Source organism: Nelumbo lutea, chromosome 1 (assembly GCF_056320005.1).
Source record: "Nelumbo lutea isolate HS-2025 chromosome 1, American lotus-T2T, whole genome shotgun sequence".
NCBI classification, from domain to species: Eukaryota; Viridiplantae; Streptophyta; class Magnoliopsida; order Proteales; family Nelumbonaceae; genus Nelumbo; species Nelumbo lutea.
The window spans coordinates 218,178,330-218,250,418 of NC_142684.1; the positions used below are offsets into that span (position 1 = coordinate 218,178,330).

The 72,089-nt window shown below is 38.1% G+C and overlaps 4 protein-coding genes across 7 annotated transcripts; 1 reads left to right on the forward strand and 3 right to left on the reverse strand.

Moving 5' to 3' along the window:
- Positions 1 to 43,030: 43,030 nt before the first annotated feature.
- On the reverse strand, positions 43,031 to 45,264 carry LOC148881061 (ATP synthase delta chain, chloroplastic-like). 3 transcript variants are annotated; one of them, XM_088963317.1, is made up of 2 exons: positions 44,551 to 45,264; positions 43,031 to 43,735 (listed from the first exon to the last, which is right to left on the reverse strand). In XM_088963317.1, exons 1-2 carry the CDS (start codon positions 45,214 to 45,216, stop codon positions 43,730 to 43,732), a joined length of 672 nt encoding a protein of 223 aa, XP_088819443.1. In that variant the 5' UTR covers positions 45,217 to 45,264; the 3' UTR covers positions 43,031 to 43,729. The 3 variants fall into 3 exon arrangements, with proteins under 3 accessions (XP_088819443.1, XP_088819440.1, XP_088819441.1); XM_088963314.1 differs by having other exon boundaries at positions 43,702 to 43,949; XM_088963315.1 differs by lacking the exon at positions 43,031 to 43,735 and adding an exon at positions 44,118 to 44,438.
- Positions 45,265 to 45,737: 473 nt separating this feature from the next.
- Positions 45,738 to 55,070, forward strand: LOC148881062 (mitochondrial import inner membrane translocase subunit TIM23-2-like). Of its 2 annotated transcripts, none has more exons than XM_088963319.1 (2): positions 45,738 to 46,542; positions 54,850 to 55,070. In XM_088963319.1, the coding sequence occupies exon 1, from the start codon at positions 45,987 to 45,989 to the stop codon at positions 46,539 to 46,541; it is 555 nt and encodes a 184-aa protein (XP_088819445.1). In that variant the 5' UTR covers positions 45,738 to 45,986; the 3' UTR covers position 46,542; positions 54,850 to 55,070. The 2 variants fall into 2 exon arrangements, with proteins under 2 accessions (XP_088819445.1, XP_088819444.1); XM_088963318.1 differs by lacking the exon at positions 54,850 to 55,070 and adding an exon at positions 53,770 to 54,088.
- Positions 55,071 to 60,374: 5,304 nt separating this feature from the next.
- LOC148881063 (uncharacterized) lies at positions 60,375 to 63,349 on the reverse strand. The gene is made up of 2 exons (XM_088963308.1): positions 61,020 to 63,349; positions 60,375 to 60,729 (listed from the first exon to the last, which is right to left on the reverse strand). The coding sequence occupies exons 1-2, from the start codon at positions 61,693 to 61,695 to the stop codon at positions 60,695 to 60,697; spliced, it is 711 nt and encodes a 236-aa protein (XP_088819434.1). The 5' UTR covers positions 61,696 to 63,349; the 3' UTR covers positions 60,375 to 60,694.
- A 136-nt stretch (positions 63,350 to 63,485) lies between these two features.
- LOC148881064 (uncharacterized) lies at positions 63,486 to 67,474 on the reverse strand. The gene is made up of 3 exons (XM_088963309.1): positions 66,113 to 67,474; positions 65,095 to 65,254; positions 63,486 to 63,883 (listed from the first exon to the last, which is right to left on the reverse strand). Exons 1-3 carry the CDS (start codon positions 66,369 to 66,371, stop codon positions 63,637 to 63,639), a joined length of 666 nt encoding a protein of 221 aa, XP_088819435.1. The 5' UTR covers positions 66,372 to 67,474; the 3' UTR covers positions 63,486 to 63,636.
- Between the last annotated feature and the right edge of the window lie 4,615 nt (positions 67,475 to 72,089).

Consider the following 72,089-nt stretch of genomic DNA (forward strand, 5'->3'; position numbering starts at 1 on the left):
AAATAAAAATTATTTATTATATACATTTATATGTATATGTATATGTACGTAAAAATTATTTATTTATTATACTAGGCTTGTGAGCCTCATGAGCCGAGCTTCACTGGGCCCGAGATTAGCTCGATTAGCAAACGAGCCTATATATCAGGCTCGAGCTTGGCTTGTGGCCACCCCTAGCTCACCCCTACTTGATAGTGTAGATGTATGAATTTAAGTGCTTCCAAAGCATTGTATCCCCAACTCTATCAATTAGTACACAAAGTTTCAATTATTGTTGATTCCACATAGCATCATTTACAAGTAGATGTTTAACCTTCATCCATCTTGTCTCATGGATTTTATCTTCTTTTGCTCTTGGCAACCCATCATGTAGAGATGATACCTAGGGATCGCCCATCAAGAAGATTTGATTACCATCTTTCATTTGCCATATAAAATCATTTTTTAACTCCTTAGATACTATTAACATTTGTTTCCACAGCTAAAATGAGATGAACTTGCCACTTGCACAAAGTGGATGCCTTGTTATGTTTTCTTAGTTCTTTCTGTAGAGAGACTTGGTCAAATGGACCCTAGCCCATTAGTGTATTTCTTTTTAGTTCTTTCTTGTTATGTTTTCTTATTGGGACTTTTTTATTTATGGACCTTTAGCTCTTGTTTTTGTTTTCTAAGTATATTGCTGATGTGGATGCCTACTTAAGGGTAGTCTTGTAAATTATGTAACTTAAGTAAGTTTAATAAAAGATTAGTGTGGGGGAAATAGGAGATTATCGAATTCCTCCTTTCTTTCTCCTTTCTTCTCCATTCTTCTTCCTTATTCTTGTTGTCTTCCTCTTCTTCTCTACTTCTTTTACTTTAATCTAAATTATTCTACTAATTTTATTGGTCTGAATCACATCTTAGTATCAAAGCAGGTCTCCCTTCGCTTTTCTCTTTTTTTCCTTTTTTCCCATACACTTTTTTCTAATCAAAAGGTGTATGGAGAGATGAATTGCTGATCACTCAGAGAGCTTGTTTGCCTAGTCGGTAGAGGGTTTGGAGAATCAGAATCTACCCGAAGATTGCCAAGAAAGTGGGACTACGGATTTTTTTTCCCAAAACCCTAGCCAACTAGAGAGTTTACAGTCAAGAGTTGAAGAGACTTTTGGGTATGGCGCTCAAGGCTTGAAGGGTTCCTTTTTTATCTCCAAAAGTGGGCGGTTGCATTTGGAAGTGGTTTGGATAGCTCTAGTTTGAGTGGCTACCTCTTCTCTCTTTCTCCCCGGAGGCCAGGTATGGTGAAACCGTAGTTTTAGGACTTCTGAGTGATTGACTAACCTTAGTTAGGTCTATAAAGGTTGAAAACGTTGTTTTTTTTTTTGTTTGATTGATGGAGAAATCTAGAAGTGAGATGAAACAAATCTCGGTGTCGGAGGTTGGTCCCATAGATTCCATTCTGACAGGAGTGACTACAATTAAACTTGACAGAACAAATTACCTTGCTTGGGCACAATCTATTAAGATCAATGTCTGTTGTAGAGGTAAACTAGGGTTTCCCATGGGTAATAAGGTGATCCCGAAAGAGACCGATCCTATATATGAGAAATGGATCCAGGATAACTACACAGTTATTGGGTGGTTGGTATATTCTATGTAGCCCCACATAAGTCAACACTATCTTTGGATGACTTCAGCCAAGGAGATTTGGGATAGTGTTATAGAAACATACTCTCAAAAATTGAATGTTACAAGGGCCTACAAATTGAAGAATGATGTAAAAAAATTTAAAACAATGAGAGAAGAGTGTGGTTGTCTATTATTTGATGTTGAAGTCACTATGGCAGGAAATAGATGTTGTTGGAGTAGTCGTATGGGAAAGCACCAAAGACGTAGAAACTTTCAGGAAATTTGTGAAAAGAAACAAAGTGTTTGAATTCGTTACAAGACTCAATCCTAAATTTGATATTACAAGGCAGAATATTTTGGCCAAGGATGAAGTGTCACTTGTTCAATCATACTTTATGGTGAGCAGTAAAGAGAGCAGGCGACAGGTACAACTATAGACTCCACCACTTCCATAGCATTTTGCACATGTTGGAATAAAACTAAAGGGGGTAAATAAAAAAAAAAGAAGTGATATATGAATATTGCAAGAAACTGAAACATATGAAGTATTCTTGTTGGAAACTTCATCCAGATCTTCTTCCAAAGAGGTTTCGGAACAACAACTTTAAGAAGGGTGGTCAGTCTGGAAAGCCCGAGAATGCAAATGTTGCTACAGTACTTGAAAGTGAAGAAAAATCTACTGTGGAACAGCTAGTAGTAGTGAAGGCAGAGTTTGAGATATATTTGCTAGATGTCTCTGATCAAAGTCTTGGATTACCTAGTCGATAGAGTCATGATATGTCATTTGAGATTTGGTCATTTTTCTATTTCAGCTTTGAGTCATTTTTTTTTTCAGAAATGTTTAAGGAAATATCCCTATCGAGTCTTCATTGTGAGTCATGTGAAATTGCAAAACATTGTAGACAATTTTTTTCAGTGAGTAATAAAAGATATGTTTCTCCTTTTCATATTGTGCACTCTGATGTATGGGGGCAATATCATTTACCTGCTATAGGGGGTTACAAATATTTCATTCTTTTCATTGATGATTTATCTTGTTACACTTGGATTTACCTTATGAAATCCTAGGATGAAGTACCAAATATTGTATAAAAATTTCATGAACTTATACTTACCCAGTTTAACACTTGGATCAAAATATTCTGGTCTGATAATGCAAAGGAATATTTTGAGAAGATCATTTCCTCCTACTTTGATACCTTTGGAGTTATTCATCAGAGTTCTTGTTCCTACACTCTTCAACAAAATGGAGAGGCAGAAATGAAGAACAGACATTTGGTTGAGGTTACGAGGAGCCTCCTTTTTGCTTCTCATGTTCCTATTAAGTTTTGGGGGGATGTTTCCCTTATAGCTACATACTTGATAAACCAAATGCCTTCCTAGGTTCTAGGGTTTAAAACTCCCTTTAACTTGCTTTTCCCAAATGAGGATCTCTTCTCTCTTCCTCTCAAAGTGTTTGGGTACACTTGTTATGTTCATGTTCACAGTCATCAAAGACATAAGTTTGAGCCTAAAGCACACAATTGTGTCTTTTGGGGATATTGTTGTTTTGATTTGGTTCATGGCACTCTCTTTGTTTCCAAAGATGTCACATTTGCAGAGTTTGTTCCTTTCTTTGGTACTTCTTCTGAGGGGGAGCATTCAGAGGATTTGTTTGCATTGTAACCATTTGTTCCTCTTCCAATACCCATTGAATCTTCTATCGAGTCGCCTCCAATCGAGTCCTCTATTGGCTCTTCTTCCTATGTTCCTGCTCCCCCTCCTCCTGCTCATCCTCCCACATTTCCTTCACATCCTATAATCCAAAGGTGATACCAGAGACAAAGACTAAGAGACATGCAAGTTGTTTCCACACCTTTAGATGAGCCTCTTGCTCCTCCCATCACTACTGAAGTAACAAGTCAACCCTCTTCTACCACTTTGGATACTTTCATTGACTTTGATTTTCTTATTGCCCTTCGCAAAGGCAAACGGAAATGTATGACTCATTGTATTTCCAAACACCTGTCCTACAACGTTCTTTCCCCTTCCTACTATTCCTTCTTTGCCTGTGTTTCCACACATGTGACTTCTAGATCTGTCCCAGAAGCCTTGTCCAAATCAGAATAGAGAGATGCTATGACTAAATTAGATGCTTTGATAAAAACAATACCTGAGAAATTGTGGATTTGCCTAAGGGAAAGGAACCAGTTGGTCGTAAGTGGGTGTTCACTATTAAGTATCATTTAGATGGTACTATTGAGAGATATAAGGCCCGTTTAGTAGCTAAGATGACTTCAGTACAAATTTTGATATCTTTAGCTACTACTTTTGATTGGCTTCTTCATTAGTTTGATGTAAATAATGCTTTCTTGAATGTGGACCTACATGAAGAGGTCTATATGTCTTTACCTTCAGGGGTGTATAGGAAGGAGATGCAAGGAAAGGTCTATAAATTGAAAAAGTTTCGTTATGGCCCTAAGCAATCTCCTAGAGCTTGGTTTGACAGATTTCAGACTGCTCGTGTTGTTTTTGGGTACACACAGACTTAGTCGGATCATACATTGATTGTTAAGAGGAAAAATTCTTTAGTGACCCTTCTGATTGTCTATGTTGATGATATTGTGGTTACTGGTAATGATACTCAGGAAATTGTTTATTTCAAAAGTTTTCTTAACACTGAGTTTGAAATTAAAGACTTGGGAGAACTCATATACTTCTTGGGAATTGAACTTGTTAGATCTAAGGATGTTATCTTCATTTCTCAATGGAAGTATGTTCTTGATCTCCTTGTAGAGACTAGCAAACTGGGTGCTCGACCTGCTTCTATTTCTATAGACCTAAATCATAAGTTGTCAGCTACTGATGGTGAACTGTTGACTGATAAGCGAGTGCTCCAGAGACTGGTTGGGAAGTTATTATACCTTTGCATGACTTGACCAGATATTTCCAATGAAATTAGTATAATTATCCAGTTCATGCATTCTCCTAGAGATACACATTTAGCAGCCACTGAGAGGGTTCTGTGCTATCTAAAAGGGAATCCAGGGAAAAGTATCTTGTTTGCTAAGCATGGACACATGAAGCTAGAAGCATACACTGATGTTGACTAGGCCAGATGTATTGATGATAAGAGGTCCACTTTAGGTTACTGTGTTATGGTAGCAGGGAACATTATATCATGGAGGAGTAAGAAGCATTTTGTAGTGGCTAGATCCTTAGATGATGTGATAACTAAGATGCTATCAATATTGTATATAATCCTATTCAACATGATAGAACTAAGAACATTGAAGTTGATAGGCATATTATACGAGAGAGTTGCCTTAGGAAAAGTTTGTCTACCATTTTTTGCTTCTAAAGAACAGTTGGCTGATGTTTTGACAAAAGGTGTTCCTAAAGGAAAGTTGGTTCACTATATAAGCAAGTTGGGCATGATTGATATCTATGCTCATCTTGAGGGGGAGTGTAGAGAGATTAGGCCGAATGGGCCCTAGTCCATTAGTGTCTTTCTTTTTAGTTCTTTCTTGTTCTATTATATTATTGGGCGTTTTTTCTTTATGGGCCTTTAGCTCTTGTTTTTGTTTCTTGAGTGAATTGCTGATGTTGATGCCTAATTAAGGGCAATCTTGTAAATTATGTAATTTAAGTAAGCTTAATAAAAGATTAGTGTGGGGGAAAGAGGAAATTATTGATAACTCTGTATTTTGATGCCTTAAGGGCATCATTTCAAGGGTATTTTCATCCTTAGAATAGTCAAAGTGTGCCATTTTCCCAGTTAAATTCAATGTTGTGGCCTCTGAGGGTCTCTATACAATTTTTGTGGAAAACTAGGGAAGTTACATGGCTAAAATGTAGTTTTAGGGAAGCAGGTTTGAAGTCTAGCAGAGAGAGGGGGTGTTCTTTACTCCCATCTAGGAATCCTATTCTTAGTTTAGAAAACTGCATTTTCAAGGTTCGTTCTTGTAACCAAACCAGACCAAATCTAAAACCAAGATTAGGGAGGGATATACCTGATACAAAACCCACGCTAAATGCTTTTCCCAACGTAGGTGTTCACGCCCAAAGATTGTACCAAATCCTCCATCCACTAAAGATGACACAACATAGGATGAGGTAGGATTAGCAAGTAGTTCTTCACCAAGAACTTGTGATTTTTCAACAAGAACCGAATGGGGTAGTGAGCACAGTTTCAAAATTGTTTCTTCTAATAAGAAACAATATAAAGATCAAATCTTGATAAGATCCAAGAATTGGAGATCGAACATGGTAGGACAACAAGAGCAGGAAGAAAAAGAACTGAAGTCAAGATCAATTTAACTGAATTGTCTTTTCTCTATGTTGTGTCTGGTGTCTTTTTCATGTCCGCCCTACTCTCTATTTATAACCTTAAAGAAACAACCTCCTAATCTGATTAGGAGTCTTCTTATCCAAATCTTTATTTGGATTTGAACTCTTTAAGTGATAAGGATAATCTCTTATCTTATTTGTAGTTCAAAATCAGCTTATTCCTAATCAAATTAGCAGTTTCCTGATCCAAATCTTTATTTGGACCTGGACTCTTTATGTGGATAAGAGTTATCCTCTTATCCTTATCTACTGATCCAAACCCAGATCTGCCCCTATTTAATTAATCCAATTAACCCATGTCGAAATGGGATTTTAGGCCCATTAAGCTTTCAAGCTTACTTCCTTTTAATGCTGGCTAACTTGGCTCTCTTTGTATGGCATGGGACCCTAACATTGATCTATACATCAACCACATAGGTTCAACCTAGCCTCTGTTACAAGGCCTAGTCGAACTCACTATTGAATACGGTGAACCCCTAAGTCTATCACCATGGGCTTTTAATGGGCCCAACATTTACACTAAATGGTCATTGGGTCTAGCCATCTTATGAAGGCCCAAGGACTGTGGGCAGATGCAAGATTAGCCCATCAGGTATAACCCTCAATGGTCTTACACTTAACCTCTCAGCCCTTAATGATCAAACACTACCCGACAAGAGATGACCTCTCCCTCAGCTACAAGGTATAGTGTTGTACTCTCTACTCGCATGGATCCCGGGAATTAAAACCTTTGCAAACATTTTGAAACCATAATATATATAAGTATATTTCTATATAAACCAAATTTCAAACACATTTGAAATCCACTAGCGACAGTTTAGGTTTCCACTAGAGAGAGTGCATTTTCCCGATCATTCACTTTGTTTGACAAAGGGGCTGATCTTGTCACTATGATCACCCACTCAGGTGAATTCTTGGACTGTTCCAACATACCCAGGTTTTGACCCCCTCCTAGGATCTCGCTGATTGGCACATCAAAGACAACCCAACCTGACACCTAGAATAGTAGCATAATCAAGTCTAGGGGTCAGGTGGAACATTCCAGTTTTGCCCATCTATCTCCAAGGTCCAAGGCAATAGTGGAATTTTGGTCTGGTTCAGGGTTTCAAAAAAACCCACAGTGCATGTACCTCAGGTCTCACCCTAGCGGTTGAGACAAGCCACTCCAACCAACTTGGTGGCACAATCATCCTTGGCAAGATAAATCTCTCCAGATCTATCCAACGGTGGTGAAAATTCTAAACTAGCACGGGTCTCATATGTGTCCAGTTTAAGGTTATTACACAAAAACATACCACAATAGCATGAACCAAATATGTACTTTATTCATTTACAATAAATGTCATAATGTACATCATGCTAATTAGAGCTAAGGGCATACATTGTCTAAATTAGGACGTCCCATACTTTTCACGTGTTTCTCAAACACTTTCTGTGTTAGTGACTTAGTTAATGGGTATGCTACATTTTTCGCTAATGCTACCTTTTGAATTAGGGCGTCCCCTCTTCCAACTATCTCCGGTAGTATATGGTACTTTCTCTCGATGTGCTTTGACTTCGAGTGGGCTCGTGGCTCCTTATCCTGAGCAATGGCTCCAATGTTGTCACACAATAGTGGAATGGGTGATGTGTTGGATGGACCCTTGTTTGTTCCTTTTCCAGCTAACTGCACAAAACCCCATCGTAAAGATGTATCCAGATGTAGACTTTCTATCATCTGGGTTTGACTGGAAATCAACATCAGTATACCCAATGATCTGTAGTGAACTACCATCGAATACCAAACAAAACTCTTTTGTCCTTCAAAGGTATTTCAATATGTTTTTCACTGCGGTCCAATGCTCTTGTCCTGGGTTAGACTGGTATCTACTTACCACACTCACGGCATGAGCAATGTCTGGCCGAGTGCACAGCATGGCATACATGATGCTCCCTATGGCAGAGGCATAGGGAACTTCTTTCATGCCCTCAATCTCTTCTACTGTCTTGGGAGACATACCCTTGGAGAGAGTGATTCAATGCCTGAAAGCAACATTTTTTTTCTTAGAGTTCTCCATACTATATCTCTTGACTATCTTGTCAATGTAAGTAGACTGAGATAATCCTATTATCCTTTTCGATCTATCTCTATAGAGTCAAATTCCCAAGATATAAGAGGCTTCTCCAAGATTCTTCATGGAGAATTGCTGTGAAAGCCATACTTACACTATATTCAATATTCCTACATCATTCCCAATGAGTAGAATGTCATCTAGATACAGAACCAAGAATGTAACCTTATCCCCACTGGTCTTCCTGTAAATACAGGACTCATTCGAATTCTGCTCAAAGTCAAACTATTTGACAGTAGAGTCAAACCGGATGTTCCAGCTCCCAGAAGCTTGCTTAAGTCCATATATGGATCGGTTGAGTTTACATACCATGTGTTTCTAACATGCAGCTATGAAACCTTACAGTTGCTACATATAGATATCTTCAGTAAGATCTTCATTCAGGAATGCGGTTTTGAGATCCATTTGCCAAATCTTGTAGTCATGGTATGCTGCTACAGTGACGGGTTGTCGAAACCCTTAAACTAGTCCCACCTTATTATAAACTTGTAGTAATAGTGGTACTAGGTCGAATCCCACAAGGAGCCAATAATTAATTTCTCAGCTGAATGCGCAATTTAAAGATGGGAAATTTGAATAATTAAAATTCTAAAATAACAAAAGAGCAAATAACAACAAACAAGGAATATTCAGTCTTACCAACTCTGATCCAAGGGTTCAAATTGAGTCAATTGGTCATCGATCATAGGTAAAAATCAGTAGTCTTGCAATTCAAACATTTAACCTTTGGATTTATTAGAATAGCCATAATAAACCTCGTGTTTTCCTAATTTAGTTGACCAAACCCAACATTCGATCAACACTTATCATTGACCGACCGGGCACGATAGTGTTCTATATCAATTAATGATAGCAATAACCTCCGTGAAAACAATTAAACCAAAATAAAAATAATTGAGATAACTGCAATTATCCAATCTTGTTCCGTTGATTTCCTGTAGGTTAAAACATGCCAATACATTGGTCAAAGGCTGTCATGAACAATTGACCCAAAAAGATATTAACCTAATTGCTACTTGTACCACTATTTGTGACAATTGCGGATCATCAAATCATGGATAACAGTAGGAAGATCAATATTAATTAATTTGTCAGACTAATCAACATTAACTTCCATAAAAACATGCACAAGAATCAATGAATACTTGAATTAAAAGCAGAAAATTAAATTAAAGACATAATCTCACGATGACACAATCGAATCAACAACCTCCCTTGAATCAGAAAAGAAAAGCTCAGCCGCTCATAGTTGTCGTCTCCTTCTTGCTTTGCTTCCAAGATGGATGGACTGTTTGCTTGCTTGATTGCTTGATTTCTTGATTGATTGATTGCCTAAAGCTGGTCTGCCCCCCCCCCCCCCCTTTATATAGCTTTAGGAGGAGGGCCTCTCTCCAACTCCTCTTAGGAGATTATCCTCAAAAATAGAAAGTCCTAATTAGTTTTGATCTAATCCTATCCTATCTCTTATCTAGTAATCTCAATCTTCCTTATCTTTCTAGGATTACATTTGAAATTTAAATCTGATAGGACTCTTTATTCTTGAATTCGAAGTGGGCTTCTTTAACGAATTAGGCCACTGCAAGGCTTTTCTGCGAACTAGGCTTCAGCTACAAAATGGGCTTCAACTACGAACTTACTTCGACTTTAGGCCCAATTTTGACCTTGATGCATACCGAATCTATTGAAACCCAAACATGAAAGTTTTAGAATTCTTCCTTACCTTTCCAATGCATCTTGAATCATCTCAATCGGAGTCCGGATGTGAGCGTTATTCCTAGATTACTGAACAGTGCCGAAACTATGCAAAATCGTCCGATTAGCATTGTTTTCCTCCTGTCGCCTTCTTGCTTGCCCTTAATACAAGAGAAATGAGTCCAATTAAGTGCTAATTTAATGTAAAAGAATGAATATTTGGGAATAAAAATATGATACTTTTTATTCCGATCATACAGCTAGCAGAATCCTAATGAATTTAAGCATGGCCACGAACGAAAAAGTTTCCTCATAATCAATTCCCTTTTTCCGAGTGTACCTTTTCACCACAAGATGAGCTTTGTAAGTATCAACTTTACCATTGGGGCCCTTCTTTCTCTTACATATCTATTTGCAACCTATTGCTTTTACCCCAGGGGGCAAATCTACCAGAGTCCAGACTCCATTGGCCTTCATTGAGTCTATCTTAGCTCTCATGGCATCTACCCACTTCAAGGAATCTATGTCCAACATAGCTTCCATATAAGTCACGGGATCCTCCTCACTAGTCGTGGATTCTACCAAGTAACTTTCTTGGTCATAGCTGTAACGAATTAGAGGCTTGGATGCCCGGGTAGATCTCGTAGGTTGGTTATTAACTGGAGCTTGTGGGACATCTCCCACTACCCCTGAGCTCTCCTCATCAAGAACAACCTCATGATAATGATTGTTTAGGATGCAATTTTCCTCCAAGAAATGGGCATTTCAACTATAGAATTCCTTTAGATCTCCTAGGTCATAGAGTAAATACCCTACAAAACCTTTTGGGTAACCTACAAATAGGCAACGACTGGTCTTAGATTCTAATTTGTCAGCACTTGTTCTTTTAACATGTGCTGGACAACCCCAAATCTTCGAATGTCTTACACTTGGTTTCTTATTGGTCCAAAGCTTATAGGGAGTCTTTGGAACAAACTTGGTTGGAACCTGGTTCAGCACGTATATCGTAGTCTCCAATGCATAACTCCAAAAGGATGTGGATAATTCCGAGTGTGCGAGAAGTGATCGGACTACATCCAATAAAGTCCAGTTCCTCCTCTCTGACACACCATTTAACTGTAGTGTAGCATGATGAGCTAGTTGTGTACTATCCCATTTTTTTTAAGTAGTCCATGAATTCGTCAGAGAGATATTCACCTCCTCGATCTGATCGAAGGGCCTTAATGTGTCTCCTCAACTGTTTCTCGAACTCTTACCTGAACTCTTTGAATTTTTCAAAGGATTCAAACTTGTGTCTCATTTGGTACATGCAACCATATCGAGAGTGATCATCAGTAAATGTTATGAAATAAATGTGTTGGTTACGTGTCCTAACATTTATGAGACCACATATATAAGGTCAACCGTGCTTGTTGATCTTTCAGGCTTACCGTTAAATGGTAGTTTCGTCATCTTACCCTGAAGGCAAGGTTCACAGGTTGTGAGATCTTCTACAGTTAGAAAATCCAAATGACCATCATTTACCAACCTTGTGATACGATCTATATTAATGTGGCCAAGTCAGTAATGCCACAGGTACGTGGGATTAACTGTATCATGGGTTCTTTTCTTGGGGTTATTATCCGATGTAGTTTCTGTTATATTTGATTCCAAAAAAGGATGGAGAACATAGAGACCATTCTCAAGTTCTCCATATGCGAGGAATTTGTTATTTCTTTTAATAGTAATCACATTAATAAAAAGAATAGAATAACCATCCGTACACAATTAAACGGAAATCAAATTTCTTATCAAATTGGGTACATAAAGACAATATTTTAATATAATTATTCCTTCTTTGAAATACAATTCTATAGTTCCTATGGCTATAGTTGCAACACTTGTAGAAGTCCCCAAGTAAAGAATCACTTCTTCGTCACTCAGTCTTCTGCTTGTCCTGAACCCCTGCAATGTATTACATACATGAGTAGAAGCTCTGGATTCAATACACCAGGAAGCAGAAGTGACCAACATATTGGTCTCTATGACAAAGGATTCGAAATTACTTTGTTTCTTGGTCTCTAGGTATTGAGGACAATTCCTCTTCCAGTGGTCAGTCTGTTTGCAGAACTGGCATGCATCTGATGCCTTGCCCTTCTTCTGCTTTTTAGGCTTGCTAGTGTTCTTTTGTAATTTCTTCTTTGCTTTTCTCTTCTTCTTGCCCAATTTGCCACCTTCAACAAGCATGGCTATGGGCTCATCCTTCTTTATTAGTTCTTCGGCCCTCTACAACATATTGCTGAGTTCTTGAAGGCTAACATTTAGCTTGTTCATATTGTAATTCATTATGAATTGATTGAAGGAAGGGGGTAAAGAGTTCAGGATGGCATCAACTTTGGTGACATGATCTAGCTAGATCCAAGAGCTTCCAGTTCATTGATGTATCCTATCATCTTAAGACAATGGTCATGAACTAGCTGGTTCTTGGACATTTGTGCGGTCATAAACTGCTTTAGGACCTTTTGATAAGTAGAACGATTCTTCTCTTCATACATTGTCCTTAGACTATCCAAAATATCCTTGAACACTTCGACCTGATCGAACTGTCGCTGTATCGATTGTCTAAGGAGGCTATGATGTAGCATCAGGCAAGAGAGTTTTTCTCTTCCCATTCTTGATATTCCCTCCTGCAGGCCTCAGAAGCCCTATCACCTGAACGATCCAGAGCAATGTTCTTAGCAACTTTGTCAAATTTCTCGAACGTCAGAACCAGTATAAGGTTACAATACCAATTAGCGTAATTTAGGCCCTTAAGCTTATCATCGTCCAACAGTTTGGCAAATTATCCATTTGCCATTTCTGATAAAAGGCAAAGCAAATATTAGTCAACAACCTGATTTGATTCATGTTATCTACATAGATATGGCTTTTAATCTATGTTCTATTTCCATTTATTCATCTCTGAGATTTCCCTTCTATCTCAGTGACATAGACTATGAACTGTGTCTCTGGAAATGTGGGAAACCACATATAGTGCATGGAGCCAACTGTTTCAGCTGCATAATCCCACCACCTTCTGTGAAGGATCGCATTCACTCATCTCATAAGCTTTCCCTTTGGCCTCTGCCAGACAAGGTTCATTGCCATTTTAGGTTAAACCTTTCTGTCCAACAAGAGCTTACCCACCATATTCGTGAACGCCAAGGTACCGTGAAAGAGTCTTCCATTTTAGGATAGGCCCCTCCCACATCGGTCTATGACGCTCTATCATATTATGAAACAATCTAATAGATCCAACAGCAAATGAATATCCCAATTTTATGGTGCATCTCCTCATTACTGAAGAACCCATCTTCATGCTAATGATGGAAGGCCTTTAGAGAGTTCATCATATGAATCTCCCTATCATATGCACTTATATTTCAATGGAGGGAACGAAATGTTACGCCCTAGTTTTATTTAGGTCAAACCAAAGTGGCTCGCACTAACTTTCTCAAAGCCATATTTAGTGGGCCCTAAACGGATAGGGTTCCACACGGTTCCTCTTGGGGAGGAAGCTGATGTGAGGCCCATCAAATGGGGAGATCATCCAATGATCCTATGGACACCATGGCAATGATGTGCATTTAGCCGTGGCGTGTGAAAGAGCCACTATCGAATTAATCATGGGCCAAGTACTTATGGCCCATGTACGTAGCACATCACATATCCATACATCACATGCATGAAACAAATTGATCTAATCAATTAAAATATCTATATAACCCTTAATTAATTAGATTAAATCAGTATCAGCCCAGCTGAGTCCATAATGTTATCATATAACATTATCTAGGTACATGGGTTCTACTACAAAAGGTAGTTCGACCCATGTAGCTAAATTAGGGCTGATTCAGTTTTATCATATTAGGTTTTATAGAGGTGGGCCGAATTAAAACTTGAAGTGGGCCATCAATCCTTTGGCCTAAATCGAATTAGGGTCAACAAAACCAACCCCACAAACCAACAATTCGGTCAAAACAGTTTGGACCAAATCTGGTGTAAATCGACCAAAGCTTAGGTGTCCAATTCATGATTTAATTCAAGAATAATGATCTAAAAAATAAATTAATTCAAGATAATCAAATTATCAAGAAACTGAAATTAGAGGGCTGCACTGTGATTTTCTTGAATATCCTACAGAGAACAGTTAATCGCAGATTACAGAATTGATATCTGCAAAATCGTAGATCGCAAAACTCCTTTCTGCGAAATCTTCTTCTCCTTTGTTGTGCACTTCAGCAATCTTCAGATGAAAATAAAATAGGAAAACCTAATTTTTCTATTATTACATCACATCGAATTCCTATACAATTTGTCTAAAAATAAATAAAAAATTATTTACAGACCAAAATTGAATAGAAAAAAATTGCAGGGTGTGCCAATCTTGGCACCAAAAAGATTCAATCTCCATCACATGTGCAGCCCAAAAATTCAAGAAACATTCACATAAAAATTCTATAAATATGACAGAATAATAAAGAATTACTTTCCAGATAATCTGCCCAAAATTTGGAAACCAATTTCTAGAAAAAAACACCAATTGCGCAAATCGGGTAGAATGCCTTCTGCCCATTTGCACAAATTCAGATATGATCTAATTTGGTTCAAGACTTGAACCTGGCTTTAATACCACTGAAAGGATGGGAGATCCATCAGATGGATGGCCGAACCCTTCATGAAGGTTAGGCGAAATTTCAAAAAAAAAAAATCTTTACTCCCATCTGGGAATCCTATTCCCAGTTTAGAAAACTGCATTTTCAAGGTTCGTTCTTGTAACCAAACCGGACCAAATCTAAAACCAAGATTAGGGAGGGATATACCTGATATGAAATCCATGAAAAAAGCTCCTCCCAACATAGTTGTTCACACCCAAAGGGTGTACCAAATCCTCCATTCACTGAAGATGACACAACTTAGGATGAGGCAAGATTAGCAGGTAGTTCTTCACCAAGAACTTGTGATTCTTCAGCATGAATCGAATGGGGTAGTGAGCATAGCTTTAAAATTGTTTCTTCTAGCAATAAACAATATCAAGATCAAATCTTGATCAAACCCAAGAACTGGAGATCGAACAGGGTAGGGCGGCAAGAGTAGGAAGAAAAAGAACTGAAGGTAAGATCAGTTTAACTGAGTTGTCTTATCTCTTTGTTGTCTCTGGTGTCTTTTTCATGTCCGCCCTACTCTCTATTTATAACCTTAAAGAAACAACCCCCTAATCTGATTAGGAGTCTTCTTATCCAAATCTTTATTTGGATCTGAACTCTTTAAGTGATAAGCATAATCTCTTATCTTATTTGTAGTTCAAAATCAGCTTATTCCTAATCAAATTAGGAGTTTCCTGATCCAAATCTTTATTTGGACCTGGACTCTTTATGTGGATAAGAGTTATCCTCTTATCCTTATCTACTGATCCAAACCCAGATCTACCCCTATTTAATTAATCCAATTAACCCATGTCGAAATGGGATTTTAGGCCCATTAAACTTTTAGGCTTACTTCCTTTTAATGCTGGCTAACTTGGCTCTCTTTGTATGGTGTGGGACCCTAACATTGATCTATACATCAGCCACATGGGTTCAACCTAGCCTCTATTACAAGGCTTGGCCGAATTCACTGCTGAATACAGTGAACCCTTGAGTCCATCACCATGGGCTCTTAATGGGCCCAACATTTACACTAAATGGTCATTGGGTCCAGCCATCTTATGAAGGCCTAAGGATTGTGGATAGATGCAAGATTATCCCATCAAGTATATCCCTCAATGGTCTTACACTTAACCTCTCATCCCTTAATGGTCAAACATTACCCGACAAGAGAGGACCTCTCCCTCAGCTGCAAAGTACAATGCTACACTCTCTACTCACATGGATCCCGGGACTTAAAACCTTTAGCAAACACTTTGAAACCATAATATATATAAGTATATATCTATATAAATATATTTTGTAAAACCAAATTTCAAACACATTTGAAATCGACTACCGGCAGTTTAGGTTTCCATCAGAGAGAGTGCATTGTCCCGATCATTCACTTTGTCCGACAAAGGGGCAGAACCTATCACTATGATCACCCACTTAGATGAATTTTCGGGCTGTCCCAACATACCTAGGTTTTGACCCCCTCTATGGATCTCACTGATTGGCACATCAAAGACAACCCAATCCGACACTTAGTGCAGTATCATAATTGAGTTTAGGGGTCAAGTATAACATTACCGTTTTGCCTATCTATCTCCAAGGTTCAGGGTAATACTAAAATTTTGGTTTGGTTTAGGGTTTCAAGAAAATCCACACTGCATGTACCTCAGGTCTCACCTTGGCGGCTGAGACAAGCCACCCCAACCAACTTGGCGGCACATCAGTGTGAACCTTGGCAGGATAAATCTCCCCAGATCCATCTAATGGCTATGAAGATTCTAAACTAACACGAGTCTCATATATGTCCAGTTTAAGGGTATTACGCAGAAACATACCACAATAACATGAATCAAATATGTACTTTATTCATTTACAATAAATGTCATAATGTACATCATGCTGATTGGAGCTAAGGGCATACATTGTCTAACAAACCCAATGTAGTTTTTAGTGTTTCTACTGTTAGGATTTGAGTTTTTTATATTCGAGACCAAGTAGCAGACCTTGAACCCCTCAGGAAAACCCTATTGATTGTTCCCTTTGGCCCAAGTCCTTTTTGCATCAGCCAAGTCATGCCATTGGGGACAATGGCTTTTAAGTTAGGGGGTAAGGAAAGAGAGAGAGAAAGAGAAAATTTGAAAAAAAATTGTAGCAAAGCCTTTAATTATGTAGAATTAAAATTTGACTGAAATTAAAAAAAAAATTCCATTAAAAGATTTTCGCAAATAGAAAAAGTTGAGGAAACTGATAAAAGAATATTGAATTTTGTAGAAATTGATAGCAAGTGATAGGAGTCAAAATTGGTCTTATTTGAATATTGTCGAAACCGTTTAGAAATTTGAAAATACTCCCAAGTTTGCCCTTACCAAGATAAGAAGAGAAAAATTGAGAAATCAGACAAAAAAATTCTTCGATGGACACCCTAGACTTAGTAACCGAATCTCTTCACCTAAGTCAAGTGTCAAAATTCACATCAAACGGAAAAGGGAATGCCAAAGACACTCACTTAACACTTAATAACCGGGTCTAAGGCAAGTGTCGAGATTCGCATAAAACGGTGGAAGGTAACAATATAAATAAGTGTGTATAGCAAGTTCAAGGGTAGAAATCCGCTATCAGAAATGATAAGAAGAATACCTGTTTGATTTTAAAAGTCAATCTCAGCTCATCAAGACAGTTTGCAAATGGAAGGGTATATAAGATTTTTAAGCCAAGTTTCTGTAATGTTTAAAGCAATATAGTTTTGCCCCTTAAAACTCAATACCAATCTAAACAAAGTTTGAGAATTCTGAAATCAGGATACTTGGCTAATTTTTTCAAGGATGATCTTGCAATGGAATGATCTCTCTAATCAGTGTAATTTTAAGGCTGCATTGCTAAGGGACATGTAATGTTTAAACTAAGGGGTGTGATAACTCTGTATTTTGATGCCTTAAGGGCATCATTTTAGGGGCGTTTTCGCCTTTAGAATAGTCAAAGTGTGCCCTTTTCCCTATTAAATTCAATGGTGTGACCTCTGAGGGTTCCTGTGCAACTTTTACAAAAAACTATGAAAGTTACATGGCTGAAATGCAATTTTTGGGAAGTTGGTGTGAAGTCCAACAGAGAGAGTGGTGTTTTTGTGAAAAACTAAGAATATGAGGGTGCCTCCTATCTGCTAAATCTAGAATGGTGCCCCTCCTACTATATTAGCATGCTCCCCTCTCCTTAGCAAACACTAGGGCGCTTTCTAACTCATTCTTTTCATCCTTATTAAACCCTAGCCGCCCCTAGCTACTAAATCTCCACCTTCCATACCTTCTAATCTCCACCATCCATTCTAGGGCATTCTCTTTTTAGCATTCTAATCCTAAGGAGCCGCCTAACTTCTAATCTTCACCATTCCGCCTTTAGCCATTAAATATCAGCCCTACATAATATTGGGTGCCCTCTCCTTTTCTTTTCAGCCTTAGGATCACCTTAAAACAATCCTAACCCTCCATTCTAAACTCTAGGGTGCCCATATTTATGCAAAAACTCAACTGCCACCCCCCCTCTTTCTCTGTAATCCCAATTTTATCCACCCTTCTCTATAAAAAAGACCCCAGGGGCCTTGGAGAAAGGGTTAGTCAATTCACCCAGTTCACAAGGCTAAGGTTTCTTGAGGAGTTCAAGCGTTGTAGAAGGGAATGATGCCTAGTTCTTATCAGGAGGGGTTCCTACAAGCAGTTAAACCAATCTACAACTACCACCACTAGATCTGATAAACCATCATTTTATTTTCTTTATTTTCTTTTATGTTATTTTTATTCCAGCACTCTTTTAGATTTAATTCTTGTTCGTTCCTCTGTTTTGCATATTTGAATTCGCTCAGTTCAAGGCTAAGGTGTTTTGAGGGGTTCGAGGGTTGAAGAAGGGAAGGATGCCCAGATCTTGTCAGGAGGGGTTCCTGCAAGCAGTCTAGCCAATCTACAGCTACCTCCACTGGATCCGAATTTTGGGATCACTTTTATTTATTTCTTTTGTTGATTTCAGTGTCTTTTATTTCTAAATTTTGATTATTGTCTTGTTTAATTCTGAACTTTTAATTTCAGCATTAATAAATTTTATTTTCTTATTTTCTGCAATCCCCATTTCCATTTTCTTTTTTTATTTGTCTAGAACGAGAAAATAATAATTTTCCCTCGCTTCTCTGTGGGTTTGACCCCTTCCTCACCACATACTACGTTGCTTAAAGTTACGTGAGGATTGAAAAAACTTATAAATCTCTAAATTGGTGTTCCAAAGTGGTTAACGACACGCTTTCGGATACACCAATTATCAAACTCCTCCATTCTTTCTCCTTTCTTCTCCATTCTTCCTCCTTCTTGTTGTCTTCCTCTTCTTCAATACTTCTTTTGCATTAATCTAAATTATTTTGCTAATTTTATTGGTCTGAATCACATCTCTCACCAAATAGACAAAGCAAAAAAGTTGATCTAACCCGCAAACCTGACCCAACCCAAAAATAGGGTTAATGTCTCATATCTAGCTACCTAAATATGAGAACGACACGACCCAACTTGAAAAAAAACTGGGTTGGGTAATGTGTCAACCGCTGACCCGATTATCAAGTCTAATTTGCACTATTTAGGTATTGTTATAAGTTTTTGGTCTTTAATAATTACTCTTTGAATTGTTGAAAGTTCATGTTTTTTATTTTATGTTTAGAAAGTTAAAAGTAATTCCTTTAATTTTGTCATTTTCATGTAATTTTTATTTATTTTTTAAAATTCTAATTATTTTTAGGAATGGCCCGAATTGACCTGTGCATCAACCCTAACTCGAACATTTAGGGTTGTGGTCTTGCATTTTGCTGACCCAACCTAAAATTCAACATGACTCGAAATCAACCCAAATCGCCTTGACCCAACCAACCCAACCCAATCGCCAAAGTCTATTGCCAAACAATGCTTTATTCATGTATGGCATCTTACAGAAACTCAGTCCCCCCTCTTTCTTTGATCTTCATAACTTGTCCATCCAATTGTATGCCGTTCATGTTGTTTTAAACCACCCTTCCACCAAAATGATCTTTGTAACTTCTCCGTTTTATTTATTGTCTTCTTTGGAAGTAGGGTTGTACCCATTGCATAAATTAGAATCGCTTGAGCTACTTCTTTGACAAGTGTGGTCCTATTTGCCCGGGACAATAAATTAGCCTTCCATAGAGACATCTTTGCTTTCATTTTTTCCAATAGATCTTTAAAGGCTTCAACTTTTCTCTTGCTTATCCACAATGTTGCACCCAAGTATTTATAATTGAATCCCGCTTGCTTCATTTTTAATATTCTCAATATGAACTATCCCTACATTATTCATATAATGTCACTAAAATCAATGAATTTTGACTCTTTAATATTAACTGTAATAAATAGAAACATACTAGGGTATTCGCAACATGGTTGGTTTTTCTTTTGAAAACCAAATCAATGAATCTTGTACATATGTTTTTGTTCATGTGACAATTATTTTTGTTTCCAAAAATAAAACTAATCATGTAGTCGAACACCCCCTTAATTAGCAAAATGAAAATATACAACCCAATACAATTGGTATTTTGTAGGATGTTTTACTCTGTGGTTACACCTAGTGTACATGCTTTGTTTATAATAGATCCCACCCCTATCATATGCATTTATGTTACGATAACTTAAGGTATTGTTTGGCAAGTCTTTTTAGAAAGATATTCCAACAATTTAGATGGTCAAAATGGCATATTGATCTTCTAGGGTTCTGTTTTTAAAGATCAAGACCATTTGGCATGTATCTTGATCTACCATGGTCTATTGGGTTATTAAGTGAAAGATTTTAGATGCAGAAAGACAAGAAGTTTCATGATTTTTGGTCATTTTGGGCTTTTGTAAGTTTTCTAGGATGTGAGTCTTTCCAGCTTCCCATCATTCATTGCCAAACATAAAAAGACCAAATTTTGGTCTTCCAAGCTTTCAAAAGCTTAAAAAACCACATGAAAAGACTTGTCAAATGCCCAATTAATGACTGTCTAAGATTGCTACCTAGTAGGGGTAAAAGCCAAATATCCAATTTAAAGAATTTAAACATCATCGAGCTTAGGCCCTCAGGGTGGGTTCATCCAAATCAATGTTTGGAAAAACTAGACTAGACTAGTTGAATCATAATCGGGCCCTTGTTGACTTGGCACATTTTGTGGATTTTTTAGAACATAAATGCAAAATTCCAAACTTTGTGCTCGGATGTTTGATTGTGATTATCTTTGTTTTTTATATATATATTTTGGGTAACTTTTTGAGATCTATGTGTTTCCAATGTCCATTGTCTTTGCAAAAAACACTTTTTTTGGCCACAAATATTAATTTTTAATATAAAAATTTGAAACTAAAATAAAAAATATATGTTATAGGAAAATATAATTATATATTTTGAACATTGATCCAAATTTTAGCAAATTTTCAGCCTAAGGTTACCTAAGTTCAATAATACCTATTAGGGGTGATCATTTTATCTAGGCCCACATTGTTTGTCTTGCTATATCCTAAGCCTTCAATGAATTTGTACATAATGCAAATCAACAATTGGAATCTAAAATCTGGCTTGGAAACCCTAATCTGATCCCAAAATTTAAAACATGTATTATATTTATATGTGTGTATTTATATATCTCTAGTAAAGTTCTATAAAATTCTGTTTGTTAATTTTGAATATAATCTTATATTTAAATATATGCCAAGGAATATACCACCATAATGCCTACTCCACTGTCCATGTAAGTGGATCAGGTTAAGTTAGTTAAATCCACCTTAAATTCACTTTATTGGGTCAGGATCAGTTACTCCTAGTTCATTTTTCAAGAAGCCATTTACCTAAGTCAATGCACTTGTTTAGGCAAATTTTTCCTGTTAAATACTTACCTAGGTAAGTACACTTATTAGCAAGGTTTTAAAAGGCTAAGGGCAGAGACAAGACAGTTAGGTGCCAAAGAGGCAAGGTGTTTAAATTTTTCAAGGTTACGCTTATGAAATCTAAACATAAAAAAAAAATAAATAATTATGCTATAATCATAATAGCTAGAGACTTCCAATTACCATAAAGAATTTGATACCACAACACAAATTCTAAACTATCAAAGAAAAGGTGAAAGTGGAAGATGGGATCAAGAACATACCTGGCACAATCCAATAGCTAATTTACAAAATATGAACCCTTGAAGTTCAAAATTTCAAATTCCTATAAAAAATTACAATAATTTTTTTGAAATGTATTTCCTATAATAAGTAGACTTCCTACCAATAGAACTACACAAAACATTTAAAATTTTAAATCAGTAGGCACGCTTTCATTAAAATTTAAAAACACCAACTAGTAAGCAAGGCATATCGAACATGTTCATCCAATTATGAAAATTTACCCAGAAATTGTTTCTATTAGTTAAACAAGTTTTCTAATTCCCAAATGAACAAAAAAATTACTAATATTTCAATTAAAATTCTAGTTAAAAGGCTTCAAGCCTAATTAAAGATCAAAACCTAGTTTCAACTCTGGAATCAAAATTTAAAATCCTGTTTTCTAAATTTTAAATTTTTAATGCTCATTCAAATTACAACCATTTCTTTTTTAGAAAGTCCATTATCACTAAAAGCATGGTTTCAAACTCCATTCATTTTCTTCTTCATGTGACAATAAAAAAAAAAGGTATTCAAAACAACCATAGCCACAACTTTAATTTTTAAACTTTTAATAATTATGTAACACTAAGTAACCAATTAACAGTAGCAAATTAACTACATAAATTTGTGTTTTAAGAAATAAGAATAAGAAGAACTTACCTTACCCGTTGATTACTTGGTTAGTCGACTATTGATCTGTTACAAACTTCAAAGTTCAAACACACTATATTCTGTGTTACAACCTGAAAAGAAAATTAGAAAACAAAAATTTATATTGAATATTGAAATGGAATGATGGGAAATTCAAAACAAAACTCAGTTTTCAGTTTCTCTTTCAAATAGAAACCGAAACCTTGGAATTAGCTATGTAATAGACAAGAAAGGACCATAGGAAAACTACAAAAATAATTGCACTAAATGGAGGAAGAAGAAGAAGAAGAAAAAGGAAAACTAACCTTATCGTCATTTCAATGGAGGTTGAGCCTTGAGGAGAGCACTGGAGTCATTCTTTTGCAATCCTCACTTCTTACTTCGAACTAGGAAGAACAAAAGAGGGAAAACACCAATATGCTCGATTTCCACCTTAAGTTCCTAATGTTTTTTCATATTTTTACATATTTACCCCCAATAGAAATTGGAATTTACAAACTTAAACCGGAATTATTTGAGGCTACCGCCTCAATGATTTTATGCCTCGAGGTGAAAGGTGCACTGAAGGGATAGGAAATCCATCAAATGGACGCCCAAAGATTGTGGAATAAGGGGGTGAATTTCAAAAAATTTTCTCTCCTTTCAACTGGGAATCGAATTCCTTATTTAGAAAATCATATTTTCAAGGATCATTCTTGAACCATAACTGAACCAGATCTGAACCAAAAGGAGTAGGGAGAGATAATACCTGATACAGAGAAGTAGTATCTCCCAATGGAGGTGTTCATGCCCAAGGAATGATCCAAAATCTGCTTCCATTGAAAATGGCGCAGTGCAGGGTGGAGCAGAATCAATAGTGTTCTTCCAAAAGAACTTGATCATTCTCAAGAATCACCTGGACGATTTGTGAATACAACTCCCACCAATATTTTCTCCAAAAGATTGGAATTAAGATCCAATCTTGATTTCTCCCAAGAATTGGAGATCGAACTGTTGTAGGCGGCGGCTGTAGGAAGGAGGTTTCTAGCCGAGTTTAAGGGCTGCCAAATGGTCTCATTAAGTGTCGAGTTTAAGGGTATTACACAGAAACATACCAAGGGAATATGAATCAAATATGCACTTTTATTCATTTACAATAAACTCATAAAGTACATCATTTTGATTGAAGCTAAGGGCATACAAAACTGTCTAACAGCTCCCACTTGCACTTAGGTCCAATCAGGTACTAGCCGAAGTCTCGTGCTTTCCACGTGTTTCTTAAACACTTTCTGTGACATTGGCTTAGCCAATGGGTCTACCACATTCTCCGTTGATGCTACCTCTTAAAGTCATCCTCCCGTAGGTCCACTGTTTTCATACAACAATGGAATGGGTGATGTGTTGAATTTCAAATTCAGGAATGAACACCTTCATTCATAAGGCAGCCTCACTTATGGCAATGCGCTTGGCTTGGGTTGTGGACTATTAATTTGCTACTCAGAACCCATGTTTGCTGAAAAATAGCACACGATCCTATCGTGAAAACATATCTAGATGTAGACAGACTTTCTATCATCTGGATCCGACTGGAAATCGTCATCTATATACCCTTGGATCTGTAGTGAATTACCATCGAATACTAGACAAAACTCTTTTGTCCTTCGAAGGTATTTAAGTATGTTTTTTCACAGCAGTCCAGTGCTCCTGCCTTGGGTTGGCTTGAAATCTGCTTACTACACTCACTGCCTGAGCAATGTCAGGGCGAGTGCACAACATGGCATACATGATGCTCCCTACGGCAGAGGCATAGGGAACGTCTTTCATGCCATCAATTTCCTCAGAAGTCTTGGGAGACATCTTCTTGTAGAGAGTGACTCCGTGCCTGAAAGGAACATTTCCTTTCTTGGAGTTTTCCATGTTGTATCTTTTGACAATTTTGTCAATGCAGGCAGATTGGGATAATCCTATTATCTGCTTTGATCTATCTCTATAGAATCAAAGACCTAGTATATAGGAGGCTTCTCCAAGATCTCTCATGGAGAATTGCTGTGAAAGCCATACTTTCACCGTAGTCAACATTCCTATATCATTCCCAATGAGTAGAATGCCATCTACATACAGAACCAAGAAGGTAACCTTATCTCCACTGTACTTCCTGTAAACACAGGGTTCATCCGGATTCTGCTCGAAGTCAAATGATTTGACAGTAGAGTCAAAACAGATGTTCCAACTTCTAGAAGCTTGCTTAAGTCTGAAAATGGATTTATTGAGTTTACATACCATGTTTTCTTGACCCGTAGCTATGAAGCCTTGCGGCTGCTACATATATATATCTTCAGTAAGATCTCTATTCAGGAATACAGTTTTGGCATCCATTTGCCAAATCTCATAATCATGGTATGTTGCTACAGCTAGTAGGATCCTAATGGATTTAAGCATGGCCACAGGCGAAAAGGTTTCCTCATAATCGATGCCTTCTTTCTGAGTGTACCCTTTCGCCACCAGATGAACTTTGAAGGTCTCAACCCTACCATCAGGGCCCTTCTTCCTCTTGTAAATCCATTTGCAACCGATTGCTTTTACCCCGGAGGGTGGATCTACTAAGTCCAGACTCCATTGGTCTCCGTTGAGTCCATTTATGCTCTCATGGCCTCCACCAACTTTTGGAAATCTATGTTCAACATAGCTTCCGCGTAAGTCATGGGATCCTCCTCACTAGTCAAGGTTTCTACCAGGTAACTATCCTGGTCATAACCATAACGGACTGGTGGCCTGGATACCCAAGTGGATCTTCTAGGTTGGTCACTACCTGGAACTTGTGGGATAGCTCCCACTATTCCTGAGCTCTCCTCATCAAGAATAATTTCCTGACGATGGGTGTCCAAGATGTAATCGGTCTCCAAGAATTGGGCATTTCGACTACAGAACACTTTCTGTTCACTTGGGTCATAGAATAGGTAACCTACAGAGCCTTTTGGGTAGCCTATAAATAGGAAACAACTGGTCTTGGATTCCAAGTTGTCTGCACTCGTTCTTTTAACGTGTGCTGGACAACCCCAAATCTTCAAGTGTCTGACACTTGGTTTCTTTCCGGTCCAAAGTTCATATGGAGTGTTCGGAAACGATTTAGTTGAAACCCGATTCAACACGTAAATCGCAGTCTCTAATGCGTAACCCCAAAAGAATGTGGGTAACTCTGAGTGTATGAGAAGTGACCGGACCATATCCAATAAGGTCCTATTCCTCCTCTCTGAAACACCGTTAAGTTATGGTGTAGCAGGAGGAGCTAATTGTGATACTATCCCATTGTCCTTTAAGTAGTCCCTGAATTTGTCTGAGAGATACTCGCCACCTCGATCATATTGAAGGGCTTTAATTTCTCTCCCTAACTGTTTATCGACCTCTTGTCTTAACTCTTTGAACTTTTCAAAGGATTTAGACTTGTGTCTCATTAGGTACATGTAACCATATCATGAGAAATCATCTGTAAAGGTGATGAAATACACGTGTTGATTCCGTGTCCTAACACTTAGGGGACCACATACATCAGTATGTATTAGGTCAAGTGTGCTTGTACATCTTTCAAGCTTACCGTTAAATGGTCGTTTCGTCATCTTGCCTTGTAGGCAAGGCTCACAGGTGTGAAGATCTTCTATAGTTAGAAAATCCAAAGGACCATCTTTTACCAACCTTGTGATTCGGTCAACACCGATGTGGCCAAGTCGGTAATGCCATAGACACGTGGGATTAACTGTATCACAGGCTCTCTTCTTGGGGATTTTAGCCAATGTAGTTTCGATTATGTTAGTTTCTAAAGAATGATGTAGAACATAGAGACCGTTCTCCAGTTCCCCATATGCAATGAATCTATTATTTCTTTTGATAGTAATCATATTACTAAAGAAGACAGAATAACCATATGCACACAGTTTTGAAACAGAAATCAAATTTCTTCTTAAATTTTGTACATAAATACAATCTTTTATTACAATTTTTCCTTCTCTAAAAATTAACTCCACGGTTCCTATTGCCGCGGCTGCAACAGTTGCAGTAGTCCCTAAGTAGAGAGTGACTTCTCCTTCACTCAGCCTTCTACTTACCTTGAACCCCTGTAGTGAGTTACACGCATGAGTTGAAGCCCCAGAGTTAATACACTAGGACGCAGAAGCTACCAATAAATTGGTTTCTATAACACAAGTTTCGAAATTACCTTTCTTGGATTCCAGGTAGGCAGGACAATTCCTTTTCCAATGGCCGATCTTCTTGCAGAAGTGATAGGCATCCGATTCCTTGTCTTTCTTCTGCTTCTTTCCCTTAGTGGATTTCTTCTGAGGCTTCTTTGCCTTCCTCTTTCTCTTGCCTGTCTTGCTAGCTTCAACAAGCATAGCTACAGGCTCATCCTTTCTAGTCAGTTCTACAGCTCTTTGCAACATATTGCTGAGCTCTTGCAAACTGACATTCAACTTGTTTATGTTATAATTCATGATGAACGGATTAAAGGAAGGAGGCAAAGAATTAAGGATAGCATCTATCTGGGTTGCAAGGTCCAGCCCGGATCCAAGAGCCTCCAATTCATTGATGTATCCCATCATCCAAAGACAATGGTCGTGAACTTGTTGGCCCTTGGACATTTGAGTGGTCATGAACAGTTTCAAGACCTTTTGTCGAGTAGAACGATTCTACTCTTCATACATTATCTTGAGACTATCCAATATGTCCTTGGCAAATTCGATCTGATCAAACTACCTCTGTATTGGATTGTCCAAGGAGGCAATGGTGTAACATCGGGCAAGGGAGTTTTTCTCCTCCCATTGTCACCCGGATGCTTTGGGGCAGGATTCTTTGCCACTTTGTCTAGCTTTTCAGAAGCTAGGACCAGCATAAGGTTCCTATACCAGTCGGAATAGTTTGGGCCCTTAAGCTTGTTGTCATCAAGAAGCTTTGCAAAAGATCCGTTTGCCATTTTCTGATAAAAGAGCAAACATCAGTCCACAACCTAATTTGATTCATGTTCATTTCATAGATATGGATTTTAACCTATGATCAATTTCCATTTATTCATCTCTGAGATTTCCCTCCTTTCTCAGTGACGGAGACTATGGGTTATCTCTGGAAATGTGGGAAATCACATAGGGTGCATGGAGCCAACTGTTTCAGCTGCATAACCCCACCACCTTTCTGTGAAGGATCATATCCACTCATCATATGAGTTTTCCTTTTGGTCTCTATCAGACAAGGTTCAGAGCCATTTTCAGGTAAACCTTTATGTCTAGTGAGTGCTTACCCATCATATTCGTGAACACCAAGGTACCGTGAGAGAGTTCCCATTTTCTGGTGAAGCCCCTCCCACATCGGCCTATGATGCCCCTATCATCTTATGAAACACTTAGACAAGCCCAACATCAAATGGATAGCCCATTTTCTGGTGCGTTTCCTCATTACTGAAGGACCCATCCTCATGCTAATGATGAAAGGCCTTTAGAGAGTTCATCATATGAATCTCCCTATCACGTGCACTCTTATTAGCTGGAGGGAACAGTTAATTACGCCCTAGTTTGATTTGGGTCAAACCAAAGTGGCTCCCACTGACTTTCATAAAGTCAGATTTGGGTGGACCTTAAACCGGCTAGGGTTCCGCACGTAACCTCTTAATGAGGTGTGGGGCCCACCACTGAAGGAGGTCATCCAATGATCAAAAGGGACACCATGGCAATGATGTGCATTCAGCCATGGTGTGCGCAAGAGCCACTGTCGAATGAGCATGGGCCAAGCACTTATGGCCCATGCATGCAACACATCATACATCCAAACATCTCATGTAGGGATAAATCGATCCAATCAATTAATTATCTGTAAGGCCCATTGGAAGCCCATTAAAAATCCATAATATTAACCATTAATATTATCTAAGTATATGGGCTGAATTAGGGTTACCCAGTTCGGCCCATATAGCTTTATCCTTTAAAGTGGGATTTTAGCAGTTTTAACTATTTAAAACTGGGCCTTTACAGGTTGGGCCGAATTAACCATTTAATTAAATATCAATCCTCAGGCCCATTAATGGGAAAAAAATAGGGCTGACTTTCAACCTTGATTAAACCCTAGATTTGGTCCAAACAGTTTGAACCAATCTTGGTTCGAATGGGTCTAGGGTTTGATTTTTAATTAAATCTTTAATTCAAGAAAATAATCTAAAATTAAATAACTGATAAAAGAAAAACAAGAATCAGTTAATCAGGGTTGTTCACACACTCCATCCTACAAAACAGAGGTTAGATCACAGATTGCAGTTTCACAAACTGCAAATCGCAGATAGCGAATGTCCCATTTGCGAAATCTCCTTCTCTGCGTTGCCATCTTCGATTCAAAATTAAAATTAAATAGAAATCTTATTTCTATTAATAATTACATCAGATAGAATGCCTATACATTGAGTCTAAAAATAAAAAAAATATTTACAAACCAAATGTAATAAATTCAAGAAACTGCAAATCTTGTAGTTCTCCCTGCGCAAATCAAGAATTTGATCTCCTCTTGTACGAACAACCCATAAATCAAGAAAATCATATAGAACTATTCTAAATAATAATCAGATTTATATAAAATTAATTTCAGATTATTTGCCCATCATTTTTGGATACAAATTTCCCAAAACCCATATCTACGCAAATTGGGTAGAACGCCTTCTCCCTATTTGCGTAGGTTCAGATCTGAAACAGAATGGTTCAAGATTTGAACCTGGCTCTGATACCACTGAAGGGATAGGAAATCCATCACATGGACGCCCAAAGATTGCAGAATAAGGGGCGAATTTCAAAAATTTTTCTCTCCCTTCAACTGGGAATCGAATTCCCTATTTAGAAAATCATATTTTAAAGGATCATTCTTGAACCATAAACTGAACCAGATCTGAACCAAAAGGAGTAGGGAGAGATAATACCTGATACAGAGAAGTAGTATCTCCCAATGGAGGTGTTCACGCCCAAGGAATGATCCAAAAACTGCTCCTACTGAAAATGGTGCAGTGTAGGGTGGAGCATAATCAGTAGTGTTCTTCCAAAAGAACTTGATCCTTCTCAAGAATCACTTAGATGGCTTGTGAATTCAACTCCCACCAATCTTTTCTCCAAAAGATTGGAATCAAGATCCAATCTTGATTTCTCCCAAGAACTGGAGATCGAACTGCTGTAGGCGGCGGCTGCAGGAAGGAGGCGGAAAGAGAGTATTTGCAGGGTGCAATATTCTCTCTTCTATGATTTCAGCTCTGAAGACAAGACTATCTATTGCTTGCTTGTGATGTCTAAAGGTTGCCGCCCCCTCTTCCTTTTATAGACTTAAAGGGATCAGCTCCTAATCCCATTAGGTGTTGCTAACCCAAATCATATTTGGATTAGAAGTCCCTTTAAGTGATAAGGGATAATCCCTATCTTATCTGCAGATTATATCAACCATCTCCTAATCTAATTAGGAGGTTTCTAGATCTAAATCTTATTTAGATCTTGGACTCTCTAAGTGGATAGGGTGTGGGCCCAATCCTATCAGCTGATCCATCTCAGAATTCGCCCCTTAAGTGACTAATCAAATTAGCCTTGTTCAAAATGGGCTTAGAGCCCATTTAAGGTTATGTATTCATTTAGCCTTCCAAACTGCTGCTCAGTTGGGCTTCCTTGTATAGCATGGGACCCAAACATTGATCTACACATCAGCCACATGGGTTCAGCTCAGCCTTTGTTACAAGGTCTGGCCGAATACATTGTTATGGGCAGTGCACCCCTGAAACCCATCAGATGGGCTCTATGGGCACAACACTTACCCTAAGTGGTCATTGGGCCAAGCCACCTTGTAACACCTAGGGACTGTGGGCAGATGCAAGATTCGCCCATCAGGTATTATCCTCAATGGTCTTACACTTAACCTCTCAGCCCATAATGATCATACACTACCTGACAAGAGAGGACCTCTCCCTCGGCTGCAGGGAACAGTGTTGCACTCTCTGCTTATATGGATCCCGGGAATTAAAACCTTTTTGCAAATCATTTCGAAACCATAATTTATATACTTTTATATCTCATATAAAATATATTTTGCAAAACAAATCTCAACGATTGAAATCGACTGCCGGCAGTCTTGGTTTCCATCATTGAGAGTGCATCCCCGATCATTACCTTTGTCCGACAAAGGGGCTGATCCTGTCACTATGACCACCCACTCAGATGAATTCTCAGACTGTCTCAACATACCCAGGTTTTGACCCCCGCTAAGGATCTCACTGATTGGTACATCAAAGACAGCCCAATCCGACACTTAGTGCAGTATCATAATCGAGACTAGGGGTCGGGTGTAACTTTTCAGTTTTGCCCATCAATCTCCAAGGTCCAGGGCAGTACTGAAAATCTGGTCCAGTTCAAAGATTCAATTAATCATACACTCTAAGTGTATGAACTAGCTGACTGTGAACATTCTAAACTAACACGAGTCTCATTAAGTGTCCAATTTAAGGGTATTACACAGAAACATACCAAGGGAACATGAATAAAATATACACTTTTATTCATTTACAATAAACTCATAAAGTACATCATTTTGATTGAAGCTAAGGGCATACAAAACTGTCTAACATGTACACATTACTAAAGTTGAGGCTACCGCCCTACAATATATTGAAGAGGCTATCCTTAGTTGTCTTTTAAAACCATACTTATTGATGTTCCTTTGCTTTCCATGTAAAGTTAAGTAATGATCATTTTATTTATAAAAGTGTCATTATTGAAGGGGCAATGTTGTCCTATCATGTGTTAAACAATTTTCCCCATGGGTGGGAAAGCTATTTACCTAAATGGACAAAGGGTACTACTTATCCAAGTAACTGATCCGCTCAAGAATCGTTACTTTCTATGAGATCTACTAATATCAAAGCATGAATGCAAGTGAATTAGTCAATTCACATGCTAACTAACTTACCCATCACTGTTTACCAAAAAATGAATAAGGTGCAAATGATTTTTGGGTTGGTTGAGCCAACCTATGCCAAATAAAATCCTAAGGTTGTATTTGGTTTTGAAGGAAAAGATAGGGAAAGGAAATGAAATGTAGGAAAACCTGTACAAAGGGAAAGGAGGAAATTCCTACATTTCCCTTCCTTTCACTACCTTTTCTTTCAAACCAAACACAACCACTAAAACATTGTTAGATACCAGTCTTTTGTTAATTGTAATATCAATCCATGTCACAGTTCCATTTATCATTATTGGAATATTTTCATTGTATCCACCACGTATCATTACATATCTTGCATGTGTTTATCGTTATCGACACTCAACCATTAAAAACCCACATTCAACTTTTACAAACTATAATGTCACATCCACAATCAACATCACATACCATTACAAATCCAAATTCAACAATTAAAACCCACTAGTGGTAACCGATGCTATGCACAAACAACTATTAAAAAATGTATTTTTGCGGGAAAAATGATGTAACAATGATTCACCAAAGGTTTTATATATTTATAGTTCTTTACACATAAAAAATAAACTAGGGGAGATGTACATTGACTATTAAAGTGGGTGGGTGGGGGAAGAGATTTAAGAATGAAATTATTAGAGAATAAATATGGATTTTATGAGAGACAATGAAGGGCCATGAGGTTTTAATTTTGCCTTGTAATATTTTTAATTATTTAATTTAATAATAAATTTGCACATGTGTGAGAAAGGAGATGATGAGATATATGTGAGAGGAACCCCTCACCTCCCCTCTTTCCCCTTTATATTGTACTAGCAAGCAACCTCATGTGATGATGCACTAGATTAGTTAGGCTCAAATATTAATACATGTAATAAGTCATATGGTTTTTATGACTTGTTTAAAGGCATATGGTAGAGTTAAAGCATTCCAACTTTTCCATTTCTATGGAAGTTGTCATTTCCATGGTTACAAATGGCTGCACAGGTTGTCATTATGTATCTCAAGGAGCAAAGGTAGAAGCATCGATAGAACTCATTGCATTATTGAGGACTTGGAACTTCTTATACATAGACCCATGAATCAACCAGATCATACGGATGGGAGGCATGTTCTTGCTCGTTAAATGTTCGTTTCAACTTGTTGGGCACTTAGGCTGAGTGGCCTATGGTCCTCAATGATCTAGCCTTGGTGTGTTGGACAAACTATGGCCACTAGATATAGCCACACACCAATCGACAAATTGATTATTTTTTATGTACAATGTATATTGTGACACAAAATATCACATCTTTTTTTCTTATTATATTGTATTTTATTTTCATATAAATAAAATGTTTTTACAAACAAATTTTTACACTCTTCCACATGTACACATTTGTTGGGCCAAATCAATCCAACGTCTATGAACGTTAGGAGTAGAAGACTTGGCAAGAGTGGTTGAAAAATGTAAGACTTTAAGCCCTTGATTGGAGCCCAACTAAAAGTGAGGACAAGTTGTAGGTATTGAAGTTTTTAAATAACTACTCTTAAATTTGAGTTGATTCTCTTTATTGACAAAACTAAAATTCGATTTTACAAATATATATTCAATGTTCAGATATGAAAGTTCCTTTTTTTTGTTATTTCATTGATATTTAATGCTTAATTAGAACACGTACAAGGCCCTTTATCTTTATTAGCATAACTTTTGTCCTTTAGCTCTCTTTTAACATAACTTATTAATTTGTCAAAGACCCATTACCTAAATTTGATTGTCTTTAATAGACCACGTACAAGGCCTTTTTGGAAACCGTATCCTATACAAGAAATATTTTGTTCAATAGATTTTTTTTGTCTTATTCATTATTAGGTACCTATTAAAAGATATCTAATCGACTTGTTGGTTATATTACAGATTTTCATATTCAGAATTTTTTTAAAACATTTTATTTTTCTAGATCATAATTAATAGATTTTTTTGCTAATTGTACCTTGCACAAGATTTTCTTTTGGCCATTCTTCTCTATTCTTTTAAGCATTGTAAGTATATATTATTTTGGGTCCCATAAACTTTTTCAATGCTCATATATCCTTTTAACCCAATCCTGAATTGTTAGTTAGATCTGAATTTTTTTAATGCCTTTGTTATTATGCTAATTAAAAGGTGTAAATAGTGCAAAACATCATTTGTTTTCTTCTTAACTTATTTTTGGCATTGGTTAAAGTACGAAGCATTTGAAAAGTGGGAGCCTGGATCCCTAAGAGCTAAGTCCCTTAATCCTTTACTTGTATATTTTTTAATCATGGGTGGTTCTTCTTCTGTTGTTGCCGTATAACTTAGTAAAATTGAAAATTTAAATGGAACAAACTTTTCTATGTGGAAACATAAGATTATCAGAATTCCTGAAAGAGAAAATGTAGAACATATATTAACTAGTGATATTCCTGAAATTCCAAAAAGTGATGATGTTGCTTCTGTTGATAGTAATTATGCTAAGTTTTTTAAAACAATAAAATTTCTAGATCCAGTATGTTTACATTCATGGAACCTGATATTGATTTTTGAAGAATATAAGTATGCTAAAGATATGTTCAATGCTATTACTGAAACTTAATGGAAAAGTTATTGAAACTTATGTGCAATTACTGAATGAGAACTACTATGCATGTAATGAAAGAAACCAATTCACAATAGATCATATAAATAGCATGAATGTGATAGCTAAAGAACTTGTTGCATCTAGAAATCCCATTCCTAAAAAAATACAGATCTCTATTATATTGCATAGTTTACTTGATTCATGGAAACCAATAGTTATTTCCTTGAACCATTTTATAACTGATATGAAGTTAAAAAGTCTCACTACATTATTAACATTAGATGCTGAAAGGAAAAACAAAAAGAAATAAGATCCAAGCTATGATGACTAACACTACTACTACCACTAAGATAGATAATAACCCAATAGGAACAATGAAGTACAAAGGAGATTTTAAAGGAAAAACAAGTGGCATAAAAAATCTAGTTTTCAAAAAATTTTTAAAAAGAAAGTAACTTGTTACAATTGTGGAAAGGGTAGACATACCAAACCTAATTACAAGGAGCTCAAGAAACAATGAAATAAGAATTATAATAACAAAAATAATTATCACTATGATGACTAATGCTAGTACTAGCACTAAGACAGATAATAACCCAATAGGAACAAGTATAAAGGAAAAAAAGTGGCATAAAAAATCTTTAAAAAGAAAGTAACTTGTTACAATTGTGGAAATGCTAGACATACAAAACCTAATTGCAAGGAGCTCAAGAAACAATGAAATAAGAATTATAATAACAAAAATAACTATCAAAATAATAACAAGAACAATAAGAACTATGAAACTCTTGGAACTAAAGACATTATTTGTGTTATTTCATAATCCCTTATGATTGATTCAAATCATCTAGATTGATGGATAGATTCAGCCTCAACTCGCCATGTTTCCAAGAAGAGGGAGTTGTTCATGAATTTCAAGGAAATGCAACCTAGATAACATAAAATTTATATGGGGAATAATACTTATTGTGACGTGTTAGGAATATGGACGTTGAAAATTCCCATAGTTTCCTCTACAAACTTTATTTTAAATGATGTATTATATGCTTCTAGAATGAGGCAAAATCTCTTATCTATCCCTCTTCTAGATGAAAAAGGTTTTGAAGTTCGTTTTATGTCAAGAAAAGTGACTATTGGGAAATATGGCCATATCCTTGTAAGGGGAGAGAAATTTGATGGATTGTACCATCTCATTATTAATAAATCATATTCCTTTTCCGATTACTCCTTTGCTTGTGATAATACTAATGCTTATATATGGCATTTATGTCTAGGACATAAAAATAGGGATAAAATGCATAGAATGACATCTAATGGTCTTCTGCCAACAATGGATATAAACTTTAAATATTGTAAACCATGTTTGAAAGGATGAATGACAATGTTGCTTTTTGAAAAAGGCAAGAAAAGTGAATAATTATTAGAAATAGTGCATTCAGATGCGTATACGCCCCTAAATGTAAAACTCATAGGGGAATATGTTACATTTATAGATGATTTTTCTAGATTTGAACAAATTTATCTTCTAAAACAAAAATCTGAAGTGTTAGATAAATTCAAAGAATAATATAAAATTGAAGTAGAGACTCAATTAGGAAGAAAGATAAAAACACTTAGAAGTGATAGAGGAGATGAGTACATTTTTAGTTTATTTGATGAATTCTATAGAGAACATGGTATAAAACACCAACTCACTATTGGGTACACTCCCCAACAAAATAGGGTAGCTAAAAGAAGAAATATGACTCTACTTAACATGGTTAGATCCAATGTTAAGTCATTCCTTACTAAGTAATATCTTTTGGGGGAAGCTGTAAATACTACCATGCATATATTAAATAAAGTAACTACGGAAGTTAATAAATTAACTCCGTATGAGATGTGGACTGATAGAAAACCAGAATTATCAAATCTAAGAGTTTGGGGATTTAGTGCCTATGTTTGGATGCCAAATTAGCAAAGTAGACTAGACAACAAGACTATAAGATGCACATTTATAGGTTATCTTGAAAATTCAAAATGCTATATAATATAAACCATAAATCAAACGGAGGAATAGAAGTTATTGAAAGTAGAGATGCAGTATTTTTAGAAGACCAAATTGAAATTCTAGATAAAAAGAAACTAGTGGAGTTATTTGAAAATAATGATGGGGAAGAAGGAACTACAAATAAACCTTATTCAAATGATAACCCAAATGAAAATCCAAAAGCAAAGGATATCACAATAACAAGAATACAAAGAGAGAGAATTTCTCCATCCAAGTATAGAGACTATTATACCTTCTTAAACTTTGATAAGAGTTTGATAAAGGAGTGTGAAACACTAAACTTAATGAATTTTCAGCAAGCTATGAATGCACATGACAATGAAAAATGGAAAGATGCAATAAATGAAGAATAAGAGTCTATAAAAAAGAATAATGTATGGGTGCAAGTGGGTATTGAGAAAAAAATCTAAAATCATATGACAGTATAGAGAAATACAAAGCTAGACTAGTAGCAAAATGATACAATCAAATAGAAGGAATAGATTATGAAGAAATATATTCTCTTGTAGCAAAATTCACATCTATTAGGATAATAATGGCCTTAACAACCCATTTTGACATAAAAATATGTCAAATGGATGTAAAAATTGCTTTTGTAAAATGGAGAACTAAATGAAGAAATCTATATGACTCAACTTGAAGGTTATACAATTAAAGGGAAGGACAAAGGTTTCAAACCAATTGCATGAAGCCTATTTAAGTCCATAAATGGACTTATTTAATTTGCAAACCCGTGTATCATTTGAAGAGAGAAAACCCGAGGGAGGCAGCATATAGATATCTTCATGTAGAGTACCATGTAAAAATGCATTGTTTACATCCATTTGATGAAGGGACCAACCTCGAGTTATAGCCAAGACTAATAGACAGTGTATAGTTACGAGTTTAGTGACCAGGGCATAGGTGTCAGTGTAATCCACACCCTCAGTTTGGGTGTACCCTTTTGCAACGAGTCAAGCCTTGTAGTGCTCAACGCTTCCATCAAGTTGACGCTTGGTCTTGTATACCCATTTATAACTTACATGTGTTTTTTTTTTTTTGTGGCAAGTCACCAAGAGTCCATGTACAAGTTTGCCCCAGAGCTTGTAATTCATCCTGCATGGCATGTCGCCAACACTCATGACATTGACTCTGTATGTAAGAAGTGGGTTCAAGAGTTACATCAATAATTTCAGAAGTATAGGAAGCCAAATCTTTTTGTATAGTGAGGTAATTTGATATAGGGTATGCTGGTCTAAAAGTGGGTCGTGTTTGAAGAGAAGGACAATTGAAGTCATTAAGATGAGACAATGGTTTGCGGACCCAAACATGTCTATTGGTAATAGTCCCACGATCAAATGACCTATGAGACACGGGCTCATTAGAAATCTGATTATCAAATTGAGTAATTGGTAGAGCATCAAGCCCATTAGTGGTTGAATCATTAGTGAAAATATCGGGATGCAAGAGATTCCAACAATGGATCCAATGTGTCATCAAAAGCTGGGAGTGGAATTATGGTGTGTCCGGAAGCGCATCGTTAAACACTTTGAAACAACAGTTTAAACATTTGTAATTTTTACTATTCTCAAACAACTACTAATGTAGTAAATGGGTGAGAACGGGCCGTATCCATAGGTAGGCAAGTGAAAAATTAATATATACTTAGATCTGGACAAGAGAATGCAATCAGAAATGGCAGAAAATACGAAAATAAAATCTATTATTGCTGCAATTAAATGTTTTTAATTTAAACAAGACAATAAATAAAAATCAGAATTTAATAAAGTATGGGAATCAACAAAGGAAATAAAATAAATAAATAAATAAAATGATTCAGAATCCAGATCCGGTGGTGGTAGCTGCAGATTGGCTAGACAGCTTGTAAAAACCCCTCATGACAAGAACCAGGCGTCTGTCCTTTCTACAACCCTCGAACCCCTCGAGACACCTTAGCTTTGAACCGAACGAATTCAGATATGCAAAATAGAGAAATGAACAAGAATTAAATCTAAAAGATTGTAGAAATAAAAGTAATAGAAAAGAAAATAAAGAAAAGAAAAGAATGGTTGATCAGATCCAGTGGTGGTAGTTGCAGAATGGTTGAACAGATTGTAGGAACCCCTCCTAACAAAATCTAGGCATCCTCCCCTTCTACAACCCTTGAACTCCTCAAGAAACCTTAGCCTTATTAACTGGATGAATTGACCAACCCCTTCTCCAGGGCCCCTTGGGTCCTTTTTATAGAGAAGGGTGGATATAACTGGAATTAGAAAGAAAGAGGGGGGGAGGTAGTTGGGATTTAGCAAAGTCAGGGATACCCTAGGGTTTCTAATGGATGACTAAGATGATTTTGGGGTGACCATATGGCTGAAAATAAAAGGAGAGGGCGCCCAATATTATGTAGAGCTGAAATTTGGGCACCCAGAAATGGAGGGTGTAGATTAGAACATCTAGGGTTGAAGGGTTAAGATTAAAAGAATAGGTGGTGCCCTAGATTGAATGGTTGGGATATAAGATGGAGGGAGTGGCTGAGATTTGAAGGTGAGGGGTTGAATGGTGAGGATTAGCAGAATAGGCGGTGCCCTAGGGTTTAAAAGCTATAAAGGAGAGCCCTAAATTGAGTGGTTGAGATTAAAAGAGGTGGAGGGTGGAGATTAAACATCTAGGGGAGGCTAGGGTTTGCTAAGAGTGAAAAGACTAGGTTAAAAAAGGCCCCCTAGGGTTTGCTAAGGAGAGGGGAGCATGGTAATACAATAGGATGGGCACCAACTAAGTTTAGCAAATAGGAGGCGCCCTCCTGTTCTCAGTTCTTTACAAAAACACCCCCTCTCTCAGCTGGACTTCACACCAACTTCCCAAAAACTACACTTCAACCTAGAAAACTTCCTAGTTTTTTACATAATTTGCACAGAGATTCTCAGAGGTCACATAATTTATTTTAATTAGGAAAATGATACACTTTGACTATTCTAAGGCCGAAAATACCCCTGAATTGATGCCCTTAAGGCATCAAAATGCAGGGTTATCAAATTACATGTGAGTTTCTTGTATTAGCAACTTTAGAAGATAGAAATGGGATGCTTTGCTTGCAGAAAGTTACATCCCGTGAAACAAAAACTTGCTTGGTGTTCATATCATATAGCCAATAACCTTTTTGGCCATGTAGGTGTCCGATAAACACACATCGTCTTGAACAAGCGACAAACTTATCTCTACCATGCTTATAAGTGCTTGCATAGCACAAATACCCAAAGTTCCACAAATGTTAATAAGAAGGTGTTCGATTGAGAAGCAGTTGAAAAGGACTTTTGCCATGGATTACTGAAGAGGGAAGTTGATTAATTAGGTATGCAATCGTCAATTTGCATTTGCTCCAAAGTTGGATAGGAAGTCCAACTTGAAATCTCAATGCTCTGGCATCTCTAAGAGATGTCTATGCTTCCTCTCTATGACCTCGTTTTGTCAAGGGGTGTCCACACAAGAGGTGTGGTGCAAAATTCCATGCTACATCATGTAAGCTTGAACTGGACTAGACGTGAACTCAGCTCGACTATCAAATCTCATTCATTTAACAATGGTATGGTATTGGGTGTTAATCATTACAAAGAAGAAAAGAATAAATGCACAAGCATCAAATTTACATTTTAATAGATATACCCAAGTTTCTCAAGAAAAATCATCAACTACTATAAGAAAGTAACGTGCACTAGTGCCCCCCCCCCTCATGTATGAGTTTAAAAGGAAACTCAGAATGAGTGGTACTGATTGGAAATGGAAAGTGTGTTTGTTTTGCCTGCATAGTAACATGTAATTCTAGGATTAAAGACAACTTGTTGTATGAAGCATGTCCAAATCTGGAATGAGTGGAGTCATGACTGGAATGTAGAGCAGCTGGTTGTGAAGGCACAGGCCTACTGAAGTGATAGAGGCCATCAAGCATCTTGCCCACCCCAATCACTTTCTTGGATGTCAGGTCCTATAAGATACAAAATGTGGGGAGGAAATAACATCACAATTTAGCTGTGATGTAATCTTACTGATTGACAAGAGGTTACACCAAAATTCTGGTATGAATAACACACCCTTAAGGATAAAATCATCTGTGATGGAAACATCTCCTTGAGAGTGGACAGGGAGAAGAGTTCCGTTGGGTAATTGTACTGGTCAAGGTTTTTCCTCAAGGGAAGGAATAGTTTGGTGGATAAATTTGGAAAAAGTCATATGATTTGAAGCTCCACTGTCTAAAAGCCAAGAATTAGATAACAAAATGTTGTGAGACTGGGAAGGCTTTACTAGCAAAGTTTGCTGAGATTCTCGACTTTTCTCCATTTAGTAGATGAAGAAATTGAAGATATTGTTCAAGATTGAGGCCAGGAATTGGTTATGAGGTTTTGGTTACTGTAGCAATTTGAACCGATGTCGTTGTCTTAGAGTTGCCAGACTCGCCAGCTCATTCATTAAGGATTCCTTGCTTCCTTGGAATTTTCTTCTTTACTTCCCAATTTGTAGGGTATCCCACAGGTTCATAGCATCGATCTTTAGAATGCCCATGCTTCTTGCAATGCTCGCATTAAACTTTGGATCGTTCTTTTTGATTCTTGTTGTTGTTGGGATGAGAAGATCCAGCTATGTGTAGCGATGCTACTTCAATGGTAGGGGTCCAATTGCTGGCTAGCGCCTAGTGTTTCTCTTCTTGAGAGACAAGTGCATAAACACGTCATATGTTGGGTAGAGGATCCATAACAAGTATACTGGATCTGATTGCATTGAATCAACCACTAAGTCCAAGAAGAAACTGATATACATGTTCTTTCTCCTTATTTGCCAAGAATTCCTTTCTTGTTCCACTCCACGAACACATTGGAGTCATTGTATATGTTGCAAACTCATCCCAAACTACTTTCATCTTGGTATAATAGATGGAGACCGGTATGTTTTCTTGTTGTAACAAGATCATCTCTTGCTTCAGGTGGAAAATGCGCAAAGCATTTTCTTGTGAGAATCTTTCCTCCATGTCGAGCCAGATTTCACGAGCATTCTCCATATATGCAATGCTCTCATGCAGCTCTCAAGTCAGTGCATTGAAAATCCAAGAAATAACCATCGAATTACATTTCTTCCATGCCAATAGCTCAACGGTTTTTGAAGTGTCTGGTTTCTTGATTGATCCATTGATAAAACCTACCTTGTTCTTGGCCTTGAGTGCGTTCAACATGGCTCATTTCCAGGCAGGATAGTTCTCTCCTGTTAAGGATGTGAAACAAGAATGGTGCCTGGGTTAGTAGACGGGTGGAGGTAAAATGGTGATGCTGGATCAGTGAACTTTTCATCATTGGTGAAACTGTTTGTTTCCATTGATCTCCAACCAAAAAGGAAAATTAAAGCAGATGTTCAAAAGAACTACGATTGAGGATAAAAGCTTTCTATGCTCTGATACCATCTAAAAATAGAGGCTATAGTCCGAAGAAGGTTAATTATCTTCTATTCAATGTCAAATTTATAACTGGTTACATGTGTTTTAGTGACAGTTGTAATAACAAAAACAAATTCAACATGTGTCTAATAAGATGTGGGTAACCTTAGAAAATGACTCTTATGACCATCCCCTTTACATGCCACCACTGATATTTTTAAAGATCATTAATCTAATTGCAGTCGCAATGGAAGTGGAGAGGCTTTGCAATGGCAGTAGCGAAGAAGAAGCTGCCGTCGGGATGGAGGCCAACACTATAGGGTAAGAAGGTGAGGTTGCAAGCAACGAGCTTGTGTCATAAACAGGAGGCAACATAGATCCATTTGCAAAAAGCACAGAAATTTGGAGTTTCTGTGATTTCTCGCAATGCCCAGGTACTCCAATGGTGAAGTAAAACTTGCCTGGAGAGGTGATGTTAAAAAGCGAATTTCCATTGTCCATGTATAAGATGGGATCTTTTAGATTGCATGTGCTGAAAGCTTGCTTTGTCACTTGAATCATGGAATCTTGACTCGGCGGGTAGAGGAAGACTGTTGGGGAAATGTTTAAGTCCTAGACTAAGGTAGACCAAAAACTTTGAAGACATTCAATCCACATAAGCTATGGGTTTTAGTTCTTTCGGTTATCCCTGAGATGCGAAGGTGAAAATGACTTATAAAGAGAAACAAAACCAAAATTGCAGTTGTGGAGAATAATTTACAGAGAGAATGTCCAACATTGAATTGGTGTTTGGGAGACCAGTTGGCGTAGACATATTATGGATGGCTTGTTTCGTTCTATGCCATGAGAATGCCAGTGTTCGATTGGTTATGGAAAGAGATGGTCCATAACCCAAAATCTCGACCATACATATATCCACGATGTGATTGATCCACAACATTCCTATACTCTATTTTGATACAATACATATTTTTTTACATTTTTTTTTATTTTTAAATTTTAAATTTTGATTTTTTAATATTTTATCAATAAAATAATAAATTTTAATTTTTATTCTACAACAAATTCAATAATTCTCCTTCTCCACTCTTTTTTTTAATTTATTTAAATATTAATTTTTAATATTTTTATCAATGAAATATTTTTTTTTTAATATTTTACTATCTTTTTTATTAAAATTAATGTTTATTAATTAATAGTAATTTATAGATGTTTTTTTTTTTTTAATTCATCGTCAGCAGTGACAATCATCGTGGACACAATCAGTCAAAATCAAACTCCCAGTTGTACCGTCGGCAGGCCAAACAAACAAACAAGCCTGCAACTGTCAGCTGTAAGCCATAATGAGGCATCTGTGGTGTTACTAGTCAGCCTCTTGTCTAAGATCCAGCTAACAAAGATGGGATTTAATAACATTTGCCAAAAAATATCTTGCATTCTTGCAAACTAGGTGAAGCAACTCATTACTATTTTAACCAAAATGGCTTCGGCAATTGACTGTTCCGATTTTTATTTGATAGAAATGGAAATCAGCGTGATTCAATCGAAAATGGAGCAGGAGATGAAGCGGCTCAGTGGCTGAACTCAATGATTTATTGCTTTCAACAAAATCCAAAACACTGAAACAGTAATAGAAGTTTTTTCGAGAAAAAAAATTGGAAGAAAATAATTTTTATTAAAAAGCAAAAGAATATTATTTCCGACTAATCACCTCCTCCCCCGTGACTTCCTTCCTCTGTCTATGTACGTTCCCACTAATAAGACGTGGGTAACCTTAGGCTGAACTTGGAAGGATTATAAATGCAAATATGTAGAGTCTTAGAAAATGACTCTTATGACCAAACCGAGCCTTAGAATTACGTTGTATTTTGTATTATTTTGTATGTATTTACATTGTAATATTCTTTCCAAACTGAGCCTTAAAAAATGACTCTTATGACCATTCCCTATGCTGACATGCTGCCATTGATAATTTTAAAGATGGCTAATCCGATTGCAACCACAATGGAAGCGGAAAGGCTTTGCAATGGCAGTGGCAAAGAAGAAGCTACCGCCGGGATGGAGCCCGACACTATAGGGTAAGAAGGCGAGGTTGCAAGCATCGAGCTTGTGTCATAAACAGGAGGCAACGCAGATCTGGAGTTTGCAAAAGGCACAGAAATCTGGAGTTTCTGTGATTTCTCGAAATGTTTAAGTCCCGGACTAAGGTAGGCCAAAAACTATGTACAAAATATGAAGACATTCAATCCACATAAGCTATGGGTTTTAGAGATGTGAAGGTGAAAATGACTTAGAGAGAGAAATAAAACCGAAAGGGCAGTTGCGGAGAATAACTTACAGAGAGAATCTCCGAGACTGAACTGGTGTTTGGGAGACCAGTTGGTTTAGACATGCCAGTGGGTACCCCCCAAGCATCCAAGTCTCCCATCTTGTATCGGTAACAAATAACCTTGCTTTGGAGTGAGGCGGTATATATTGATCTAAAGATCCGTTTATTTAGTTGAGGGCAATCCGAATTCAATCCGTTTATAATTGGATATTGATTCACCCCTATCCAAACAAAATTTGTAATGAACATTCTATTAAATACATTACTGGTAAAAATGTATATATGATTTGGAGAGAAGGAGTGTTAGGTTACTGATAATGCTCAAAAATGTATATATGATTTGTGTTGGCTCAAAGGAATCAAAGCATGCATGATGCACCCCCTTAACGCTAAATGGAGAGAGGGAGTTACCGCGTGAAGTGTACCGTCTACGGTCTGTGGCAGAAATGAGATAGTTTTGACAATAAATATCTGACAGCACTAATTTGATATTGAAAGTTTAGATACTGCAATGATGCATTTGAAAGTTTCGATACTAATTTGACACCACCCAAAGTTCAGATTACTAAAATGGAAATTTCCAAATGTTTAATAGTTCAGATATAGTGTGAGAAATGCTAGTGTATAGAATTAAATTAATTGTTTGATTGAATACATTATTATTTAAGTCATCAAATGGTTGGGAGGCTACAAGTATGTGCAATTGGCTTTCAATCCAAGAGTCACTATCTTTGGGGCTAACCAGAGCAGAGAACCAACATCTGCGTTCTCTTGTTATTTAAGACTGTTGTGTGTTAATCCAAGAAAACCATAGAGAAGCAGGGAATTAACTTCAAGCATTCTAGCTAATATTGAATTCATTAGCACACAGCAGTCCTTGCTTCCCTCCATTAACTAGATTCCAAACCTCAAAACCTCAGCCTCCTGCCACAAGTATCAAGTGTGCATGTGGCTCAGATTAAAAGCGCAAGAACCCAATTGATGATGAAGTTTATAGAGCAGAGGAAGATAAACTCTCATCGATCAAATGCCTCACCTTAATTTTCATGGCTCCACTCACACTCTGCACCCTTTTAGCTATCCCAAACAATTGACCTTCCTCCATCTTCCTAGCCGATGAAACTAAGACGATCCGAGTCCCACTCAACTCGTCGTAAATCCTCTGGAATTCCTGCAATACCTCATTCACCATCCCCATCTTATTCTTCTCAATCATCATCTTCAACAGCACCACCAAATGCTTCTGAAATCTACCCTTCTCGACAACTTGCTTCACCACTTCACCTTTCGTTTTGTCGTCCACGAATGGATCGTTCAAGACAGCTCGAAGATGTTCACTATGAAACAGCCTGGAAAATCTTCGAACATCATGTTCCACAGCCTCAAGGACGTTGCTGCACCGGGCTCTGTCCATGAGGGCAGCTGCATAACCACTAGCGGCTTTCCGGTGGACGACTGGAGATGGAGATCTCAATGATGAGGGCTGAGAAGGGGAAGGGAGGAATGGGGATTTATAGCTCTCGGAAGTAAAGGGAAGAGAGGGTTTATTAAACGTAGAATTGGGTCTGTGGGTGGAAAGGTGGTGGTAGTGAGGAAGAAGGAAAGGCGTATGAGGAGATCTAAAGAGAAAGGTTTCACGAAGAGCTGTTGTAGGAAGGCCAGGGGCCTTCAGACTAGAAACAGAGGTCGACAGGGTATCCATGGAGACCGGAGAGGAGCTGCGTTTTCACAAGGGAAAGAAAAGATAAGAAGCATCAAGGGGTCATGAAATAGAGTTTTATTTTGGGCATTCGGGGTTGGGTGGGGCCACGAAAAGAAAGGACTACAGTTGTGGTAAGTGTAACTGTGTAAGCCACGGAAAGAGAGCATCTCTGGACTCTGGTTGCTTAATGCTTATTTGCAATCAATCTTCCGAGTTCTGAAATGTCAAAATACCATGAATCTGGAATATTGTGGTCGTGCCTTGGGCACTCTAGTTTGCTTTGTATTATTTGTATGTGTCTCTGCCAACACCACGAATCCGGAATAATATATGGTGTCATTCTTTTTTTAAGTGGGCCCCTTCAAAAGATTTAATAATGATGTCCGTTTCAGCAACATTAGTACAATTACTGGGGGGATTTTAGGAAAGAAATTGCCGGAATTCCCAAAGGCCGGCACATGCGTTTAGATTTGGAGTGCAGGGATATTTTAGTAATTACGAGTCAACCGACCAATACTCTCGACGCACATCTGGAGACTTGGAGAGGGGAGGTTTTTCTCTCCCTCTCTCTAGACTCTAGTCTCTCCGTACTCGTCTATGGCGGCGTTTGGTCTGGGAAAATAAATCTCGCCTTCCTTCTTTCCTTCCTCTGATCATTGAACCTTGGAACCGCAACCCTAAAAGGTCTCCGATTTCCTCTGTCGAAAACCCCAATCCTAAAGGAAGGAATCAAGAAGCAAACCCCTAAACAGATCTAGGGGAGGGAAAAAATGACAGATTCAAGAAGTGATAGGGATGACGACCATCCTCCTCGCCTGTACAATCCCTACCAGGATCTGCAACTCCCGATCCAAACCCTGTATAAGCTACCGACCTCGCCTGAATTTCTCTTCCAAGAAGAAGCCGTCGCTCAACGCCGAACATGGGGGGAGAATCTCACCTACTACACCGGCTGTGGCTATCTCGCCGGTGCAATAGCCGGTGCCGGAAAGGGATTTGTAGACGGTGTAAAGGCTTCGGAAGAAGGTGACACGTTGAAACTTCGCATCAATCGGGTTCTCAATGCGTCAGGTCACTCTGGCAGGAAATTCGGTAATCGTGTTGGCGTGATTGGGTTGTTATACGCTGGGTTGGAGAGCGGAATAGTTGCTGTCAGAGATACCGATGACGTTATTAACAGTGTCTTGGCTGGGCTTGGGACGGGGGCGCTGTTCAAAGCTGCGTCCGGTCCGAGGTCAGCGGCGGTTGCCGGAGCTATTGGGGGTTTGATGGTTGGAGCTGCGGTTGCTGGGAAGCAGGTTCTGAAGAGATACGTGCCCATCTAGGGTTTGTTCTTCTTGTGCCTATTTCCGATGTGGTTTTATCTAATGAGTTAGTCCCTGCAGGGAATGCTGCATGATCCAATTTTTCCTCTTCCAATTTTATGTAATTGTGGAATGCTTTTATCTTGAATAATTAGGGTGCCCCAGGTACCGGGGGAAACATTCATTGAATTAATATTATATCAGTTTATGTTGTGACCGGAGTGCAATCTTGACTTCGAAACTGATAGTAGCGTGATGATTTGGTTTATCTACTGTATTCTAGTTGAATTCATACTTCAGGAGGTTTAATGCTGTGTAGTTATTTGAGAACATACTGTATAATTGGCTAACTAAAAACATACTGTACAATTTTTGTTCAATGGTTACCTGAAAAATAAATAAATAAATAACCAAACAAAGGAGAGGGATGGTGAGGAAAGAGAAGGTGTCATTCCACAATTTCTGTAAGATTTGCATAAATGCATTCTGCAGTTAAATTTTAACCATATTTTTTGAGCAAAATTTGCAGTATGTTTTCAAAGTCCTTGTTCTTAGGGTTTTGAATGTTTTTGTATGTCTACATGCACTTTTACTTCGAAGGGGCCATTGCTTGGTGCAAGTGTAAGAATGGGGGTTTGAGTATGAGAACAGTTACTTTGTGCAAAAATTGTCGAATGTTAGGTATGTATCCATCACCCCTCCCCAGACCCTGGATAGAGGGGGCTACGATGATGTTCCTTTTATTTTAGTGCCTAAAATGATCTTATATAGACAGTTTCCAAGAATCACACAGTCCAATCTGTATAATAGATAGAGTACTGCAAGTCCAGTAGGCGCATTCAAATGCTTGTGTTTTCTTCTAAGGATGAGGCCAACCATGTACTTGTCATAATTTGATTTTGTGCCTTTACTCTTTTTTTTTTTTTTTTTCTTTTAAGTGATTTTATGCTAAGTCTTAGTTTTTAGTATAAGTGAAACTGTAGTTTTCCATGGATTTTTCTCTATACAAAATTTCCCCTGTTTAATGATACAAAGTGCTCTTAATGTTACAGTAAATTCTGGAATAATTATTCTATCATGAAAGTATTGCAACTCAGTGTCGGTTTTATTATTCATACTTACCCAAACTTACCTATGTACATTTTTCTTTATGACTTTCATTGCATATTTGGAACTTCACTATATATATTGCTTGTCAGTCAATAATATCTATAGAGCCTGTTTTTATGGTTTTGGATAGACTACTCAGTTTTTGAACTATGTTTTGGTTAGGTTCTCAGTTGTTGGAGTACCAATGTACCATATTATCTCCAAATGTCCTCTTTGAATAATTCCTCACACATGTAATCCCCATAATCATTATCTGACAAGGATAAATCAGTTCCCATATTTTGCATTTACTCACAAACTCGGTTATTTTAGTAGTTGTGTCCTCCAACCCTCCTTTCTTTTGAACCTTCTTAGCCTTTTTACTTGTCAAGCAAAAATTTTTGAAACTTGGGTAGCTCTTCGGTTCTTCTGTCAAATCTGTTCCTTAACCATCTAGTAACAGTAGACTCCTCATTCTCACTTGATACATTATCCTCATCTTTATGAAAAGAAGAGGTATCTTGTTGTATAACAACCCTTCTTTGACTGAGTTCAATCCCCACCCTAGCATTATGAATTTCAACACAGCTTCCATTTTGAAGATTGAAATCCTCATCTTCTTCATCATCCTTATGATCCTGGGGTCCCTGTACTTCCACAGTGTTATTTTCATCTTTGTCGACTGAATTCAGGAAGAATCAACACCCATTCTACCACTGTTCTGCCCACAGTCGCAACCATCTTCTCCATGCTACAAGCCTTGTCTTCAAAAGTCCTTCTGTTCCTTTCCTTACATATGGCATAAATTTCCCTTTTTTCCTTTATCTTCCTCATGTTACTTGGGTCCCACACTACTAGCATACCCTCTGACAGACCCACCACATTCACCTCAGTCCATTCTCCACTCTTTGACCCCTAAATCTCAATTTTCATCCTTAGATCAAAAGGTTAAAGTTTTCTTTCTTGCAACAAGACAACATCCGGATTATGTCTTCTCAGAAGATTCTTGACCACCTCTCTTCTCTTCCCATCAGGATAGCAACTTCATTCCCACTGCTCCCCTCTCCCCCTCTATCTGCCCTTCTATTCCTTTTCCGTCAGCCCTGCGTGTCTCCCTCCCCCCTCTTCCCCTCCCTCTTCGGCGCTTCCCCAATTAGCTCTTTCTTCTTGTTTCTCCCTTCTAGATCTCTCATACTGATCAATGGCTTTTCTCACTACTTCTTCTCCCCCTAGAAAAAACAGGCCCAAAGCTCCGCCTACCTCTATCTGTGTCTCTGCTAACTCTTCTATTCCCACCGTCCTCTTTCTCTCTGATATCTTCTCTCTCCTTCCTGAATATGTTTGCCTCGTCCCTCACCTCCTTCTCTCCTGATCCCTCCTTCCCCTTTTTATTCTCCCCAAGCTTCTTTGTTTTCCCTTTCCTATTATAGATTCTACTTGGTTCTCCCACCCCCTTTTTCTTTTTATACCAGCCTTCCTACTTCCGGATACCCATACAGTCTTCCCTTCCCCTTCAGCAACAGTCCCAGTGTTACCCCTAATTAGAGGTGGGGCAGAAATGGGAGATGTTCCAAGGAGAGAAGAAAGACAAGGGAAAATTCCATGGGTAGACCCTCCTCATTGAGCTCGCTCACCTTCTGCTGACTGAAGCCATCTTCAAGTCTATCTGGAAACACCTCGATCCTGATCAAAGGTGGAGCTTTGTCGCTTGAGGTCACAACCACCTCTACTCCATCCTCTTTGCCTTCGTCTACTGACTCCACCCCTGCTTCTTCCTCCCTTTCACGTAAAACAACTTCCTCCTCTATTACAGTTGTCTCTGGAGCGTGGTTGTCAGATATTGGAGACTTCTCTCTTTCTGGTGCTGCTGGGGTCTCTCCTTCCTCACCATCATATGTGTCTGTCCGAAGTAGCTTTGGTGTCCCTCCCTCCCCTTCTTCCCTGTCCCCACTCAATATTCCTATTCAGGAGTCAGGTCCACCTCCATCCCGTCCACTTGTCCCCCTCTTCGTCCTTTCTAGCCACCCCTTCTCCCACGTGTGTCTTCTCATTTAAACTCGGATCTAACTCAGCATCACCCTCTCCACCCTCACTGCACCTCCCTCCCCCTGTTCAACTTTCCCCTGTTTTCTCCTCTGTGCTCTCCTGAGCTTCAGAATACCTTGTCTCTCCCTCTGGCCTCCCCTTCTCTCTTTGCTTCGAGTGTAGCTTCTCCTTTTTACAAAAAGTCTCATCAAGTCTTTCTACTACCAGCCTCACCTCATACTCTCCCCCTGCAAACTCTAGAATCAGCTTCCCAGGAATGTCTGCAGGATTCTCTACCTTGACCAGCTCACCAGCATTGTTGCTAAGTTCAACTTCTCCCACGTTCTGTTGCGGTCGTCGAACTTGAGGAATCTACTGCACACCATACCCACTTCTTCAAAGGTGAGGATGCTCCATGCGTGGAGGGGTATCCCTGCAACGTGAATCCAAGTCATGTAATTTGCTCTTCCTTTCTTCAGCTCTCCAACTGCCGGGTACCACCAACCCAGCCTGAGGTCCATAGCCCTCTCTTTTCCCTGCTGCTCTTTCAGAATCTCTTCTGCGACTTCCTTGGACTGAAACATGAATGACCACAGATCTGCATTCAATCTCCTCAATCTCTTCTGCGACTTCCTTAGCTTTTTATCCCTCTGAAACCAACCTGCAACAACTTCCACCTTATTCTTTTTCAACATTGATATCTTCTCAGCATCCCCATCATATATGCTTATAGGATTTGACAATGAGGACGCTTGGTCCTCAACAGATCAGACCCATCAACTGGTCCAGGTTATTTGTTGGATCTGCAAAAAAACTTCCCATCAATGTCAATCACTTGAAATTCTCCCAACACAGTCAAATCTCCTCCCCCTTTTCTCTCTTCAAACTATGAGAAAATTCTGATTTTTTCGTGCTAATATTTTTCCTTTTACCACTGTAACCGTCTTACCATTTTGTAGCAAGTGATAACCCAAATGAACACATTGTCGAACCTCTTCTATAGGCTATATGATTTGGATATTGACTTATTTAAGATCTCAAGATCCACTCCATACTTTCACTCACTCGTCTCTTAGAGAAAACTAGTTTCTTTAGCTGCTGAGGTCTTGTGAAAAATCAGAATCTCCTAACCAAGCTTCTTAATATCTGTTTTCCTTTTAAATGAGGCATTCCACCTAGCTCTGCTGACTCAATAATCTTATTTGAGTAGCATTTTATGGGCTTTAGAGAACCATCATCAAGGAGGATTCTCAGATAGTGACCAATTGGATGAGGGACATATCAAGCCACCCTTGGGGGCTTAAGCCATTTAGATTATGGAGGCAAGGTCTTTAATTTACAGGTCAGGTTGAACTCACATTTTTACAGGTTTGTAATCCATTAATACCTTGGCCAGAACAAGAGTGTAGATGAACAATCTCTTTTGGCTTCCCACTTTTGTCAGGACACCGCATGTCTTATGTATAGTTTCTGATAGTGAATGATGCAGGGAGCTACCACTGGTGCCAATTTTTATAGCTCTGGGGGCTTGAACCCTGCTCCTGCCCCCCAAAAAGGAGAAAAAGAAAAATAAATAACTAAATCTTTCATTTGGTATTAGAAATCTCCCTTTAAGATAGACAAGTGTTCTCTTTTTTTTTTTTTTTTTTTTTTTTTAGAAAAGGTTACTATCAAGGAAAACGGGGTGGGGGGGGGGATGTACATGACATGAGGAGATGTACAAACAGAGAGCAAAAAGACCCCAAAACAAAACACAAGAACTACAAGGGTAAAATACTAGCACTATACAAAAAATCGCCATCCACCCCAGATTTGGCAAGAGAGTCAGCCACTGAATTCATCCCTCTTGGGATCCATCTGAAGGAACAGCTCAGCCTAGATGAAATCTCATGAATCTCTTCAAGGAAGTGAGGCAATCTCCACAGACCAAGATTCCTATTAGCTGCCCAACTGATTGCATTTATAGAGTCACCTTCAACACCTAAGACACTGGAAGAAGTGGAAGTGGCAGCCCTTAAATCAACCAAGAGAGCTCTAACATTAGCTTCTGAGACACCTACTATCCCAATTGGCCTGCTGAAAGTCCAAAACAGATTACCGTCAGAGTTCAGGATGATGCCACCAATACCAGCTGCTCCCCTGTGGCTAGAAAAGGATCTGCAGCTGCTGTCAAACCTAAGGACAAAATCTGCATTCTGTATGGAACTGAGAGCTAGACTACCATAGAGGAGCCTAGGAGAAGGGATGCAACTCGAGTTGGCCTGAGTTAACATTTTACTCTGCTTCAGGCTCGAGCTTTGGGTCAGATCCATTCTCATTTTGACAAATTCCCAACCCTAACCAGTTCAAGTTGCACCCATAACTAGATGTAGAATTCAGGACTTCCAAGAGGCTCCTGTCTAGGTCCCCATAACTTACTCCTTTGAAGTGTTCTCATCCTCCAACCCATTCAGTTGCAGGTATTGGTGGTTTAATTTATAACTCCAGTGGGGACTTATGCTGGGTTTTTAGTGGACCCGCTACAGCTGAGAAGATGCTTCAGGAGCTGAAATTTGTGCTCTTACAAGGAAAAGGATTAAGAATTGCTAAAGATCTTAAGTTCGGCTCACTTACTGTGGAAAGGTGACTCTAGATATGCCATTAAATGGGCTACAGAACAGGGTTCTGGATCTTGGAGATTGTCAAGCTTCTTGCACGAAATTTATTATATCTCCTCTTCCTTGTCTTGCAGTTTCAGATGGGTTCCAAGAAATTTCAATCATTTGGATGATGTGTTATTACTGATCTTTTCTCTTTCCTTTTGTCTGTTGGGGCTTGTACATCCTCTCATTTTTTACCCTTCCTCTTTTTGTTATCTTCCCTCAAAAATGTTGCGTGAGGAACTCAGTCCCAAGGTTACTTGGTTGGCTTTTGAATAGGGAGAAGGTGTCATTGACCTATGGGAATGAACTGAATAAAGGTTATGTGGCTGGTTAGAAACATCCTATTCAAGATTCAATGTGTACCAAGGCCAAACGAGGGGTAAATAGGGAGGAGATGGCAGTTTCTATGCTCTCTTTATTCTACATGTAAAATCCGTACATCTCTTTTGTTTATAATCAATAAAGCTTCTGTTACCTATCAGAAAAAAGACCCCCCAAAAAAACCCTAGGCCCAAGGGTAGAACATCAATCCTCGTTGCAATCTTGTTTTTTCATGCTGTCAAACATTTTACAAATGTTTGCTTCCCTGCCATAGGGGTGTCAATTGGACTGGATTTGGTCCGATCTGATCTAGTCCAATAAATGTCCATTACAAATGGACCAGGTCAAATCCAATCTGATGAATACTTTGGACCATTTTGGACTGGTCCAATTCAATGCCTGGACCGAATTTACATTTCCAACCCAAACCTGGTCCATCGATACCTGTATTCTTATCTTCTATGAATGAACCAGATATTGGTTCAATCTGATCCAATCCAATATAAATCCAGGACCATTAAGTTTACACTGATCCATTTCAATGTCTTTATAGGTCTGTCCAATCTGTGTCGAAATTGATTTTAATTTGGACGGGTCCAACCAAAAATGGGCCCATAGACACCCCTACCTGCCATTAGATTTTCCTTCTAGCAGGGTCTTAGTTCAGACTATTCCAAAAATATCTCAACTATGAGTGACACGATGATAACAGAATAAGAAGAGAATGATAACAATAAGAAAGCACAATTTCAGAGTGATATTCAAGAAAAAAAACGCATCAGTTATGTAAGACAAGGTTCAAAATGTCGATACCCCGGTAGGGGCGTATCGGGTGATATTGATACTGTTATTTTATTTTATTTTTATTTTTTTCAAAATCGGTTTAGGGGGCCGGTTTAAGGCTTCACCCCCTGAACCGGTCAGAACCCTGATACGTGGGTGTATCGGGGAGGTCCTGGTACGGGCCGATACGTGTAGATACTTTGAACTTTGATGCGAGATGATAACAGAATAAGATAACAATAAGCAAGCACAGATTCCAAAAAATACAATTCGGTAGTTTGGGATGTCTGCTGTCATGGTCCTTTCCCTAGGCTAGATCTCAGGATTCAAACATGAGATATTATTTTTTGATCAGCATCCAATGATGAAATATTTACTCTGTATGCCAGGGTTCTAGCCTCTCGATTGCATGCCTCGGTGCCTATGGGTTGACAGAGTAATCCCTCATCCATCTAGTAACCACCCAAGAATCTCCGTCCCTGACACACGTAAAGCCAAGAGGAACAGAACTGCAGTTGCACATGTTTTGCTAGTTCACACAGAAGGGTTGATGTTATGGAACATGCTTGTCTTGTTTATATTGTTTATTATATATATATATATATCCTATGATATTTAACAAAAGTATTCACATTGGCAAATGCACTAATGTTTACTGGGTGGTTCATTTGTTGTTGTTACATGAGTATTGAATAGTCTTCATGCTTATTAGATGTGGTTCATACATGGATGCACTGTGGCTGCTGCCCTAGATGCCAGGTGTTATTAAACTATAAATATTATCACCCCATTTTGAAAGCTTTGGTATATAACTTTAAATCATGTAGATTATTAGGAATTAGGATGACTTCTGTCAGTTTCGAATGCAGGTGAATTTGATAAACTTGAGAAGTGGTTGAATGCAAGGTTCAAAATATCATTACGTATTGTATTGGGGCCTTCCCGTTATGCTTCTACAAGGGATGTATCGGGCCAGGCCATGGTTCAGAGGGTAACCAGGATTTAAACCAATCCATCTGAATCGATTTAAAAATAAATAAATAAAACACAAAAGCACCGATACAGGCCGATACATCGATATTTAGAACCTTGCCTCAGAGTATATGATAGATGAAGATGTGTATTTTTTTCATGGGACCTTGCACTTTATTTTGGCCAAGTTGGTGGTGGTAATAAATATAGGGAATAGCTTTGAGCAATCACAGCACCCCGTAAATTTTAATTCACACCACCTGATTGGTCATCATTTATGATGCCAATTGATTGGCCATGTATTTTTCCGATATCATATGTTTCTTGTCACATTCTTTTAATTTTTGTTGTACTACATTCAGAAAAAAAACATAGTGGAACTAATCTTTTTTGTAGCCAATTGGTGGAATCGTTTGAACTTTGAAGGGGTTTTTGAAGGCAGTATTTCCATTGGTGGAATGGAACTAATCTTTTTTGTAGCCAATTGCATCATGCAGGGAATCTCATAATCCGATGTACAGAACAAAGAGTATCTGATGGGGGCAAGTTTGGCATTCGAAAACATCTGAACTCGCTTTGGTAGTGAAGGATTTTTTTTTCTTTTGCTTTTTTAATCCTAATTGTAGCTAATTTTTGGTTTTCCTTTGGGTAGAATTTTTGGTTCTTCCGTTCTCTAAATAGTCGAGGATTTAATTAATTGCTACTGGTCGTTCGCTCATGATAAAATGCTTTGATATCGTTACCGATAAAAGTGGGGAAGCAACCACTGCTTGAAGGTTTGGTTTGGCTAATTATATTCCATTCTGTACATTTGATTTGTAACCCCGACCTCTAATATCAACTCCATATCTAAAGAGACGAATTGATTGGTTCTCATGTCGGATATTTTGATTGATGGTTGGTTATATTTCAATTGCCTTGAGAAGGCATTTGGCTGAGTTTGGATTACATCCAAATTTGATTCGTTAATTTTTGGATTGATTTAAATCACAACTGGATATTAATCGATAACTTGCCCAACAAACAAAAATGATGAAAATATTGATGTATTATTAATAAAAAAGATTAAAAATGACACTGACATAATAGCATCATTGCATGTTATGAATAGGGTGTCAATGGGATAAGTTTTTGGTTGGATAATTGGATCTCGTTCAAATGAAAATCAATTTGGATGCATTAGAAGGATCAATAAGACATTGAATTGGATCAGTCCAAACTTCAAGGTTTAAAGTATTTATTGGATTGGATTGGACCTGGTCTGTCCAAAATGAATTATATTGGATCTTGGGTAAGGTCGAAGGGGTGTGATCTTTAGAAAAAAAGATCTCTTGCAAGTTTAGGGTTTTTCTGTAAGATCTAGTGTAAATTGAAGGGTTAGAAGGGTTAGGGTTAAAAGTAAAACAACCTGAAAATATGGGGCAGTTAAATGGGTTGGGTTCAGCTAGAATCGTAACCGGCATGACAAGAAATATTGACGACCTAGAACCGAATTGGGTCTGATAGGGTTTGTAATTTTTAGTTTCAGAATCAAACCAATTGGTTTTGATTTGGTCTGACCGGGTCGGAGTCTGGATTGATTTAGGACTGAGTAGTGAAACTGGTTTCAAACCAATAATAATCAGGATAGTATATTGGGACTAAACCATCGGTTACGACTCCTTGAACCAGAATTGACTCCGTTGGTTTGGGGTCCGTCGGGTTCAATCAGTTGGACCCAACGCATGGATCTCCTGTAAGTGCAATGGGACAGGTCGGGATTTATAAGATCTGAAACAAATTAAGGGCCCATTTGGCAAGTCCTTTTGAAAGATCTATTAGTTTTGACAGTCAAAAGATGCATTGAACTTTTGCATGCAGATCTAAGTAGCCTGAAGCTAGTATGATAGATACATGTCTTTCTGTGCGTCTTTTCCGTGTGAAAATAGAATGTAAAAAACATGAAAATTTTCATTTGAAATTTCCCGAAACCAGCCCAAAATGAACGTCTCACATCTTTTTTTGTGCTCTAATTTTTAGTGGCTAGATCTTCCGTAAACAATCAAAAAACCACACGAAAAAACACACCAAACGGTCCCTAAATTTCTGATTAGCAGTGTTGCTTCAGATGAAATTCTTGTGGCAAGGCAATAGCCGCTCTGCATGACAGAAACAACTTTATTTGGCAGACAAGTTGACAGCGGTGAGTCGAATGAGTGTGTGCGTGTGTAAAATTGCTTTTAATTAATATTATGTTTCCACTAAACTGTAATAGGTTCAGGCTTCATAAAAGTTATTTTCAATTCATATTTATGAAATACAATCTAAAAGTCATTTTTAGTTCATTCAGTTAATGATATATAAAATTTATTAATACTATTAAATGTCCTGGGCAATGCTGTAATCTGTAATAGTAAAAGGGGGCACGGTAATCAAGGTGGCCAATCGGGTTGATCTGTAATTTTTTTTTTCAAGCATTAATAAATAACTCATTTTGCTGATATAAAAAATACTATTAAATATTCTATTAAAATCCTAATTCATTTGAGTCCAATGTAAAACCGATGAAAGATCTTATTCAAATTCGAATATAATTCGGATATGGTCAATATCCCATTCTATTTGATCCAAGACAAAATAAAACATCATTCCAAGGGCCGAACTCTGCTACTTATCATGTTGGAAAGAAAGGAAATATGATAGGGGCCTCCGGTTTGTTAATGTGGTGTTGCATGACTACATTTTGTTGAAAGTGCTCTTTGGCCATAGTCAAGGTGCTTATTTCAACTTTCAAGTCCGACGAAAGAAACGCTGAGCCATACCTGACTTCCACAACTGGGACATATGCCAATGTGCGCAAAGGTCATTGTCACTGTCAGCCCTTCAACTCCTTATCATCATCATCTATGCCTTATTCGGACAATATGGGATTAGCTCCGTGAATCCTATCTTATCAATCTGTTCTATTTAAAGACGTATCCATATTTATGGAACAAAATACCACTGAAAAGTGAACACATCACTGCAATGGGTAGTCCAGAAGCTAGTTAGTAGCTAATTTCTGATTAACTTGCTGGTTGTTGTTCGATGTTAAAACCTGTGATTTGATGCATTTTGAAACTAAGGGGGTATTACTATTTGCCAAAATGTTAAAATTGAACTGAACAACTACCTCAATTTTTCTTCAATGATTGCCATCTTGCAGAGGACAGAGGATTGAAGAAAGTAGAGTAGCATTAATTTGATCCCATATTCTGGATTTTACCGCTTAGGTATAAATGCCTATTAAGAATAATGTGATTAATAAGAAATCTCTTGCCAAACAAACAACATGTCAACCAAGCAACTACTACCTATATATATTTTTATTTTGAAAGGTACATCCTATATATACAAAGGAGACTTAGTTTCAGTTGGAGTTGATTTTTTAAATACATCTAGGAATACAGCATGCAAGAAGGTTCCCACTAAAGGTTGCGTTTCGGTAGGAAGGTTATGTGGATATCTGGTTTTCCAATACTCCCCCTCAAATTGGCGCATATAGATTCCGGATGCCCAATTTGCCAAGGAAATATGCAAATTTCTCTTTTCCCAGAGCCTTTGTCAGGATATCAACCAACTGCTCTGTGGTTCAAACATGGCAAGTAACAATGTTCCCACGCAGTAGCTCATCGCGAACAAAATGACAGTCGACCTCAATATGCTTTGTCCGCTCATGGAACACTGGATTTGCGGTTATGTGCAAAGCTGCCTAATTGTCACAATACAATCGTGCAGGTTCATCATGTGCCACCCCAAAGGACAAAATAAGTTTCTTCATCCACTTCAGCTCACAGCTTGTCATAGCCATCGAACGATATTCGGCTTCTGTAGAGGAGCACGACACGGTATGTTGTTTTTTCATTTTCCAAGAAACCGGTGACTACCCCAACAAAACAAAATAGCCAGTCAACGATCGTCGCGTCAATGGGCAGCTTGCCCAATCAGAGTAGCAATAGGCATATAGATGCAGATCACTATCAGAACGGTATAATAGACCTTGTCCTGGATATCCTTTCATATATCGCACTACACGCAGAGCTGCATCCCAATGTTCTTGCCATGGACTTTGCATGAATTGAGCTAGGATATAAACACAATAACACAGCTCAGGTCGTGTAATGGTCAAGTAGATCAACCGTCCCACTAACTGTCGATACCGATTTGGATTCTCCATAAGAGCGCCCTTTGCCAGCACAAGATGATGATTCTGTTCAATGGGCACGGATGTTGGTTTGGCTCCCAAGAGTCCACATTCGGAGATGATGTCTAGGGCATACTTCCATTGCGACAAACATATTACCTCAGGGCCACGAACTACTTCAATTCCTAGGAAATATTTGAGTGGGACTAGGTCTTTCATATGGAAGCACCGATGGAGATACTTTTTGAATTTCACAATGGCAGTAGTATCATTTCCCCCAATAATCAGGTCATCAACATATATCAGCACGTGCAAACGAACATTGTGTTTGCAATAGGTGAAAAGAGTAGTCAGGATACGTTTGAACAAACCCAAACTGTATCAAGGCCATTGTTAACTTTGAGAACCAACATCTAGGGGCTTGACGCAGTCCATAGAGAGATTTATTCAGTTTGCACAACTTTGTTTGATCCTTAGATTTAAATCCTGGCGGCAACTGCATGTATACTTCCTCATTCAAATCCCCATGTAAGAAAGCATTATGTACATCCATCTGATGCAACTCCCAATTCTTAGCGGCTGCCACGACTAAGAAGGTTCGGACTGTTGTCAGTTTGACCACAGGAGCAAAAGTCTCATTGTAATCTAATCCTTCAACCTGTCTATTCCCAAGGATAACTAGGTGTGCCTTATACCATTCAATCATCCCATCTGAATTATATTTGATCTTATAGACCCATTTATTCCCTATGGCCTTTTTCTCAGGAGGTAGAGATTCCAATGTCCATGTACCATTATCCTCCAGAGCCTGGATTTCCTTCCTCATAGTTTCTATCCATTTCTCACTTTTTACTACCTCAGAAAAACTGGTAGGCTCGGCTCCTGCAATGACTGTAGCTAAGAAAGCTTGATGTTTAGCAGATAAGTTAGTACATGTCACATAATTTGCTATGGGATAGGGAGTCGTACCTGAGGACTTTGATTTAGAGTTGGCTTGAGTGCGAATGGGGTCTTTCAGACATCGAGTAGTGTAGGTCACATAGGGCTTTAATAAAACAGATGGCGTGCAATGTTGATGTCCCCTACCAAGTTGCTCTTTTGGTGTTGTTTGTGGTGCTGGATCCACACTAATTCTATCATCACCGCCATTAGCTTCCACTTCCTGCACATCCCCTCCATTGCCTTGCTCCTCCTCTATCAACTATAGCCGCAATTGCCGGGCTCAAGAGGTACTTCTAAATCATCGGCATATGAAAATATATTTTCATGGAAGACTACATCGCGGGAGACGAAATATTCACCGCTCTCAACATCATATATGCGCCAACCTTTCTTCCCATAGGGATAGCCTACAAAAACGCATTTCCTACTCCTCGCTCCAAACTTATTCTTATCTCGAGGGCTCCAACGGGCATAGCAGAGACAACCAAACACTCTCATTTGCTCGTATTGAGGTGTCATCCCGAACAATACCTCATACGGAGTCTTCCCGTCAAGTACGGAAGAAGGTGTCCTATTTATCAAGTATCCGGTGGTCAAGACACACTCTCCCCAAAAACGAATAGGCAAACCTGCTTGAAACCTCGATGCTCTCGCAACATTCAAAATATGCCTATGCTTTCTCTCCACTCAACCATTCTATTGGGGCGTTCCAACACAGGAAGTTCGATGCAGAATGCCATGAGTCTCAAAGTACGACTTCAGGCTTTTAAACTCTGTTCCATTATCACTTCGAACAGTTTTGACTTGCTTGCCAAATTGGCATTCTGCCATGACACAAATTCTCAACAATATGTGTTACTTCACTTTTTTCAAGTAACAGGTAAACCCACACAACACGAGAATAATCATCAACAATGGTTAGAAAGTAAACGGCACCATAAGAAGCATGTACTTTATAAGCACCCCATGTATTACAATGAATTAGAGAAAAACAATCATCAGCTTTATGTTTACTTTCAGGAAAAACTTTCCTAGTCTATTTTGCTCTGTAACAAACATCACATGGCTTATCACTTTCAGGTTTACTGTTTAATTTATCTACTTTAGGAAGATGAGATAATATCTGTTTAGACGGATGCCCTAATCTGCGATGCCACAACTCTCATTCACTTATTCCACTTGTCTGATTTGCTCGAATCGGTGCTGCTCCTCTGAACTGATAGACCCCATCACATTGCTCACCCGCTCCAATCAGAGTCCTCGAAGTTTGGTCCTGTATCACGCACAACTTGTCAGTAAAAGTGACAGTACAATTTATCTCTTGCAATAATTTAGCTACAGAAATAAGAGTGCAATTCATTCTTGGTACGAAAAGCACATGATGCAAATAAATATTTCCACCCAAATGCAAAGTCCCTTCCTTCACTACGATAGTTTTCTTCCCATTAGGAAGTTCTACCAGACACGGCGTAATATTCTGGACTTCAATCAACAAATTAATTTCTCCAGTCATATGGTGTGACGCCCCGGAATCAATTATCAAATCAGTAGAACTTTTCTTACCGGAAAGTTTTTCACCAGATTTATGTGAATTCAGAATATTGAGAAGGGTTGTCCATTGATCTCCGCTCAGCCTCGAAAACCCGTTGCGATCATGATCATTTGTGGTTCCAACTTTCTGTCCTCCAGTCTCACTTCCCGCTGCTTGGGCAGCATTTGCTCTTGCCTTGTTTCCTCGTCCTCGTCCGCTTGAACCACTTTGCTCATGGCCTCCTCCTTTCCCAGTTGAGCGTGGTCTATCTCCCCACCATTCCGGATATCCAATCACCTGGAAACAGTCCTTTGCTTCATGTCCGAATTTTCCACAGTGTGTACAGCTCACGCATTTATCCTTTGTATGTGCAGCAGCTGCTTTTGCACCAGCATGTACTGCAAAACCCACAACATCACTTCGTTCTTCTTTGCTCTTGGCTATACTTTGTTGCCTCTCCTCTTGAATGACCATTGCATAGACACGGTTCAGATTCGGCAACGACTCTATGCTCAAAATATTCAAACGTACGATGCCATAAGTTGCGTCATCAAGACCCATCAAGAACTGATGCACCCTCTCTTCTTCTCGCTTCTTTTCAAGTATGGTTGCAATTTTGCAGTTGCAACCGCTACAGCGACATGCGGGTACTGGATCATATTCTGCCAGCTCATCCCACATGACCTTTAGCTTTCCGTAGTAAGCCATCACTGTTTGTTCCTATTGTTTACAAGCAGCCAAATCAGCCTTCAATTGATGAACTTGCGGTCCATTCCCGATAGAAAATCTCTGTCGCAGATCCTCCCATAAGTCTTTCACACTCTCCGTATATGATATAGTGATTCACAAGGTTGGTTCGATTGTATTGAAAATCCATGCAACCAGCATTGAATTCACCATCCACCAATCTTCGATATCGATCGAATCATCTGTTGGTTTATCCAACTTTCCGTCAATGAACCCGAGCTTTCTCTTTGCTTTGAGGGCGTTCCTCAAAGATCTTGCCCATTCCTCATAGTTCTCACATTTCAATTGGACAGGTGAGATGATCATTCTAGGGTTGTCAGACGGGTGAAAGTAGTATTACGAGAAGATGACCATGTCCCTCCCTGCACCTTTCCTGTTTTCTTCTCCACCGGTCATGGTGGAAAATCTGTTGACAGAAAGCTCCTGGCCGCGGTAGGCGAGTCTAGACTCGTCCAAGTCTTCGATCTCAAGGAACAGATTCCCCTGCAACAACTGCGCGACCACTCTCACCCGGTTCGACTTGTTCGGTACCCCGGACAGGATAAACTTTATCTATTCTCAGGTGTGGCGATGATACTCTCGTCAAGTTCTAGGATTGCTGCGGTCAGGCTCGGCTTCAATGGTTTTTGTCACCAAGATTCTTCTGCATGCCTTGATAGCCAACACTGCATCCGATGGGGGGTTGCTTCGCCCAGGAAGAGTGCAGCGCACAGTTACGGGTGCGCCACTGCTCTGTTTCTGTTTGTCGACAGAGAGAAGACGCTAAAAATGGCACTCTCGCGCCGCTTGTATCTCTTGTGATTGCAGAACTTCTTCGCTTCAGAGACCGAACCGTTTCACAAGGACTTCGTCCGATGGGGGGTTGCTTCGCCCAGGAAGAGTGCAGCGCACAGTTACGGGTGCGCCATTGCTCTGTTTTTGTTTGTCGACAGAAAGACGGTGACGACGGTGCCTGAAAATGGTACTCTCGCGCCGCTTGTACCTCCTGTGATCACAGAACTTCATAGCTTCAGAGACCGAACCGTTTCACAAGGATTTCATCCGATGCGGGGTTGCTTCGCCCAGGAAGAGTGCAGAGCACAGTTACGGGTGCAGTGCCACTGCTCTGTTTTCGTTGGCCGACAGAGGAATGACGACAGACCTTCCTCTTTTACTTCTCGAAGCACCTTCGCTCTGATACCATGAAAACTTTGTGGAAATTCTTCTTCTTGTATCTTTATTTTGAAAGGTACATCCTATATATACAAGTAGGAGACTTAGTTTCAGTAGGAGTTGATTTTCTAAATACATCTAGGAATACAGCATGCAAGAAGGTTCCCACCGAAGGTTGCGTTTCGGTAGGAAGGTTACGTGGAGATTGGTTTCCCAATATTATTATTTCCTTAATTAAGAATAATAGAGTGAATCAAGGTCCATATGCGCGAAGGTTGCAGTCTCCTTTGGATTGCTGATCCAATCTAGATTAAGGGACGAAATCATCTGAAACGGACTCTCATAATGGCAACACTGAACGATTACAGAGCTAAGATTTTGTTTTCTCTTTCTTTTCAAGCTTTTAGTCGGCAAACAGTTCAATAGTTGTTACAAGAGAATTCTGAACCAATCCAACAGACCAATAGTTGTTTTCTTTTTGGATTCTCTTCCTTTGGTGCTAGCATGGAATTGTTAGTGGAAAACTGTTATACAGATCCAATAACATCAACATGGAAGCATAAGAAACCTCCCGTCAAAACAAACAGAACAAAAATCCATACAGATCTAATAACATATTATTATTAGTAGTACATATCTACAATAATATAGCACGGCTTGCATAATTGAGATATTCTTGGAGAGATTTCTTCCTTGATTTATACAAAAGTTACATTCAGAATCTGTGTAATCAAGCATGTCCAAGACCGGTCACAGCAACCGAGTCCGTTTTATATCTCTTGAGGCAACTTCCAAGTCACCAATGAAAAACAGGATTTTGTCCAGAATACCTAAGCAAGGCTCCTCTGTTCCTGAGGGTATTTCCCCAATGAATTCTCTTTTTAAATTGGAGTTACCAGTTGCCCCTTTTCTGCTCTTCCTAGAACCCAAATGGCGTTGAATTTCTCCTTGGTGAACAAGATAATAGTCATCACCTTCTCTAACGATTTTCAATCCCCTGTCAACCATGGATCCAATGCCTTTCAATTCAAACATGTAATATTTAAGAAAAGAAATATTTAAAGAACAAGTTCCATCGATCAAGATGGTAGGCTGAGGTAACAAAGCTCCACATTATTTTTAGTGCTCTATTACATAGTTGCATGAATCCATCCATTATCCAGAAAAGCATGTGCAAACACAAAGCAAATAGGCATGCAAACATGCAAGGTATATAAAGAAAATTATTTGGAAATAACTCAAGCTGTAAATGGTTTCCCTAGATATTTAACAAGGCAAACCAATGAGCAGTAAGCCTCCAGTCAGATACTTTCTTCCCAAAATTTTGACTGACACTCTAAATACAGGGGTTTTGGGGTTTTTGGCCACTTTCAGGGGGTTAGGCAGGCCTAAGACCGACCTCCTGACCAATTTTGAGAAAAAAAAATAAAATTAAGTTATGTGGTTTCAAAACACCCGAGACACAAGTTCGTATTAACAGATTCGAACTCACTCAACAACAAGAAATAATTTTATACCATGTCGAAACTGCATAAAGAGATAGGGAACAAAACACTAACATCACTGGGACTAGCTGTTGCTGCTCAACATAGTCCCAGCAAGGCCAATCAGAAATAAGTGGCATGGCATCCACAGCCATCTTTTTCTCAATTCCTACATCAGTCCAATGCATAAATAGTTGAATTTCAAGATTAGCCAGAGGATTAAAAAATTCAAAGCAGTCAGTGACCATGTTCTTCTATATGCATAAAATAGATGACACAGAGACAGAGGAAGAAATATTGCCATAGACATAATTATATCATGAGTATACGCAACATCATAAATAGACATACAGCAAGCTTAAATAGCATAGAAGTGACAAAGAAAGAAGATCAAAATTGAAAATTATCACTTAAATTTCTTAACTCTCTTATGTCAAGTACACAAAGTGGGGAGTCAATTTTTCTTTTTCATCTTCAGAAGTTTACGAGGGAAACCAAGAAACTGATGAATAAGCTAGTGGAAAGTTCTCATTGGTAGAGCATAGAAATAACAACTTTCTTTCTTTATGATGATAATATAAACGATATAGATTAAATATAACACTATTAACATATGTAATAGTAGAAATCATGGTAACATTATTGGACTTGCTAATAGATTTATTGGGATTTTTGGGAAGCTAAAAAGCTTTTATTTCTTTATTCATTAGGAGCTTCAACTTACAATCCAACACGTTCACAACGATCTTGCACTTCATAGACATCTTTCCATAATTTGGAATCTGTTGGAGCATAGAATGCAGCATGATCTCCTCCCCATCTCTCTTTGAACAGGTTGCGCCACAGAATATTGTCCGAGGCTAAGACCCTCCATTTCCTGCAAACTTTACAGCAGAAACTACTTTGTTTACTTATGACCAGACAAACAGAAAGTTGGCATTTATCAAATCATTAACATGAACGAGTGGTGATTAATATTGCAAACAAGCATCGAGTGCAGAGAGAGGGAAACAGATGGATTAGATCCTTTCCGTGGTGATCTAGCGTGAAGCCAAGGCCAGTATCGGCATATATGGTAAATGCAGCTGAAATAAGTAAATGATAAGCTTCTATATTCCTGATTCTCAGAAAAAGCAACTTCCATATTCACAGGTTTTCGGCCATTTGTGGAAAGGGATCTAATAGACGAGTGGTTCCCATGATAGGTTCAGTATCTTTTTGATCCAAAGGGCCCTAAACGAATTCAATTATCATCTCCGTGTCCCTCCCCCTTTTTGTGCATCATTTGATATTTCTATTGCTGGCACGCAAGATTGAATTATCATCTCCGCTTGTATGATTTGATATGGAGCTGATTAATTCAGTAAAACTTGTTTTTCTTTTTTTGTCTTTCTGTTTTCTCCTGGATTTCTTCGCTTTGGGCAACCAGGGATAGCTCACTCAAGTCGTCACATCTCTTCTCTTTACAAATAAACCAACATAATTAGATGCATCACAAATCAAGAGCTGAATTTAGCTTCAGAAGGGAGAAGGATGAACGCAGTAAAGGGGAAAAGAGCAATTGGGAGTTTTGGAGAACCAAAAATGCCCAATTCGTTGTGAATTCGACAACCCCATTTTACAAGGGTAATATGTAGATCAAGAATTCAGATGTGGCCCAGAATAATATAAATGATCGGAAAAATTAGGGAAAAAAACAAAACTCAAATTTAGAAACCATAAGTATAATTCTGAGCTCTGACCTTGTTTGGCGGTTGCAAGATTTTGGTGATCTAAGAAGAAAAAGATTTTAAGAGACAGATCTGTTGATAATTTCTCCATTAATCTCAGTATCTGGGGTGGACTTCTCTGTGGCGGTGAGGTGACGACGATGAATGAAGGAAGAGCCGGAGAGAACCGAGAAAGCAAAACAACTCCACAACAAGTAAACCGACCCAACGAGAAGTTCGCTTTCTTTCTGGTGGTTGAAAATTGAAAATATTCTATGGATTCCGCCACCATGGCTTCCACATGTTGTCATTATTCCCGCGAAACAAAAAACAAAAAAAAAAAAAGTAGAATTTAATTGCGGGAAACTTCAAAAATTTACTAACAGCTATAACGGGTAACGGTAACGGGCAGAGAGCGTATGGAGGGACTACGGCGCTGTTTGTCACATGAAGATGAAGATGAGGATTGACCGATTGAGGAGTTTTTGTTCATGTTGTGTTGTGTGGTCAGACTTGGATCTACGTAATTAGCAGCCCCGAATTTTTTTGTTTTTTGACTAAACGCTGTGTACTGTAACGCGTAAACACATTTATTGTCATTCACCGGCAAGATCTTCCCAATGTGCGGCTGTGGGGTTATGTCTTAAGTGGCTAGCGCTTGTGCTCAGCAGATCCGCATGAAACTTTGAAACTTAAACTGTTAAACCAAATCTCGGTGGAAGGAATGTCGATTTTCAGGGAGGAGAAAGGGAGTTCGCATCTCCGCCCCACCGCGCCTCGCCCCACACAATTCCGGCCCCCTAACCTCAAATGGAGTCTCTGACCTCGGTTCTAACCCGAGCTCGGATCTCCGCCCCCCATCTTCGGCACCGGCAATTGCTCCAGCCACTGTTACCAGGCAAGCTCCAACCCTCATTTTTTATGTGGGTGTTTTTCATTTCAAGAAACCAGTGCTCTATGAAGAAAAAACTAAGCATACTTCAAGAAACCATTGCTCAACCAAACACCGGTGTTAGAGCATTCACCGGTGCTGGAGCAATGGCAGGTGCCAGAGAAAGAGGTAGAAGATGGTAAAAAAAGTGTCTAGTTTGAAATGAAAAACAAAACATCAAAAGAGGATTTCTCTGATTTGAAGCGATGAGGGCGGAGAATCAAGCGGGGTCAGAGACTCCGATTTAAGGTTCAGGGGGTGGGAATATGGGAGAAGCTCAAATGAGATCGTTTTGGGGCTAACGGGCAGGTGTCAATTGCACACGTTGTGTGGGGCAATTGTAGGGCAAGGCAAGGTGGGACGGAGATGCTCGGAGAAAGGAGAAAGGTAGGAAGTGCAATGATGTAATCAGCAATGTAATCAGCAATCCCTATTTCATGTGAAAGAATGCAAATTATACATCAGTTTTTGGATACAAAATTTTTGTTATCAATGAATGCAAATTTTGCATCAGGTAAGGGTGAAAAATAGGGATAGCAATTTTTCCCATTTCTCTGATCTTTGTGGGAATTTGCCCTGAATGGGATGGGGATGGGGATGATTTTTCCCCGTGGGATCCCCACTAATATATATATATATATATATATTTACATGTATGCATACATTATATATGTATATATGTATGCATGCGTTATATATGTATATATATACATATATTTATATATTAATATTTTTAAAAATATGGTTGAATATTTTCGAATATTTTTTAATAAAATTATAAATTTTAATTATTTTATTTTTATTTATTTTCAAATACAATAAAAACAAAAACAAAATGATTAACACTATAAAAAATCACGAAGAATGGGGATTCCCGTGTGGATGGAGATGGGGACGGGATGGGGGGAGGCTCTCCATCCCCACCCTGCCCCATTGCCATTCCTACTATAGTTACAAAAAGAAAAAAAGTACAAAAATTGGATCATTGTCTAAAATTTATATTTGATATAGATGTTCATTGCAACCAAACAGCTCTAAGGATTTTTTATGGGTTTCTAGAACCAGAATAATCACATCTATTTTGAAGGATTGGGCAGATATTTCGGAAGGGATCGAGAAGGAAAAATTAAGGTGGACCAGACTTAGAAGACAATGATATCAAAACTGGTTAATTTGGCAACTGCTCGATGAACCATCTCTTCATGGGCCACGACTTTGAAGAGCAAGAGACTTCTAGTCCCCATTAATTAAGATTGTTATTGGCAAGATCCAAAGGTGTCTTTTTACGTGGATTGACTTGTACAAGCAGGGAGTTATTTCGGATGTCAGCTTGTAATTTGATTGTTTTAATTGCTAGTTGTACCTCTGTGAGGTGAGGGTTACTCTCTCTTTCCATCCTGTTTGCCTTTTGATTTTAATGAAATATATTTCCATCTAAACTGCAAGAAACAAAATTCAAGACTTCTATTCAGTTAAATTCACATATAGCAACTTCTCACCATGGGCTACAGCAAAAGTGTGATCAGTGGCCAAGCCAAGAATTTTCTTTCTTCTTTTTCTTTGGGGAAGTTAAATAAGAAAATGAGACAGGGAATAGATGAGGTTTAGTTTGGAGAGAAATGTTGCAAGAAGGTTTGGGTCTATTATAGTTACAAAATTTTTAACTTAATTTGAGATCTAGTTAGAGGAACCTTAGAGAGTGATACTCAACATTAAAAAAAGTTTGGGGTTGGGGGGCTAAAGACCCCACCAATATATTTGGCTTCACCCCTGAATGTGATTGACAATGGCAAGGGCATGAAGATAACCTTACGATTGCTCCATATATACTGTCATTTGTTTGAGCAAGAAGGCCTTTGGTCTAAGGGCTTTGTTAGAGAGGTTAAGAGGCAATTTGAGGATTCTACATGGGCAACTGCATTTTAAAATATAGCATAGATATGTTAGATTCACATTTCTACCTGATACAAATTTTGTACTTTTTATCTTTTTCGAACTCATTGTTAGTGTGCAAATTTTGCATTCCAAAAACTGATCCTGCAAAATTAATACAAACCTTCCTCCAACCTCAATTCTTTCTCATATAAAGTGAGAGGACCACATTCCTCCTACTTTATTCCTTAGTCACATAACCTTTCTCTTACCGCCATTCTTTTCCATTTAACTTCCTTTATTTTCTCACAAACAAATAAGATAAAGCCAAATACGGAACAAAATTAAAACTAGAATTTACACTAAACGAACCCTTTTGCACTCTCAAGCATTTAACTAGTGCAAATGAAAGTTGTACTGCAGCCTTATGTATTAGTTCCAAAATTGAGATCAAACTATTCATAGCCTTTTTTATAAAGCCAAATACGGAACAAAATTAAAACTAGAATTTACACTAAACGAACCCTTTTGCACTCTCAAGCATTTAACTAGTGCAAATGAAAGTTGTACTGCAGCCTTATGTATTAGTTCCAAAATTGAGATGATCAAACTATTCATAGCCTTTTTTATTTTTTATTTTTTATTTTCAAGACAGAGATTAGAGAGCTCACATGGTTTACTCAACAGGGCTAGTTGCTTCCGCTATTGATTTGTGCATTTTTTCAATCAGAAAAAGTGAAGAAACTATTTTACTTCAAATAGCAAATGAAGAAACCTTTTAAAACCTTAGGGATTGCTTATGTTAAAAGTAGGTGCTTATTGAATAAGTGCTTAAAAACAAGTGCTTATTCGAATAAATACTTATTTGCATTTGGCACCCAACATTTTCAAGTGCTTATTTTATATTGGGTGTTTGGTGGTCTTTTTCTCCAATAAGCACTTAAATAAGCAATTGCGACTCTTTTGCTCTTCATTTTTTATCAAAATTTCAAAATTTCAATCCAAAGTGAATGAATAAAAGTACTTTGATAGAACTGCTTTTATAAAAGCACTTTTACAAAAGTGGTTTCATAAAAGTACTTTAATAGAAGTACTTTCATAAAAGTTCTTTTATAAAAGTACTCTCACAAAAGTACTTTATAAAAATACTTGCATAAAAGTACTTTTACAAAAGTGCTTTCATGTAAAAGTATTTTTACAAAAATGCTTTCGTAAAAGTCTTTTTATAAAAGTGCTTTCATAAAAGTACTTTACTTTCATAAAAATAACTTTCATAAAATTACTTTTATAAAAGTCTTTGTAAAAGGGTTATAATTAGTATTCGAAAAATTAACTAGGGACAAATATGGGAGAAAAAATTGAATAAGTACTTATTGTATGAACACTTAAAAAAAAACTAAAAATTTGGGCTTAAAAAATAAGCACTTACTTATTTTTAAAATAAGCACTTATTGGTGTGGTCCCTGCCCAAATAAATACTTATTTTTAAGCACTCCCAAACATGGCCTAAGTTTCAATCAATTTGCTAAGCGCGAGATTAGAGGTAAGGGAGAGCTTACCATTATGTTTAATAGAGGCCATCATTAGAGAGAGAGAGAAAGAGATCACTACATATTGAGCTGAGCTAGTTAGAGAATTGATTGAAACTCTCTCTAATGATGGGCATGAACCAATAATAGGAGGCAAAAGAGAGAGAGAGAAAAAAAAAAAAGAATAAGAAGAAAAACGGTAAAAGGGAGGGGCAGAAAGAAGAAAGAACCCTAGAAATTAAGGGATCAATGAAATACATATTTGAAAATTGAACTCTCCAAAAATTAAAACCAACATATACATGTTATTTTCAGGGTGCTAGTATATTGTAACAGCATCCTAAGCAGCTAAAATAGTCCCAGCTCCCACTCTTTACTGCATATATTGCTATTTGTTTGGAATCTAGCCTTTGCCAAGTAGTTATCCGATAGATATAGAAATCTATCCCCTCTTCAACAAATCAAGATATTTCCTATAGTTCCCCTTATTTAGACTTTTGCTACAACAGCAAGTGACAAAAAAGATTTACCTTTTTCCAAATTTCTATTTCTCTGTGGGTTCCATTTAATTTCATAATACCAATCAAATATTTAACGGCTCTGTCTCTATGTCCCCCTCTTCCTTTCATTGATGACGTCCAATCCTGTTACTCTACAACAAATTCAGAAGCAAGAGGTTAAAATTTTCAGCAATTTTAAGTTTATCAATGTTTCTAAACCAACCGCAACCCGGACGTCAAACCGGAAAGTTCTCTTGTTACTGGTTCGGTAGGCCAACCAGGCATTTCAATTATCAAATAAGGGACCCATCGGTTAAACCATAGCTTTAAAATGTTGGGTTCACAAGATACCAGTCACCAGTCTTAGTCTGTAATAAAAGACAATCTAGCTAAATGGACATTTGAGACTCAAACTCCTTCACACCTCCCCCCAACTCCCAATATACACACAAAAGAAACAATGATAGGGGGAAAAGTCAAAAAGTAAACAATAACTTTTGGTATGTTTCTGTGAATTTATTTTTTAAACTGGATACTTATGAGACTCGTGTTAGTTTAGAATGTTCTCAGTCGTTTGATAGACTTTGTGAGTTTATCTTGTCAAGGCTGACACTAATATGCTGCCAAAGAAGTTGGGGCAACTTGTCTCAACTGATAGGGTAAGACCCAAAGCACATGTAGTGTGTGTTTAATTGAAACACTGAACCCGAACCATTTTCTAGTTATGCCCTAGACCTTGGAGACTAATGGGAAAAATTGAAAAGTTACACATAACCCTTAGACTTTATTATAATACTACATCGAGCGTCGGATCGGACTTTCTTTGATATGAGATCCTTTAGGGGTCAAAACTTGTGGGGTAGTCTAAGAATTCACTTGAGTGGGTGATCATAGTAATAGGATTGGCTCCTTTGTTGGACAAAATGAACGATCGAAACTGCACTCTCTCTTATGGAAACCAAAACTGTCTAATAGTTTTGTATGCCCTTAGCTTCAATCCAATTTGATGTACTTTTGACATTTAGTGTAAATAAATAAAGTACATGTTTGATTCATGTTGTTTGGTATATTTCTGTGTAAGACCCTAAAATTGGACACTTATAGAGACTTGTGTTAGTTTTAAATGTTCACAGCCATTGGATAAGTTTGGGGAGATTTATCCTGCCAAGGCTGATACT

Coding starts and splice junctions, on each gene's coding strand:
- LOC148881061 (XM_088963314.1), bottom strand. CDS start 45,216: ATGGATACCCTGTCGACCTCTGTTTCTAGTCTGAAGGCCCCTGGCCTT. Junction 43,950..44,550: donor GTGGAGCCATGAAAATTAAG/GTGAGGCATTTG, acceptor TTTCTGCCACAG/ACCGTAGACGGTACACTTCA.
- LOC148881062 (XM_088963319.1), top strand. CDS start 45,987: ATGACAGATTCAAGAAGTGATAGGGATGACGACCATCCTCCTCGCCTG.
- LOC148881063 (XM_088963308.1), bottom strand. CDS start 61,695: ATGGCTTACTACGGAAAGCTAAAGGTCATGTGGGATGAGCTGGCAGAA. Junction 60,730..61,019: donor ATCTGGTGAAAAACTTTCCG/GTAAGAAAAGTT, acceptor TGCGTGATACAG/GACCAAACTTCGAGGACTCT.
- LOC148881064 (XM_088963309.1), bottom strand. CDS start 66,371: ATGGTGGCGGAATCCATAGAATATTTTCAATTTTCAACCACCAGAAAG. Junction 65,255..66,112: donor TCTTGCAACCGCCAAACAAG/GTCAGAGCTCAG, acceptor TCTGCTGTAAAG/TTTGCAGGAAATGGAGGGTC. Junction 63,884..65,094: donor CGTTGTGAACGTGTTGGATT/GTAAGTTGAAGC, acceptor CATGGTTGACAG/GGGATTGAAAATCGTTAGAG.